This window comes from Muntiacus reevesi, chromosome 11 (genome assembly GCF_963930625.1).
Source record: "Muntiacus reevesi chromosome 11, mMunRee1.1, whole genome shotgun sequence".
Lineage (NCBI taxonomy): Eukaryota > Metazoa > Chordata > Mammalia > Artiodactyla > Cervidae > Muntiacus > Muntiacus reevesi.
Genome location: NC_089259.1, coordinates 26,263,412 through 26,317,396, shown reverse-complemented (window position 1 = coordinate 26,317,396; position 53,985 = coordinate 26,263,412). Strand labels below are relative to the sequence as shown.

The 53,985-nt window shown below is 41.7% G+C and overlaps 1 protein-coding gene across 1 annotated transcript; it reads left to right on the top strand.

The window, feature by feature from the left end:
• Positions 1–2,734: 2,734 nt before the first annotated feature.
• Positions 2,735–44,468, top strand: KL (klotho). The gene is made up of 5 exons (XM_065902232.1): positions 2,735–3,559; positions 29,915–30,425; positions 31,417–31,685; positions 38,147–39,248; positions 39,799–44,468. Exons 1-5 carry the CDS (start codon positions 2,735–2,737, stop codon positions 40,134–40,136), a joined length of 3,045 nt encoding a protein of 1,014 aa, XP_065758304.1. The 3' UTR covers positions 40,137–44,468.
• The last annotated feature ends 9,517 nt before the right edge of the window (positions 44,469–53,985 follow it).

Below are 53,985 nucleotides of genomic sequence, written 5' to 3'. Positions count from 1 at the left end.
TGTGGTTGCTTTGCCCATGGTGGTTGCTGAGAGAGATTGTTTTGATGATCTCAGTATCTCCTCAGAGAAGCTAGTGTCTGTGACTGGTGAGCTGGAAGCCCCCCATCGGGTTGATGTTTTCTTTAGGCCCATGTGAGTCAGTGAACCCCTTTCTGCTCCCTTCGCAGGCAAGGGCTCTGCTGGTCCCAGGAGCAGCCAGGAGAAGGGATGGGATGAAGGATGTTGGTCACCTTGATGACTCCCTTTAGGCTGTTGAAAATCATCATCACGACAAAAGTAAGTAAATTTAAAATCTCCTCCAATCTGTCCTCTGTACCTCAAAAAAAAAAAAAATCTCCTTTCCTTTGATGCATCAATAACTTTACCTTCATATTCAAAGCACAGCAAGTAATTAATCTCTTGTTTGTGGGAGAACAAAGCATTGAATGAAACCCACATTTTAAATGTGAAAGAATAAAAATAAAACTGAACAAATGCAAAGCAGCAGCAGCAATTATTTACACTCCAGGAATCCAGAATTTAATAACCATGAACAGAACCTTGATAAACAGCAAGTTCTGGAAATAAAGTTTAATTATCATGCAATCTTTATCATTGGGTTGAATTAACTATCACCTGGAAACATCCTTGCAAATACTAAAAGCTATGATGTTCAACTGGAGATACATAGACTTTATGTATCCCTCAGAGAGAGAACTTCAAATGTGAAGCATTTTTTAGTCACCTTGGTTCTATTTTTTAATCACTGCTTTAAAAATCCATCTCTTTCAATCTCTCTCTCTCTTTCTCTCACTGTTGGTTAAATGAAAGTAGCAATAAATACAATCTGCCCTAAGCAAACAGACCATACATCAATAAGTGAACACTTAGCCTAAGCTATTTTCCATGAGACCCATGAAGCATTTCTAATTGAAACTTAACAAGCTACAAGAAGCAGACACTCTAATCATCAGTTCTAGAAGGGAAATGTGAGCTTGGGTGCGGACACAGAAGCTTTTTAATTTATCTGGAAGAGAGTGTGACTGTATGATTGCATGGTATAATTTTTTTTTAATTGCTGGAGTGTCATTGTTTGTTATTTCACATTTATTGAAAAATGTAGATGCCACATGTAACAGAATAGTAATGTCTTGTTCTGACCTGATGGCTTAATCTTACTAAACCACGATAATATATGCTGGCTAGAGTTAGGAATATTTAATAAAACACTGGAATAAATTTGTTGTGCTTACATTTTAAGGAAATTAATAGAAGCACCTTCATCTGCAAAATTTAAAACTTTATTGATTTTAAGTTTGTATGAAACAGCAGTGCAGGGGTGATAACTAGGTAAGAACAGATGTACCTCTATGAGGATCTTAGTCGTTGATCGTAGGAGCAGGTGTGCCATGATGGAGGCACACCCGTTCTGCGTGCACATTTTTTTTCATTTGAGCTTCACAAGTGTCTAAGGTGGCAGGGCAGACATGACCATCTCCATTTTATAAATAAGAATCCTAAGGCTTGGAGAGACTGTCCCGCCCAAGATCGCAAAGGAGGTGGAGCCCAGAGTGTCCAGTCCCCAGTTAGTCACAGATCAGGTCTACGCACACTCACAGTGTCTCCACAATTTATCAAAAGGGCTCTTTGGTGACCGGAAAGGCGTCATGATTCTATTTTGTCGTAGAAGGTGCTTGGGCTAAACCCCTCCTCCCTTTTTTCTTCACTGATCAGGGATCCAGAGTCCGCCCACTCCAGAGGCAGCTACGTGCACGGTTTGTTCAGATAAATTACTTGCCAAGCCAGAGCTGAAAGCTAAAACATGTGACTATTCAAAAAACAGATGCAAAAGGACAACAGAGGTGAATGAGAACTATTCAAAGTCCAAACCTTGGCGTTTCTCTTTCTTCTGGAAGAACAACCAACAACTGTTGTTAGACATTCACCAAGTCATTCTGCACGATCCAATTAAAGAACAAGTACAGGTTTGAAATGGTTAAAAGATAACCGTAAGAGGGAGATGAAAGCAAAGTTCAAGGGAACCCATGCGTCTCCCTTGTCTTCCTCGAAGGCGTCCTAGACTGGGGACTGCGGGAAGCGCCACTCGGGCTGCGCCCGTGGGGCGGCTCTTCACGCGAGCATCTTCCTTAGAGACCGCAATGGAAAGTCCACCTCGGGTCCTTCTCTCCCAACATTTCAAATTCCAACCTAGCTCTCCCCACCATGCCCTCCCAATACAATTTCGGCCAGTTCCTAATCGACTCCAGTCTCGTCAGTCGCTCTTCTCGGCCTCGAGTAGGGAGAAAAGCAGGTGCATTTCTTGTGGGCGCACCTCGCTCCCCCAGATCCCGCGCCGAACTCGGGAAAGTTGGGGTGGCTGCCTCCCTTCCCGGGCTCGGCGGCTTCTTCCAGGAGGGGCGCGGATGGGGTGTAGAAGCTCGCAGGGAAAGTCCTGCGGCGGAAACATCCCTGGCTGCCCCTGGGCGCAGAGAGGCACAGGTGCATTTTCTCCGACGTCCGAGAGCCGCGCCCGCTGCGCCGGGCCCACGATCGCGCCCCCTGCGCTGGCTCCCGCTCGCCCTTTGCGCCCCCGTCGCCCCCGCCCTCCCCTCATCCAGGGAGGCGGGGGGAGGCGCGGGGCCACAGGTAATCATTGCCAGCGGGGCCCGCGGGGGGAAGCGGGGGAGGGCGGCGCGGCGGGGCGCGGGCATAAAGGGGCACGGCGCGGCGCCCGTGCGCCCGGCTCCCGCGCAGCATGCCCGCCCGCGCCCCGCCGCGCCGCCTGCGGGCGTTGCCGCCGCCGCCGCTGCAGCTGTGGCTGCTGCTGCTGCCGGCCCTGGGCGGCCGCCCCCTGAGCGCCGAGCCCGGCGACGGCGCGCAGACCTGGGCCCGCTTCGCGCGCCCTCCGACCCCCGAGGCCGCGGGGCTACTCCACGACACCTTCCCCGACGGCTTCCTCTGGGCCGTGGGCAGCGCCGCCTACCAGACGGAGGGCGGCTGGCAGCAGCACGGCAAAGGCGCCTCCATCTGGGACACGTTCACCCACCGCCCCCCGGCGCCTCCAGGCGACCCCTCGGCGGCCGGCTGGCCGTCGGGCGCCCCGTCGCCGCCCCCGCCCGCCACCGGGGACGTGGCCAGCGACGGCTACAACAATGTCTTCCGAGACACGGAGGGGCTGCGCGAGCTCGGGGTCACCCATTACCGCTTCTCCATTTCCTGGGCGCGGGTGCTCCCCAATGGCAGCGCCAGCGCCCCCAACCGGGAGGGGCTGCGCTACTACCGGCGTCTGCTGGAGCGGTTGCGGGAGCTGGGCGTGCAGCCCGTGGTCACCCTGTACCACTGGGACCTGCCCCAGCGCCTGCAGGATGCCTACGGCGGCTGGGCCAACCGCGCCCTGGCCGACCACTTCAGGGATTACGCCGAGCTCTGCTTCCGCCACTTCGGCGGCCAGGTCAAGTACTGGATCACCATCGACAACCCCTACGTGGTGGCCTGGCACGGCTACGCCACCGGGCGCCTGGCCCCCGGCGTCCGGGGCAGCCCGCGACTCGGGTACCTGGTGGCGCACAACCTCCTCCTGGTGAGTGCGAGGGGGCCAGGCGGAGGGCCACGCCGGGGAGAGGGCCCCTGGAGACTCCAGGGGCAAGAGGGGTGCCGGTCAGAGGCGGCTCCATCGGAGCACACCTGTGAGGTTTCCTGGGGTTCACGCCCAGGGAGGGTGGGGGGCGCTGAGCTTCTTGGTCTTCCCAGGAAATCCTGGAGTCTGGAATGGGAGGGAAACCCCGCCGTGGGCGCGCCAGGGGACTGCCTTTTTTGAGGCCATCGCCAAAAAGAAATGGGGATTCGTTTCTCCCATGAGAAATGGGAGCGCCTTTCTCTTGAGGGTAGAGGATTCCTAGAGGTGAAATAGGTCTAGAACGGCCGCCAGAACACGAGGAAAGAAGTTTGCTCGGAAGCCACACAGACAGCATTGCTCTCTGCTAGAGTTTGTGGAAATGTCACGAGTTCAGTTTTAATCCAATAAGATCTGTCTTGCTTGTGGCACAAGTTCACACTGCAGCAAACTCGAAGATGTTAAAATCGCATCTCCTGCAGAGCGGAGGTTCAACTGTCTTTGGAAGTTCTTTGTGTGGCAGGATTGAGAACTACATCAGCCAACCTTACTGAATCAGCAGGAGTGTGAAGACCCCTTGTACAGGCTTAAACAAAGCTACCTAAGATACAGAAACTGCTAAAGGGCAGTATAGATTGTGTCCTACAACAACTGTATGTCTGTGATGCTGTCTTCAATTGGAAGGATTCCTCAGGGATGAGATTATTAGCCTGACAAAATTGATTTTAACACCCTTGTGCAAAAGGCTTAATACATTTTGACAGAGGAGGAATTAATGTGCCATGATGAAGTTGTCTTCCAAAGAATTCTTTTACCCTTTTCTTCTTTACTCAAGTTTAGGTTCATCAGTTTGAGGGTTCCTTTATGACATCAGTTGTTCATACACTTCGTAGTTTTGTATCATGAGAGAATATTTTAAATGTATATGTGCAAACATTTTAATAAATAGATTTAAATGTATAACATTTGGCAAAATATTTTGGTGACTTCTGCATCTACTGGAAGACCTATTTTTAAATTTAGAATTAAGCCACATATATTTTTTTTTTTTTTCAGTGGGTTTTGTCATACATTGATATGAATCAGCCATAGAGTTACACGTATTCCCCATCCCGATCCCCCCTCCCACCTCCCTCTCCACCCTATTCCTCTGGGTCAGTTAAGCCACATATTTTGAACAAAGTCAAGATGAAGACTTGCTTCTACACACTTTTATTTGAAGCCTTAGGTAATTGAGGCAGAACAGTTCCTGGGTCATTGAGTTGACTTACCACTCAGAGCTGCTGATAGTGTTGTAATAAGGGCTAATTAGATTGTATGTCAGCTCCAAAAAGCCCTGCTTGTTACCACAGGTCATAAAAGAATGTTGAGTTTGTTTGACCAAAACTTAGTGATTTTAGTGATTCCATATTGATACATATATATGTGTGTGTGTGTGTGTATTTCAGTAAGATACTTTGGAGCAGTGGTAATAAACTTCTTCAGTCTATCAGTTCTTTTAAGTAATCAGAAGACCCAAACAGCACCTGTTCATGATTGGTGATAGAAAACAATGGAGAAAACTGGTCCCTCTTTTGAAGAAAACATAAGCAAATTTCAGGTCATACCAGAAACAAGAGATTTGTGGGCCAACTGAAGAACCAAATAGACCATTCTTGCAAAATTACTATTGTAGATTTAAATCATATGAGTTCTATTTTTAGGATGCATGTAATAAACTCTGTGTGAATACAAAACTCACCAATTGTTATTATAACCACTTACCCATTCATTTCATACATAAGATAAGGAACTGGGGCTGCAGGAGCTTTTTGGTACTCTGGTAGATTAAATAGTCAACATGCTTTTGACTCTTGTGCCCACTTTTTGCCTCCCAATTAACTACCCAGTTATATTTTTGTCTCCTTACCCAAAAACTTGCCAAACACTAACCATCCTTCCCAGTGGACTTTGTGTTCATAAGAAATTAGTAACAAGTGGACAGTTGCTTTTGCTGACGCTGCAAACATAATTACGGTTGCTGTAAAAAATTAATTTTGCTTTCACATATCTTTGGTTCAGAGTGTAGTCATTCTTGGATCTTATGAAGAAGTCAGTTGTTATGATCAAATATGATATCTTTAATTTCCTATGAGATATTTTCATTCTGATGTTAATATTCTTTCTTGGTATTTGTGTTACATGGAGGGGATTATGGAAGTTTTGATCTTATTTGAAAAGATAAAATCATATTCTCAGATTTTGGTAATGGAACATTTTGGTGATATTAATAGAACTTTTCAGCCAGGTTTTAGGTATTCCTGGCAGGTGCTACTGAGCCCTTAGCACATTTATTTACATTGGGGATCTAATGTTGGTGAAGGATCAGTCTGGCCAGCACCCCTCTCCTCCCCCATTCTGTGTTTTCACTAATTTACAAGTAGACTAAGGAGACACCTTAGGGAGACTGGAAATTTGGCATTCTGCACCGCCCCCCCCATCCCCTGGCACCAGATACTTAAGAATCATTGTCTGATGGCCTGGAGGACAGAGGCAGACCAGACAAACTGCAGGATGAATAGTGGGATGGGGAAGCTTTGCTCAGAATGGAGGTCTTCCTGTTTTTTGTGGGGTTTTGGTACTGAGGTCTCCTTGATAAAAATAGCCTCTCTGTGTGTATGTATGAGAGAGACGGAGCCTGACAGAGCCAGAACTGACAGAAGGATTTCCCTGCAGAGTCCATGGAATCCAGACTGCTTTACTCATCCAATTATAACCCGGAAAGAAGACGTAGCTTCTTCTCTCTGGCTTGAAGAGGGACTGCTGTGCCTTCACAGCTCTAGAAAGATGGGTCTTAACGGCCCCTGAAGAACTAGTGTTAAGGCCGGTAGTTGGAGTCCAGCTCCAACCGTGCCTGGGAGTTTTTGTTTTGCCCATGGGATTCTGGGGAGGACCAGGACCAAGTTGGAGATACACATGGGACTCCCAGGGAGTCTTGCAAATGTCTGTTCAGGGAACCTGTGACAAAAAGACAACTTCTTTTTTGGGGGGCAGAGGGGGTATTTATTTATTTGACAGTGTTGGGTCTTAATTGCAGCACGTGGACTCTTAGTTATGGCTTGTGGGATCTAGGTCCCCAACCAGAGGTTGAACCTGGGCCCCCTGCCTTGGAAGCACAGAGTCTTAGCCTCTGGACCACAAGGAAGTCCCAAAAGACAGCTTCTTTTGCTTAAAGAAGTGGGGCTGGGAGATATTACTTTGCACATTACATATAGTGCAGACCTGACTTGTGCTGACCATCAGTGTTCCTGTCAGCTAATCTGTCTACAGCATCTGTCCAGCCACTCTTCTCTTTCTTGACATACTTTCTTAGCTTGGCTTCCAGAACCCCACTGTCTCTCCTTTCTCTTCTCAGCTCACTGGCAACTTCTTCCCAGTTCCCTTTGCTTACTCCTCCCTATCATGTCTCTAAATGTTGGAATGCCGGGGGCTCCCTCCTGGGGCCTCTGCTCTCGATTCACTCCAAATGAGTTCTTTGAAGGCTCTATATCCTGATGACTCCAAATTTTGAATCTCCAACCAGAACTTCTGCCCTGAGCTCTACACTGAGAGAGAGTGTAGAACTTATCCTCTTTGATGTCAAATAGACATGTCACATTTAACATCCAAAAGCAAATTCCTGTCTTCTCCATTTCCATCATGGTAGTTTTGCTCTTTCAGTTGGTTGGACGCCAAAGCTTAACTTCTTCCTTTCTTTTAAATCTTATATTCAATCCATCAACCAATCCTATAGCTCTGCTTACCTTCAAAATGTATACAGAATCCAGCCACTTCTCTCTCTATCTAAAACTCCAGGTCCAAGGCCCATCATATTCTGCCTGGATCACTGGAACAGCCTAATGACTGATGTCCTTGCTTCTGCCCTTGCTCATTGCAGTTTGCCGTGGCAAATATTCCCAAGGATATCATTATGTTTGAACAGGATAAAGTCCCCTGTTTATTAAAATCACATTTTTTCTTTAAGAACTAGCTCACATGCTCCCTTTGGCCCTACACTCAAATGCCATTTGTTCCTTCTGTGGAATCCACAGTGCTTCACTCTGATGCCCCCTACCACACTTTTTCTTTCATTTAATCATTTGCTTCACTAGCCGGGTAGTTCCTTAAGTGAGGAAAACACGTTCACTTCCTCTATCCTAAAATGCCATCTTGCCCTTGGTAAGTGCTCAGTAAGTGACTTCTGGCTATTTAACAGCCTGACTTTGCCCTTGTAAACTCATGTTCCTAGGATCTGTTCTCTTCATCAATTTTCTAGCCACTTTCTTATGGGACAGGGAGTATTAAATCCTAATCAGAGAGTAAGATCAGTAACTATAATGGTGCAGAATCTGACATTTTCAGTAAAAATTTAAGGTTCATCATCACGTGTATGATCCCATTGTAAAAGTTTCCAAACAACTGAAAACTGTCTATAATCACTATGAAACATTATGACAAAGTTTTCAGAATGGGAGATGGGGGAATGCTCCTGGCTGGTTTTAGGAGAATGTATTGGAAGTGGCTTTGTTATCTGGTTGAGCTGTCCTTCCCCAAGTAATAGTGGAGGCAATTTATTTATTAGATGCATGTTCAAATTATAAGGCTATGTACTTTTGTGAAGCACTTTACCAATTTTCCACTCATTAAAATTTTTTGGTACATTGCTGGAATAATCAACTGAGTTGAATGTTAATGTATTTTATAGACTACTGAATTCAATAGTGTATTTAATCAGAAATGGTTAAAATATCTCCTGAAGAGCTTGACTCACTCTTCTTTGAATATCTGATTGAACACAATGTTTTTTGAAGGTCACAGTCAAGTCCAAGAAAAAATTTAAGAATAGAAAAAAAACTAATAAAATAATTTCAAAATCAAAGGAGTATTTAACAATGTCAATTCTTTTGAGTTGAAGAGGGAATACTAAGCATTCAAATAATGTCAATGTGCATTTCTCAAGTGCAAAATAACCAAATGCATAACTGTGTTACCTGAATATAGTAGTTAGTCATGAAGTTTGCACACAGAAGTCTTCTGAGTTATCTTAAGTTTTCAAACAATATGATGTTCCAATCCAGAATTTTAAAATTAATTTGTACAAAAAGTATGTTTCTTTGTAATTATTTCAGCAGCATTTGACTAGATTTTCAAATCAGTTTTGAAATCATCTACTTTACATAAAACATATTACCAAGTACCTTTTCTGGATGTTTAAAAGGAATGTTATCTTTTTAAGGCATAAAGAAAATTTTAGGTCTAGGAAGAGAATAAAAAACAAAACTGGGAGGACAAGAAATAAAGAGAGGGTAAGTAAAAATGCATATGGTTTCTGAATCCTTCAAGATCCACATCTTAGGAAACTACAAAGTGATACGTGTAATGTCAGTTGCTCAGTTGTGTCCAGTTCTTTGCAACACCATGGACTGCGGCCCTGTAGGCTTCCCTGTCCATCACCAACTCCCAGAGCTTGCTCAAACTCATGTCCATCAAGTCAGTGATCTATATTTAAACAGATAAGCATAATTTAAATATATAATTATGCTTTATTTATTTATTATGTATTTATGTGCTTAAAAATAATTTAAGCATATATTTAAATAGATAAGCATAATATATCTAAATAGATAAACTTAATCTACCTTTTATATGCTCTATCTTGATATAGTCTGGGTACAGAGATAAACTAAAGTATCACTATAGCTCTTCTATCTTGGGATAAACTTTTTTTTTCATTTATTTTTATTAGTTGGAGGCTAATTACTTCACAACATTGCAGTGGGTTTTGTCATACATTGATATGAATCAGCCATGGAGTTACATGTATTCCCCATCCCAATTCCCCCCTCCCACCTCCCTCTCCACCCAATTATGATTAAAACTCTCCAGAAAGCAGGGATAAACTCTTATTTATCCTTCAAAGACTTAACTCAAGTACTCCCCTTTTGCAGTAACAAGAGGCAGAGAATCATTTACTCATTTGTGGCTCTTTGAGGCCACAGACTGTATATCATATTTATTTTTAAATTTTTTAGCACTTATCTCAGTCCTTGGGGCAGAGGAAATACTGATACCAGTTTTAATGAATGAATAAACACAGATGTAAAATAATCTTCACTTATTTCGGTATGTCCTTCTTTTCTTTTTTGTAAACTGAATATCTGCAATCTGCTTTCTCACCCAGTATCTGGGAAGGAGTTTTAAAAAGCGAGGAAGAACAAGGGAAACAATTTCTACCCAGACAGGAATGTGACCTTTGTGCATTTCCAAGGCAGATAATAGCTCCATTTTCATCCAGTGGACGGGGTGATAGGGAAGGAGGAGTATGTGACCTTGTGGGAGCTTCACCTGAAGGCTGCACCATCTCTTGCACTCACCTCCCATTGACAGAATTCAGTCACGTGGTGCAAGGAGCGGAGGCGTATTGCAGCTGCGGAGCTGTGTGCTCAGCAAATCAATTGGGAACAGGTCATGAAGGACAAGCAGGAATCTCCCCCACACTGTCCACCTCTCAGATACATTGTGAGAATTAAAACAAAATCAGGTATGTCATCATGTTCTGAAAAATGTAAAGAACTCTACAAGGGTGAGGTATGAATCTATAGTCAATAAAAGCAGAAGAACTTGAGAAGTGATCCTCTTGAGCTGTTTAGATGAAAGGAATTAGACAAATGCGTTAGAAATTGTTGCCTCACTTAACTTCATTCATAACCCTCAGCATTCAGTGGGACAGTCTTTGCAGTTATTACAGCAGCATTTGGCTAGATTTTCAAATCAGTTTGAGATGACCTATTTTACATAAAACCTATTACCAAGTACCTTTTCTTGATGTTTAAAGGAAATTTACTAAATTTACTAAAATTTATGGCTGATATAATTTGGTATATTGACTTAAAATAAATGTTTAGTTAACTTGCATGGCCCCAGTCTGAATAGATTTTTTTTTATTAATAACATTATTGTTTGCAGTATGGATGTCAGAACATCAGCCATGAACCAGTATCATTTATAGTTTGATAAAACAGTCAAGATAAAGTGAAGCCAGTTTTATACATTAAGCCTTCCCTGGTGGCTCAGATGGTAAAGAATCTGGCTGCAATGCAGAGATTGCAATGCAATCCCTGGGTTGGGAAAATTCCCTGGAGGAGGGAATGGCAACCTGCTTCAGTATTCTTGCCTGGAGAATCCCATGGACAGAGGAGCCTGGCGGGCTATAGCCCATGGGGTCATAAAGAGTCAGGCACAACTGAGTGGCTAATGCTTTAAATATAATGGTTGAAGAGATATTATTTCCATGTCTGTAAATGCACTATTATTTGATAATTAGAATAAAATTATTCTAATTATTCTCTGGACCAACTCCTTGCAGTTGTCCTGGGATCCTCTGCCTTCTGCTTGACGATTTCTAGCAAGAGCAACCCAGCTTCTCTCAAGTAGCCCACTTGATTTTATCTTTTATATTGATTAGAAACCTGCCTCTATAGAGGACTCACCCCTGGTTATCTCTGCCTTCCTCGTGACAAAAAATAAAACAAATTGCTTTTTGTAGAGACAGCTTTTCAAATATCTGAAAAGGCCATTATGTTCTTCCTAAGTATTTTCTCCTTTATTCACATTCAGGGTCACGCCTCCAAGAAGAATTAGAGGGAGCTGCCATTTAGTCAGAGCTCCTTCTTGGGGAGATGCAGTGGGGCAGATAGGAAGATAGTTGAATTCTGAGAAAGCAAATGTGACCCTTGAGAGGCCTCTTTATCTTCTGACCCTTGAGGAGAAGGTGGGGAGGGAGAAGGAACAGTTGACCTCTCTGTTAATATCTCCCCGGGGGTGTGTGGCTTTGAAGAACAGTGCAGAAGAGAGTTGGCTGTCATGAGACCTGCCCGTGCCTGTCCTTACCAAGGGGCTGCGGATGGCGGAGATGACTGAGGACACCCGGGTTGGAAGGGTGTTCTGGGTTCTGTGTCCTGGGGCCAGCTGTGCATCCACACCGGGTGAAGCGATGCCCAGTTCACAGGATCAGTGGCTGGAGGGGCAAAGAGAAGGACGTGGAGGCTTCTCTTAAGATTCGATGTGCAAACCAAGTTTCAGCTGCCCCCAGGATTCAGCGCATATTTCTTGTTCTGGACACTGGATCCTGGCCCTGCCGTCCAAGACTGCATTGATGGCTTTGGCTGTCACCTTCCTGCGGACTCGGGTTGGTTTGAGGTTAGCCTCTCAGGCTTTAACATTTTTCCGTGTGTGAATTGCTCTTAAACCAGATTTTCCTTGTCATTTCCTTTTGTTTTTTATTTTTAAACTTTTAATCTTATTAAATTTCATCCTCAATATGTAAAGGTGAGAAGAGGATTATGACAGATGGTGAATACTTCTTAAAAACTGAACATCAGGATGGGGAATATGTGTAACTCTATGGCTGATTCATATCAATGTATGACAAAACCCACTGAAAAATAAAAAATAAAAAAAAAACTGAACATCACCTAAATATATTAGGGTGAGCAGTTAAAGGAGTAGCAGTGCACAGGCATGGTGGAATAGTGTTTGGCCATTAAAAAGTTAATGTATGGTGATTAAAAAGTTGCACATGGTATGTTATTAAGAGAAAAATGCCATTTGCTGTATTATGCTTCTTACATATCTTATCTGTGTGAGTGTAAATGAGTAGAGAGCATTCTCCAGATGCTGCCCTTTCCCCCAGCTTTTTCCCTGACATACCAAGCCTAGATTTGCTATCCCTGCTTTCTGATTCATAAAATTCTGTCTTGCCCATCTTATAATATTTCACACATTTTCTTGAAATGATTTTTTTCTTGGTCTTCCCCCTGCAAAGATCTCAGCTTTGTGGTGCCAGGAGTCATGTTTATATCACTTGCCATTTGGGGGTATTTCTAGATAGTAGTGTTACGGGTAATTTTTTTTTTCTCTGATTGTCTGGATTTTTTCTAATTGTTCTATAAGCAAAATGTGAGAAGTCGTAAGTAGTGTTTCTGGGAAAAGATGGCAGATTGAATTTACCCATTGAATTTTTCTCTCTTGAAACCCCATTAAACTTCAGTAACTGTTACTTGCTCAGTTGTGTCCAACTCTTTGTGACCCCATGGACTGTAGCCTGCCAGGCTCCTCTGTCAATGGGATTCTCCAGGCAAGAATACTGAAGTGGGTAGCCATTCCCTTCTCCAGGGGATGTTCCTGATCCAAGAATAGAACTTGGGTCTCCTGCATTGTAGGCAGATTCTTTACCATCTGAACCACAAGGGAAACCCTTTAATAAAGTAACCATTAGCAAAGAAACAGTTAAAGAAAGGGGAATGGGCAAGGGGAGGGAAGGGAAATGGAAGAAGACCCAGAGTGGAGAGAAGAGGGTGGACACAAAACTTTAAAAGCTGAGAAGCAGATGGTGGTGTATGCCTGACTCAGTGGATCCGAGCAAGCTGACTCCTAGATTGGCTGTGGGAGAAGCCAAGAACCAATCCTACGATTGCAGAGTCCCAGAGAATAGCAAGACCAGGTACTCTGGAATGGGTGCTGAAGGGTGTGGGTACTAAAGTGAGAACTGGTTGAAAGCTGTGTAAGAAACTAGACTTCTGGATCTCTTCCCCATCATCCCCATTGTTGGGCGTATGCCACCTCTCCACTCAAGGAGAAAACTCAAAGTGAATTTTCTGGAGCGTATAAAATGGACAGTGTCTGGACTGAGGGACCTCAGGCATCTTTGAGGGAAGAGCACCATGCTGAAAGGAGGGACTAAGTGAGCATATAGCCTGGGAGTGGAGACCCGCACCCCTTTCCCCAGCCCCTCCTTTTATTTCACCCCCAGCTCTTCTTGCCCAACAGGCTCTTGGAATGTTGGCCATGTGACTTCTGCTCTCCAGGTAGGGACTGGAAGTATCTTCTCCTGGGAATCTGATGAGCTCATGCAGAAAGACCTAAGACGCTGGTCCTAAAGGTTCCACAACAAAATGGCAGAGACAGATCACTCCACAGTGAAGTTTGAAGTCAACACACCCCACCCACATGCTCAGATCTTCCAGTCAGGGTTGTTGTTTCTCATTCTTAAACATGAGTAGACAATTAGGAATCAACAGGATCTGAGGAAAGTGTCTAATGTGAAAGACTGAGACCTACTTAAATAGGAAAAAAAGCAACTTTTGGGGGAGAAAACTTGGAGGAAACTGAGAATATATGGGGAGAAAAAAAGATAAAAAGAAAAAAAAAAGGACAGTCAAAAGATACAAAGTTCTAGTTATACAAATAAGGAAGTCATAGGATGTAATGTACAGCTTTGTGATTATAGCTAGTACTGTATTGTGTATTTGAGAATGCTAAGGGAGGTTGATCTTAAAAGTTCTTGCAAGAAAAAAAAAACTGTAACTGTGTTTGGTGATAAATGTTGACTAGACTTATGGTGATGGTCATTTCATAATATATACAATCTATGTTGTGTACCTGAAGCTAATATAACATTATATGTGAATTATATCTCAATAAAGAAAAATAAATTTTAAGAAACCTCAGTAAACTCTTAAAGAGTTAAGAAAATATGTTGCATCTAGAAAATAGGAATAGGATGATACAATAAAATAGGTGGGGGAAAGAACACTTGGAAATTAAATATAGCAGAATTGAAAAATTTAATAGATTGGAAAATACAGGTGATAAAACCTCTGTAAGAATAGAGCAAGAAGGCAAAAAGATGGACAACTGTAGAATAAAAGTAAGAAAATTAGTGAACCATCTAGAGGTCCAACATTGAGATAACAGGAGTTCTGGAAAGAGAAGTGTGCAGTAGTGTTGTGTCTGGGGACCTCACTGAACTATGCTTCTCAGTTCTGTATACTTGCATCCCACATAGTCTATGGGCTAGAACATGTGACTTGTTTTGTTCAATGGGACAGTAACAAGTGTGATGCAAGCAAAAACTTGATAATTACTTTCACACTGGAAATTTTCTCTTTCTGGATCACTCCCTCTTGAAAGTACCAGAGATAAGGGCCTCTCTGTAGGCCACCAATCAGACCTTCTGGCTCTCATATCTCTCCGTAAGGACCCAATACAATATAGCAGGAACCAGTTCATGCTTCTCTTTTCACAGGAATTGGAATGCTTGAATCATTGCATCTGTAGCAGCATTCCTCCCAAGTAAGACATTCCCCCCGGTTACTGCTGGTGAAATAATTAGCAATTAGGGCACCGGCTTGTGACAGAGGTCAGTCTGCCCCCCTGAATATCACTCAGAATGGCATTCGCTTTGCCTTCCGGGAAATCAAGCCTCAGTTGGGTTTAGTTGGTCTTCAGAAGCAGATGTCAAGACAGCATTAGATGTGCAGGACATTTATTGATGGCCAACAGCAGTAGAGTGAAAAGGGGGAGGAGCCGGAGAAGGCAGATGAGCCTTTAGGACATGATGGCTGTCTGACACATGAGCGTGGGAAGGAGGGGGCATGGGACGAGAAGAGTCTCAGATGGCAGTGTAGGTCTAAGAATGATCCAACAAGGCCAGTGAGGAGTTCTGAGCCATCATTCCCGTTGGAGGAGTTCATGTCTTGCAGGAACAGGCCTGCTTAGTACCCCTGGCTTGTTTCAGTCATAAGGGAGTAGCCATTGAGAAGCATGGCCTCAGGGCCAGTGCAGTGGAGGGTGACGGGGGTAGCAACTGGTGCAATATGTCAATTATGCTTCTCACAGCAGGAAAACTGAGTGACACATTTTCACTGCTACCAAAAACACCAGTGAGTTATGCCATTTAGAAGAAAGGAATGAAAATTACTTCCAACCAGAATGTATTTACCTCTACTATCAGTCATTCATGAGGGTAGAATAATGAGATTTCAAGACATCCAGCCTCAGAAAATACATCTTGAACGCCTTATAGAGAAGTTATTGGAGAAAGAACTCCATGTAGCATGATATAGATGAGACGGAAGAAGACATAGAATGTTCAGAACAGTAGATATAACTTGGGGGCATGATGATGAATTGAAAATCTGCTGTGCAGCAGACCTAAGAGCAACCAGTCTGGAAGAGGGGAATATTCCAGAAGTGTCTCCAGGGAAAATATTGGAGGTCGATGTGACCTTGCAGAAGTTTGTGCTATTGGAAAGTGTGAGAAGAATTAGCCATAGGTGCAAAGAAAACCAAGGAAGTAAAAAAGCAATGCAATGATTAACTTCAAGGAAAACAAAAATAAGAATGGAAACTTAGTCTTAATTATCACATTAGAATGCCCAGCTGTGAGTCATAGTCGTGTTGGCAGAGTAATGTCAGTACTGAATATTATTCAACCAGATCCTGCTGTATAACGAAATTGCCTGTGTGTGAGAGCTAAATCCTCATCTACCCTATCAAGAAGTCAACGGATTCTGTCTAAAGTAGGGGAAGTGTGGAAATGTGCTGTGTGCTTAGTCGTGTCCAACTTTTTGCAACCCCATGGACTGTAGCCCGCCAGGCTCCTCTATCCACGGAATTCTCCAGGCAAGAATCCTGGAGTGAGTTGCCGTTTCCTCCTCCAGGGCATCTTCCCGACTCAGGGATGGAAGCCACGTGTCTCGCATTGGCAGATGGGTTCTTTACCACTGAGTCACCTGGGAAGCCCCTTGGAAATGGGTAGATATCAAAAGAAAATGTGATAAAAGTCATAGATGGCTACCTCTGGGGAGGTAACTGGGGACAATGGGGGTGGGGAGTAGGGCAGGAAACTATGATTATTCTTTTAAGTTGCATAAAAATTAAAAAAAATATATTTTTTACCATCACTTAATTTTGTTGTTATAGCACATATTTGCAGCATTTCAGCCTGGAGAATTATTTTTGAATCAAGCTTTGAGGTATTTCCCAATTTTCAGATTAATTCTGTCTGATTTTCATCCTTTCAATAAAATAATAAAAATGTTGAAAAGAAACAGGGCCATAAGTAAACCCTATAGGGTATTGTTAGTCACATTCTCCCAAGTGCACTGTCTCCCACTAATCATGTTTCAAACATCTATCAGTGTTTGACACCTAACAACAAATCAGTATATTTTTGTTTAATCAATAAACACTCTTAAAATATGGCCCTTCGAGCCTTATTCATGTATCTACAGTAGTATCCTTGCATATGTCTGACTTTTCTTCTTCTTGACCCCAAGAATATTCCAAGAAGGTCTGACAGTTGTCAAAACTATTACATTGAGAGTCTGTTGTGTTTTCAGATAAGGTATAAAACTAAAAAAATTAATTGGGTGCTGGTTTGGCATTTATTTTAGGAATCCATGTTGCTTCCTCATTTTCCTCTCTTCCTGTACTGATGTATTTTTATTAAGCTGTTATGTAGTTTTGCTCATGGGTCTGTTGTTTCTGAAACGCATATTTTATTTCCTGTTAAAAATTAAGAACATTTTCAGTCTTCAAGCACCTTATGTTCGGTGATCCCTCAAAGTTTCATAATTTCATAGTTATAACTGCAAATCCTTTTGGTAGGTCCTTTTTGGAGATGATGAATTTGGAATGGCATGTAGTCTCCCGGAGTGCTTTCCTCCTGCTGTGATTAGGAATCCAAGTCTAGAATGTAGTCTGAGGATAGATACGATAGAAGGGCAAGAGGCAACAGAGTCAAATATACTGGTGATGGTAGTTGAAAGGACTCTCCAGGATAGATAAAGACAATCTAAGAAAGATCTGGAAGATTAGAGCAGGCCTGGTGGTCTTCAGGAGATACAACAAAGGCAGTGGATTAAGGAAGTTAGATAATTAAAATGATCAGTCAATCTCCCAACGCGGTGCTTATGGTCAAATCAACTTTATTATGTTGAGGGTAATAAACTGATTTTTAGAAATAGATGTCTTTTGTGCAAATAAGCTCAACCACTTGAATATCATTGAGTGTTTGTGCCTGTTGTACAAGTCATGCACTGTATACGCAGCTTGTAATTCTAGATTTTATTTCACATAGATACAGTTCTGCTGAGCAAGCTCAGAGTAACATGGGGGTTGATATCTTGATGAATTCATGCCTGGCTGGGTGACCTGCTGAGAAGTGTAATGCCTAACAGGGCAAAGAGGTTGTTTCACTCGAGTGAAGTGGGCTGATGTGGGGGAAGTTCTGGCCCTTGGGGAGCACGTACTCCAAGTAAACCTCTGTCAGGAGGGAGGAGGGATGGTCCTGAGAGATTCTCTGATTGTAAAAGAAGCTAGAAACTTAGAATTTTGAGTGAAATTTCTTGATTTTTAAAGGTCATCTCAAAAAAATAAAAGTAAGCATGACATGGGTTTCCCAGGTGACACAGTGGTAAAGAATCTGCCTGCCAGTGCAGGAGATGCAAGTGACTCGGTTTCGATCTCTGTGTTGGGAAGATATTCTGGAGCAGGAAATGGCAACCCACTCTAGTATGCTTCCCAAATCCCATGGACAGAGGAACCTGGTGAGCTGCAGTCCATGGGGTCGAGCAACTGAGCACATACACAAGTCCCTAATGAAGTGACTGACTTCCTGGTAAATCAACATGGGGGATAGCTTGTTCCCCATAAGGTGTTCCCATGCCTATAATTTTGACCAGTTTTTAAGTATTTTTCTCTTAAATATCGAAAGATATTTAAGGAAAGTGCTCAACATGAAACAGTGAGAATAAAATAAATACCAGGAAAACAAACCAGGAAAAAACACATTATGCAGGAAATTGAATACACACAGACTGAAAAAGGAAGAATCAGAGAATATTAAAACATTCTTGAACATCAACAAGGTGATTGCTGATATAAAATGCTTAGTAAAAAGATTGAAAGATAGAGGAAAAGAAATGTCTCCAAAGTAGTACAAAATGACCAAGAACTGGAAATATTAAAGAAAGGGGAAAAGATTTAAAATATGAAACACACAAGTCCAACGTCAAAGTAATAGGAGTTCCAGGAAGAAAATAAGGCAATGGAGAGCAGGAAATTAAGAACTAATATAGGAACATCCTCCAGAACTGAAGAACACAAGCTTTTAGCTTTAAAGATCCTTCTGAATTCCTAACACAATGAATGCACAGTTCTATTAGGGGTTTAGAAAGCTTGTCTTCTGTGTAATCTATCCCAAGAAGCTAAGGCATGTATCAACAAAATTACAGAGTAAATGGGGAGAAATCGGATCTAGAAAACTATGACTATCATCAGTAAGAAATAAAGAAAAATCCTAGGATGAGAGCAGCTCTAGATAGCATCTAGTCCAGGTGGAACCAAAAGTATACAAGAGAAGGAAGAACTCTAAGTGAAAAAGTAGAATCAGTAGAATAGAGGGTATGGTAGTGAATATGATGGAGAATCACAAAAACATTAAAACACATAGGAAATATTACACAGATTTAATAATGAGGTGATTATTTATTCAAGGGAAAACAAGAAGCTGTATAAAAGAAAGGGAAATGTTATAGACTCCTATTTGGCTCTGCAGTGAACAGTATTTATATGAGATCCTGGGTATGGCTATTGATTAATGATTTGAGTAACAGCAAACATTTGGAAGAATGAGGGAAGAAGATTGAGAGGTGTGAAAGTTGGCTTTTCGATTACTATGATGAATTATTAAATGTTGGAAGAAGCATATTATTTAGAAATATGGTAGTAATTACTAAAAGAAACAGCAAAAAGTTAAATGTAGTTGTCTGCAGGGAGCAGAAGTGGGAGTTTGAGATGGGGTAGGAAAGATGTTTCCTGTTTTTCATAAGCCTCTGATTTTTAAACTACATGAATGGATTTATTAAAATAATTTTGAAAAAACCTGTACCACTGAATAATGCTTTAAAGTTTCTGAAATGCTTTTGTGTATTTTTTTTGGGGGGGGGGCAGGTAGGTAAATGAGTTGAGAGGCTCAGAGTTTAGGGATCTAAACTACCAAGAGATTGAATTGGAATCAGAACCCAGGTTTTCTGAACTCCTATTTCCAGTGCTCACTGCCTTACTCCAAGACTGAGTTCCCTCCTTGTCCTCACATGCAATGCTCAGAAATGGAGGCGTCACCAATGCCTTCATTTATTTGGTTGTTTGTGTATTTTTTGGCTTGCTGGGCATCATGTGGGATCTTAAATCTCCGACCGGGGATCGAACCTGTGCCCTCTTCAGTGGAAACATGAAGTCTTAACCATGGGACCACCAGGGAAGTTCTGAGTCATCAATGTCTTTAGCCTTCATTAACATTTGGAGACTCATCACTGCTAATAACAAAACAACACTTACTAACCCATAGACAACTGTTGTCCTTACTATTGCTGTGTAATATGCCCAAACTTCTTGGCTTTAAGAAAACATTTAGTTTTGTGGGTCAGAATTGGGGAAAGGCGCATCTGGGCAGTTTTTCAGTGGGCTGCAAGTCATTTAGGGTTTGACCAGGCTGGGCGTACAAAATGACCAGACGTTGCAGAGCCTTACCAACATGGTGGTCTCAGGTTAGTTTAGAGTTACTGTGCGGCAGCTGGCTTCCCCCAGCAAGCATCCCAAGAGAACTAGGAGGACGTAGTGCTGACTTTTGATTAGCCTCGATGTCATGCAGTGTCAGCTTCTGGCAGAGAAGTCGTAACACCCCCCTCCCCCCACAACCCCCCACCTCCTGTGAGGAGTGGCAAGGCCACAATGTTGAGAGCCAAGGGGGATGTGTTATCTTCAGAAAAACATTTTGGCACAGCACCTCAGGCTTTCTAGCTCAATGTGATCTGCTGGGAATGCCTTTTTTCCATCTCCCCAGGACCTACACATCTTTCAATATGTGGTTTAGAAACTTCCTCCTCCACGGAGACTTCTATGATGTCCCTCAACAAGAAGCACTTTTTATTTTCTCTGAATCCCTGTTGTATTTTTAATTTTTTTTTATGTAGACCATTTTTAAAGTCTCCTTTAAATTTGTTACAATATTGTTTCTGTTTTATGTTTTGGTGCTTTTGGCCATGGGGCACAGGGAATCTTAGCTCCCTGACCAGGAATTGAACCCACACCTCCTGGACTGATCCACCAGGGAAGTCCTTCCCTAATATTGTTTTTTTAAAAAAATCCTTCTTATGACACTTTAATTCTGGTGTCATCATCATCACATTGTATACCTGTGCTGCGGTCTCTGCATATTCCCTGCATAATAACTTGCCTGTTGTGTAAATATTTGCTTAATGAGATAATGATTCCATGATAATTCAAATAATAGTCATGAAAAAGTGCATTTCAATTCAGAGCTCTTTTTTCCTCCCACCATTCTCATTTCTGAAAATGGAAAGAAACCAAACAGTCTCTCAGGAGGAGTTACAGCAGGAACCGTATGTGGCTGTTTCCTGGTGTTTATTGCTACTCTGTGAGAAATAAAGAAGATGGGGGAATGAAAACCATGTCATTTACAATTTGATTAAAAAGATTTTCTTCTTTTTTTCTCTTTTCCTTTCATGTTTAAGCCCTGCGGTTTTGAATTTTCCCTTTCATCATAGAGGAAGACAGATCAAGCAGTTAGGATTCCAGTTCCCTGTGCTGGAAGCATCCTCACTTCACAGCTGTTTAACATATCTGGCCTCAGCTCAGTCCCCTGTCCCCTCACCCACCGCTTTCCAGCAGCGGGAAGGACTTGCTCCTGTGCCTTGGGGCCCTTTTATCTGGTTCTTCTCTCTGCCTGGAATATTCTTCCCATTCACCCCACCTCCAGATCCATAGCTCCCTCACCTCCTGTAAGCCTCAATGTGGCATATCCTGAACACCCTATTTAAAATGCTTCTCCCAGCACCCCAGACTTAACGGGGACCCCTTCCTGGCTTAAGAAGCATTTCCTGGGAACCTGGAGGAAAGAGGAGTTCATCAGCTTCGTAGGTACGGCAGATAAAATGTGTGAACATGAATTTCTTGGGTTTGGTTTTTAGCTTCAGAATAGAAGACCCTAGAAGAGCAATTAAAAATAAAACAAAAACAAATGCAAGGCCTCTGGCATCATAGTGGCTATTAAGAAGGCAGCCTGCGATTCCTTATGCAGCCCCCAGACAGAAGCTCATTCTTTGCGTTTAGTAGGTGAGCAACACTTCAGGGGCAAGAGGCTTATGTGTGTTAATTAACACCCTTGATGAACGTTGGTAAATGAATCTGATGAAAGCCTGAGTGGACCCGCTTTTTTTGTGTGTGATAGGGATTATTTATGATCACAAAGGGAGACTGTAAGGAACATTTTTCCTAGACTTGGAAATGGGGCAGAAGGATTACTGGTGTCCTTCTGAGCGCCTGCTCAGGTTAATCCCGTTCTCTGACTCTGCGGGTAAAGAAGAGAGTGGACCTTTGTTAGGTGTGCTGTTTACTGTGGACCAGGGTATTTTAGGTTCTTTAAGGGTAGATATTTATGGAAAGGATTCTTGCCTCATAGGCAATCCATATATGGATTTTGTCTTATTGAAATGGAAAATGAAAAGATCAAAACGACAGCATAGTCAATGAAAGTAAAAGGAATACTTTTGTGAGTGTCACTAAAAACAATTGCATCTCCTCTTCTTGGCACCAGGCCTCCCTTGTTTTCATACCATTTATCACCTGTTTAAAAAAAATTATCTACTTGTTTTTGGCTATGAGGGGTCTTCATTGCTGCACGCAGGCTTTCTCTAGTTGCTGCCAGCAGGTGATACTCTTTATTGTGGTGTGCTAGTCTCTCATTGAGGAGAAGGCAATGGCACCCCACTCCAGTACTCTTGCCTGGAAAATCCCACGGATGGAGGAGCCTGGTGGGCTGCAGTCCATGGGGTCGCTACGAGTTGGTCACGACTGAGAGACTTCACTTTCACTTTTCACTTTCATGCATTGGAGAAAACGGCAACCCACTCCAGTGTTCTTGCCTGGAGAATCCCAGGGATGGGGGAGCCTGGTGGGCTGCCGTCTATGGGGTCACACAGAGTCGGACACGACTGGAGCGACTTAGCAGCAGCAGCAGTCTCTCATTGCGATGGCCTCTTGGGTTGTGGGCACAGCTCTAGAGCGTGGGCTCAGTAGTTGTGGCCACAGGCCCAGCTGTTCCATGGCACTGGATCTTCCTGGACCAGGGATCGAACCCACATCCCTTAATAGGCAGGTGGAACCCACAACCACCGAACCATCAGGCAACTCCCCACTTATCACCCTTTAACATTCTTTTTAGTTCACATTTGTTATGTTTGTGGTTTGTTGTCCTTCCTCCTCCTGAGAGGGAAGCTCCATGAGGGCAAATGTTTTTCTCTGACTTGTTCACTGTCGAATCCCTAACACCAGAACTGGGCCAAGCCTATAGTTGTTGTTGGTTAGTCACCAAGTCGTATCCGACGCTTTCGCCCAGTGTCCAACTCATGGACTGTAGCCTGCTAGGCTCCTCTGTCCTTGGGATTTCCCAGGCAAGAATATTGGAGTGGGTCGCCAAATAGTAGGTGCTTAATAAATACTTGCAGAAGGAAAATATTCCTTAATGTAGATCAGTGACTTTCAAACTCTTTTGACCTTGACCCCCAACAGTAAGAAAGGCATTTCACATGTTGACACATACACAACAGAGAAGTTTCACAAAGCAATACTTAGCCTTATGACATGTGGCGCGCTTTATTTTCTTTTTTGTTTTTTTAAAAAAATATTTGTTTATTTTGGCTGTGCTGAGTCTTAGTTGTAGTACGTGGAATTTTCAATCTTTGTTGAGGCCTGTGGGATCTTTCATTGCAGCATCTAGGATCTTTAATTGTGGCATTTGAATTCTTAGTTGTGGCACTTGGGATCTAGGGATCAAATCCAGGCCCCCTGCATTGAGAGTGCAGAGTCTTAGCCACTGGACCACCAGGGAAGTCCCCTGATGTTTTCAAATTAGTTCTATTTTGTTTTCATTTTGAAAATCATTGTGGCTACACAGAACTTGATTTCACAACTGGAATCGGTGGTATGAAAAACTTTAACTTAAAACCGTGTAGAAACTGTAGCCATGTAAGGCAGATGGGAAAAAGAGGGGAAAGGGGGCAGGCAGATTACTTTCATTATTAGTTAAATATTTCCTATTTCTGTAATTTATCCTGTCTCACAGTATAGAAGCCCTCATGACACATCCACATGTCACTTTTTCTTTAGGTGAAAAGTGTTCTCTCCTGCAATAAAGATTGAGTTATTTCCAAAGCAAAGAGCTAGAAATGAGCCTGGGAGCTAAGAAATGATCTTAAAGTCTCAGAGAGAGTCAGTTGGTTGGCACCTGCTGTTGGTAAGTCAAAGAAGGAGAATTAGAGGAGCAGGCAGAGGTAAACATTTATAAAGTAAAGGTGACTGTTACGGAAAAAAACCCACTTTTCTCAACTTTGTTGAAATCAGAGAGTAGCTGTTTCATGAGGGTATTATAGGATTACTTCGGTGATTATAGTGATAGATGTTTATTGAAAAGAACCTGGTTGACTGATGGAACTTCTGATGCTTTTGCTGATCTTGTGAATATATCCCTTATCTGAGTCCTTGATTTTCTTGTCGCTTTTTCTCATCTAGCCTAATGTGTCCCCTACCTGTTCCTTTCTCAGCTCTCATTTTGTTGCTGTTAGAAAAACAGATGCAAACACCAGGAACTGGAACTCCTCTGTGTCTCTGATAATGCTGTGATTAATGGACCAGACAGATTCTGGTCATAAGCCGGGTATTTTGTTAACAACCTAGTATCAGTGATTTAGAAGGATTTGGTAGCAGCATGATTTAGTATTAAATAGAATGATTTAACTGGTGTTGATTGGTTCTGCACAGATAAATTAATGAGGCAAAAAACCTAATCTCTGATTTATTGACATATTTTCCCAGAGTGAGCTATGAAATAATTTTTAACTTCATTTGAAGTAAAACAAATGAATAAGGTCTTTTCTGTAACCTACTTTGGAAAAATCCAGACAAATTGATCATAAGTAACAAAACTCCAAAACTACATCATGGTTTTAAAAAATCTACCTTGATCTCTGTCTTGTCTAGATGTAAAAGCATGCCTTTGAGTGAGTTCTTATAGACTCTCATTTGATTACATGTATATTAAGGACTTCTATATTTGCAAATGACTAAGCCCAACTAGATCCAACCAGTCCATCCTAAAGGAGATCAGTCCTGGGTGTTCACTGGAAGGACTGATGCTGAAGCTGAAACTGCAATACTTTGGCCACCTCATGCGAAGAGGTGACTCATTGGAAAAGACTGTGATGCTGGGAGGGATTGGGGGAAGGAGGAGAAGGGGACCACAGAGGATGAGATGGCTGGATGGCATCACCGACTCAATGGACATGAGTTTGAATAAACTCCGCTGAAGCCCAGCTAATACTAGGTTAAAGAGGCAAAGGAACTTTATTAGAAAGATGCTGGGACGAGTCACAGAACTGAGCTCCAAAGACTTTGGAGACTGATCTTGTAAAGTACCATTACCATCAAAGAAGTAATAACTGGGGAAAGCAGCAGTAGAGTGGTAGTGGTGATGGTAGTTTAGTTGCTAAGTTGCATCCAACTCTTGCTTTCTTGTGGTCTGTAGCGGCCAGGCTCCTCTGTCCATGGAATTTCCCAAGCAAGAATACTGGAGTGGGTTACCATTTCCTTTTCTGGGGAATCTTCATGACTCAGGGATTGAACTCAGGTCTCCTGCACTGGCAGGCAGATGCATTACCACTCAGCCACCAGGGAAGCCCAGCAGTAAGAGTGATCAGGATTAATGAGGGACTGCTTCTTGGAAGAGGCAAGTCTAAACAGAAGGCAGAAAGGGATATAGATGTAGAGAAAAAAGTAGAATGTTGTTTCAGGATTGACAGATTGTCATCCAAGTTAGGTACAGGCCTGGATGAAGGGTGCTGAGAAACTGACCTGACTGTAACCAAAGAACCGAGTTGGGGAGTGATGAGGTATATGTTGATAGGAAACTGTTAATTTGTGGGAGGCTGTATGGTTTGGTGACTGAGCTAGAAATTTTACTTGTTTAATTGCCTAAGAGGGCTTCTCAAGTGGCTCAGATGGTAAAGACTCTACCTGCAATGTGGGAGACCCAGGTTTGATCCCTGAGTCAGGGAGATCCCTGAGAGAAGGGAATGGCCTATGAAGTACAAAATGAAGTCAAGCCAGCACAGATGCTTCCTATATCCATGATTTGTGTGACAAGGTGTCAGGGAGGGTGACACCCTGAGGCCCTGGGCACAGGTTAGGGCCTGGGTGATAGAAGCAGGTTCCAGGAAACTTTTGACAAACTGCACACAGAGTTACTGGCTATTTGGGGGAATAAAAGCTATAGATGGCTTTTTTTGGAAATTATTTATGTGCACTATTAAATGGTTCTTTTGGGGGAAGGCTGCTTGAAATTCTATCTTTATAAACTTCAGTTTACAATCCATGAGGCTGTGCTGATAGAAGTAAGAGTAATAATTTGGTCTACAATCATGAATATTAGGCTAGCTGGCAGTGCAGGGTAGCTATGACTTTTAAGAAAAAGTCCTTAGCTATGTAATTGTGATACTGTTCTTAGTAGTAAGAGGATGCCAAATGAGGGAAAAAAAATCTCCAGTGCTCTCTGAAATCTGTCTGCTCCTTTGACCTTTCTCAGAAGAGTACACCTTTATTTTAGAACCAAAACAACATTTTGAGGGAGTGGACACAAATTAGCCATCAGAATGATTTACTTTGGCCACCTGATGTGAAGAACTGACTCATCTGAAAAGACCCCTGATGCTGGGAAAGATTGAAGCCAGGAGAAGGGGACGACAGAGAATGAGATGGTTGGATGACATCACCAACTCAATGGATATGAGTTTGAGTAAACTCTGGGAGTTGGTGATGGACAGGGAGGCCTGGTATGCTGCAGTTCATGGGGTCACAAAGAGTTGGACATGACTGAGCAACTGAACTGAATGATTTTCTGTTTATGGCCTGCATTTCAGTTATTTCACCATTGGTTTCAGTCCATTTAATTAGGATTATTTGTAGGATTAAATTAATCCTTTAAGAATTATTCCATTTCAATTTTTTAAAATTTAAAGAACGATTTTTAAAAGTGACCCATTCAGTATTACCTCTGAAGTACATTTGAGTGATTAATATCACCCATGTTTTCTCCAACTTCAGACTTATTTACCCAGCTGCCAACCAGGCATCTTCATTGAGATGAACCCATGACCTAAACAGAACCTAATTTGTTAAGTGGAACACAGGGTGCCTAAGCTGAGCCTTGGTTTAATAATAGATCAAAAGAGAAATTGAAATAGAGATGTCTGTTACTGACAGGTCCTGGAGGAAGTACGTGGACCCCTTGAGGGACCACACAGGATGACAGAGAGAGAGAGAGAGACAGGACCCTGGACACATGCCGTTAAGAGGGTCCATGTGTGAGTGCTTTGGGGTTCCTGGGCCAGATGGGTCAATTCAAATCAAAAGCGGGCTTTTGGTAAGCCCCAGGGGAGTCTCACCTCAGGGGTGCGTAAGGCATGTAGATGGTGGGAGACAGGGGAGAACTGTTGATCACAAGGGCTTGTGGGGAAGCCATATTAGGAACTCACAGTAATTTGTGACTGTGGGCTGTTATCCAGGGCATGTGCTACCTTGATGGGGCTAGTGGACACAAGGTTCAACAAAAGGGATGCCAAGGCAGAACACCAAGAAGTAGCTTAGTTAAACTCTTGACACATATTTTACCAGCAGTCTGGTTGGGTCCCTTAGCCCAGTCAATCAACACATAAAACTAATCATCACACTTTCCAATGCTACAGATTTATACTACACTTTTCTAAGATAATTGACCACTAGAAAAACACTTGGAATTGTATCATATACTTTAATCCTTGCCACATTCCTGCAGAAGAACAGATGCTATTCCCATTTGTACAAAGAAGCATGAGACAGGGCGCTCAGGGCTGGTGCGCTGGGATGACCCTGAGGGATGGGAAGGGAAGGGAGGTGGGAGGGTGGTTCAGGATGGGGGACACATGTACACCCATGGCTGATTCATGACAACGTATAGCAAAAACCACTACAATATTGTAAAGTAATTAGCCTCCAATTAAAATACATTAATTAGTTTAAAAAAAAAAGAAAGAAATACCTGAGGCTCATACTGATAATGGGAAGAGGATTTGGGAGCCCAACCTAAGAGTCTTCTAACCCAGACTCCAGGTCATATCATGTCACTGCTATGGGCTGAATTCCTTAGCAGGTGGACTTTCTTTTGCCTTAATGTGTTTTTCTTTTTGTTCTGTTGATCCTTTAGGGAAAGAAAGTATAAGCATTCATGGAGACCCTACCGTATGGAAATTCTATTAGGTGTTTTACATGAAGTATTTCATTTAATCCTCATTATAGCCTATGAGTGGAGAAGGAAATGGCAACCCACTCCAGTATTCTTGCCTGGAGGATCCCAGGGACAGAGGAACCTCGTGGACTGCCATCTATGGGGTTGCACAGAGTTGGACACGACTGAAGCGACTTAGCATGCATGCATAACCTATGAGAGACACATGAAAGTTAGTCTTACCTACTCAAGTTAAGGTATATGGTCAAAGGCACACACAGAAAGTGGTGGCACAGGAATTTTATCTGCCATCAAACACCACATATGCGCTTTCCTATAGCCAAGGTCATTTGTTTCCTTGCTAAACCTCCTCTGAGCCATGTCAAAGCACTCAAGGTTAGAAGAGTGATATGTGATTGTAGATGTTCTACTATATGGCTCTGACTCAGCTACCTGCTAAATGGACCCAGATTGGGAAATTCTTGGCTACTCACACTTCTCCCTGGCCTTCTGACTTTCCCCATCACAGCACTTGTTCTGTGGAGGTATGTCTGTTAGGTTTAGATGACTCTCTGTAGGCTTCATACCAGCCAAATTAGGAAAGTCCTCTAGTCTGACATTCTGCCTACTGTAGCCTGAATTTCTCCCTTTCTGTTCTGTTTAACTCTTTAACTGATGAGATTTCTTCTCAGCTGGGAAGGGTGAGCTAGGATGACAGAGGTGAGGAAGACAGAGAAGGGTGCTCACAAATCCAGTAGCATAGTACAATCAAATCCTAGTTCCTTGAATCACATGGGCAAAGGCCGTTATTCTTCTGATCAATATTTTATTCTCTTTTTTCTTCTTAGCATATAGATAGCTGCCTCAGGTCATAAATAAAATATATTTCATTAAATGGAGAGTAGCAGGTATTTAGTAAGAAAATAAAAATGAAAGAATGCATTATTTTATTCCATTAAATGTTTGGCTGAACCCATAAGAATGAGGATAAGGCCATTCTTGGACACTTGCACTGAAATGAACCAAGAGAAAAATATTAAAGGACAAGGAAGAGGATATTTGGCATATGAATGCAAGAGCTTCTTCAGGGCCAGGGAGTGGAATGAAAATTGGCAAGATCATTGGGAGAATGTGAATCAAACAGAATTAGAATGGAGTTTTCTAAGAGAATATGTTAGGAGAGCAAAAGGCTGACAAATAGCTCTTGTATTTAGATACAAACAGGGGGAGTAGACCAGGAATTCAAAAGTAAGAGAAACTTAAGGAAGGAAAAAAACACTATTCTTTGTAAACAGAAACGAAACAAATGAAAATAAGATATCAGAAGTCAGCAAGATCTTATGGGAGTCTTCAGCTGATCTTATGGAAGCAAAGCCCATTTCATTGCTGTAGGAAACTCCCAGCTGAGTGCTGACTGTGGACATCTGATTTCCTTGAAGCTGCATTTAAGTGTTTTCTGATTTTGGCTTGTGTCTTGTACTCTGCGAGGGTTGGCAATAAGCCAGCCGTGTCCCAGAGTTCTGAAGAGTGGGCCAAGGTTAGATATTGGAGTTGGTTCTTTAATTTAACGCACTGATTCTTCTTAAAGAGAAGAACAAAGACTGTGAGAACACGTGTTAGAATTTTGTTATGAGAGATGAATACAAAATATTAAATTGACTCCAACAACTTGTGTCAACTTGAAAACTCCCTGTCTCTTAGGATAAAAAAAAATATAATCCTATTTAGAAATTCCTGATGTAATCACAGATGTGGAATTGGTTCTTTTCATGAAACCTATTAATTAAAAAGTACATAATCCAAAGTCAGTTAAGTAGTAAGATATTACAAGTTCTTATTCCATTAACTTTTCAAAGTATGAATAATAACACATTCAATACTAGAAATTCATATTTTTTCCATGGGCTTCTGAAAAACATGACAATGAGTCCAGTTATGGTAGCAGCTCGCTGTGACCTGACTTATCGCTGGAATTTTTTTATTGGTTTCAGGCGACTTTAACATTGAGGGATTAGTCATTAGTTAGACTTGATGAGAAACAGGACTAGAACTGGACTTTCAAATATGTGTTGTTTTTCTGCTCACAATCAGAAATAAATTCACCATGGTTTTTCTCTTTACAGGCTCATGCCAAAATCTGGCACCTCTACGATACTTCTTTCCGCCCCACTCAGGGAGGCCAGGTGTCCATTGCCCTAAGCTCCCACTGGATCAGTCCTCGAAGAATGACTGAACACAGCATCAAGGAATGTCAAAAATCTCTTGACTTTGTTCTGGGCTGGTTTGCCAAACCCATATTTATTGATGGAGACTATCCTGAGAGCATGAAGAATAACCTTTCATCTCTCCTGCCTGATTTTACTGAATCTGAGAAAAAGTTCATCAAGGGAACAGCCGACTTTTTTGCTCTTTCCTTTGGCCCAACCTTGAGTTTTCAACTGTTGGACCCTCAGATGAAATTCCGCCAACTGGAATCTCCCAGCCTGAGGCAACTCCTTTCCTGGATTGACCTTGAGTATAACCACCCTCAAATATTTATTGTGGAGAATGGCTGGTTTGTTTCAGGGACCACCAAAAGAGATGATGCCAAATATATGTATTACCTCAAAAAATTCATAATGGAAACCTTAAAAGGTAGGATTGAAGATAAAATCCTAATTTCCTGTCAAAATCCACTGGAAAAACAATCCTTAAGATGATCTTAATAAACTGTGTGAATTTATAGTTTTTAATCAGAATGTAGAAATTCATTTTGGCAATAGTAAGAATGCATTTATATAGCACCTTTCTCATCTGGGGACTTGAGGAGCTTAATTTTTTAAGTTTGTTTCATAAATGAGAAATGTTATAATGTTTATGCAATTATAAAGGTTATAATGTTTGAAATTACTTGACTTTCAGAGTTACTACTCTAGATTTTTACATTATATTAAAGATTAAGTAAATCCCAAGATATCTAGATCCCTGTACACATTTTTCCGACTTAGATTGCTTGTACTGAATAAAACACTTTGTATTTTTTTTTTAAAAAGAATATCAATACTTTCTGGCAAAGAGTAGGTAGTTCATGTCTTTAAAGACGTAATTCACTTACTGCATCAAGCACAAAGGTAGGTACTTAGGATAGAAAAGTAGAACAAGACACCTTGGCCCAAAGAGCGCCCATCAGAAAGAAGGGAACTCCAAATAAAAATTTTTGGAGATAAGCCTATTTTTGAGGACATTTATTTGCAGAGTTTTCTAGGTTCTATTAGCTTCCCAGGTGGCACAGTGGTAAAGAATCTGTCTGCCAATGCAGGAGACATGTGTTTGATCCCTGGGTCAGAAAGATCCCCTGGAGTAGGAAATAACAACCCACGCTAGTATTCTTGCCTGGGAAATCCCATGGACAGAGGAGCCTGGCGGACTATAGCCCATGGGGGTTGCAAAGAGCTGAACAGGACTGAGCATGCATGCAATAGGTCCTATCAGAGCCTTTCATCTGTGAGAAAGGTCATCAGTTTACCAAACAATAAACATTATACTTAATTTATTTCCTGAAATAGTAAAATCCTCAAATGCTCTTGAATCATGTAGCAAGTGCCCATCACAGGGTCACGATGCTCTTGTCCTCTTTCCTTTGCAGCCATCAGGCTGGACGGGGTGGATGTCATTGGGTACACGGCCTGGTCACTCATGGACGGCTTCGAGTGGCACCGTGGCTACAGCATCAGACGTGGACTCTTCTACGTCGACTTTCTAAGCCAGGACAAGAAGCTGTTGCCGAAGTCTTCAGCCTTGTTCTACCAAAAGCTGATAGAGAACAATGGCTTCCCTCCTTTACCTGAAAACCAACCCCTAGAAGGGACATTTCCCTGTGACTTTGCTTGGGGAGTTGTTGACAACTGCATTCAAGTAAGTCAGCTGACAAAATCAATCCGCAGTCTCACCAGCCCTATCTCTAGTAAGTAGCGCTTCCTTATTAGGTTGTCATGGCACGTGGTCCATTCCTCAGGCCAAACATGGTTCCTTAGCGAGTGCACGAAAGGCATCATGTGGAATGCTGCACACTTCTCTCCAAAAATCTTCCTGGCTTCATCTTGCACTTTAAATCAACTCCGAAAGGGAACAGATTTAAAATATGTCCATCTTTAAGATCTGATAAGATACTAAAAGATAAAACACTCTCTTTTAATACCGTGGTTTTCAATCCCTTTTAAAGTAGTTGTTGAGTTCTTCCATAAACAAGATGTAATGCAGAATTCCACACTATCTGAGATCTCACTGGAGCTGCTGAGATGGAGGCAGGGACATTAGGCAGAGCCCTCTTGACCATAACTGTGGAACCCCCAAGATTGTGGAAGTATCTCTGGAATGAGAGCCGTTGCTCAGTGATGCACTGATCAGAATGCCATTTCTAACAACACTTTTCGAATTGAAATGGTAAGGAAGTTCTTCAAAATGGTCACCCAAGTATTTATTGAGCATCCTATATGCAGTTAGACCTCAACATCTTTCTTCATTTTTCCAGCTTCAAAAGCATCTGTTTTCTAGGGTTTGATTAAATACTTTAGTGAGCACTTATTGGAAGTTTCGTGTGTATATTGTTAATTGTTGGAGGGAAGAGGGCTCAGTTGAGGGGAGTACACAGTGAGATGAGTAAGATATGATTCCTGCTTTCAGAGGAGTCTATTGAGGGGAAATGATGGGTCACAAATAGTATAAGAGTGTGAACAGAGCATGGTGGCAAGTGAGCAGGGTGGTAGGGGATGGAGGTGTTGCTGAACAGAGTCTGTGTGTGAAAATAGAGACCAAGATAGAAACGAAGTTTGGTGTCCACAGACGTTTTAGCATGTTGGGTGCTTCTAGACAACTTGTTGGTTCTGTAGGGGAGGAAAAATAACTTCCCCTGTACCCTTATGAGTGTTTAACTGAGACCCCAGTAGTAAGAGATAGATTCACATGAGAAAAACAAACAGAAGTTTATTAGTATGTATACCTCATGTATATATGGGAGATACCCTGAGAAAAATGAGTAACTCATCAAGGTGGCTTAAAATTTCAGGCTTAAATAGCATCTTAATAGGAAAAGGGGAAAAGTAAGTGATTTTTAGGAAAGATGAATAGGCCCTTAAAAGAAGACATGAGAGCTCTGATAGCTTGTGACAAAGTTTGCCTGAATGTGATGTTGACTTCGAATGCCCTCCTCTGTGATAACAGTCAGGCTTTCCTCATTGGCAAAACTCCCACAAGGGGATTTATGACAGTCCTTTTGAGTTTCTTTTGGAGGATTCATCTCTAGGCAGATAAGGGGAATTCAGAGAAAGCCCTTCCCTTGGATTTGCTATTTTTTTCAAGTGCCTGAAGCTCAAAATAATATACTGAAGGGGCATTTTAGGGGTGGCATGCCTTGACTTCTACAATCGTATTTTGGGGCATCATATTCTGTTACTTTTTGGTTCAAAAGAAGTATTTGGAGAGAGTGCTTGGATCTGGGGAAAGGCCTTCTAGTTGAGATGAGTTGCTATTTCCTGGTATCTAGTTGAAATTTTTGATTCATTAGGAAATAAATCAACACGATCCTTTAAATTTTTTTTCCCCCCTGCTGAGTCATATTATGCTTACATCTTATTCAGACCTCCAGTTAGTTTTAAGGACAATCTTGACTTTAATCCCTTCCTTTGTTTTTGTTGTTCAGTAGCTAAATCATGTCCAACTCTGTGACCCCCATGGACTGCATCATGCCAAGCTTCCCTGTCCTTCACTATCTCTCAGAGAGTTTGCTCATACTCATTTCCTTTGAGTTGATGATGCCATCCAACCATCATAATCCCTTCCTTATGATTGTTTAAGATTTTAAAAAATATGAAACATTTTAAAAGTCTTCAACGAATTTGTTACAATATTGCTTCTGTTTTATGTTTTGACTTTTTTGGCCATGAGACATGTGGTATCTCAGCTCCCTGACCAGATATCAAGCCCCACCCCTTGTATTGGAAGGCGAAGTCTTAACCATTGGACGGCCAGGGAAGTCCCCCTACCTTACATTTCAAAGGCAACCAAGAACGCTATGTTCTCAAGGATATCTGAGCCCAGTAGCTTGTCTTCATAGCTCTACCTGGTTCTGTGTGGGGTTTTCCTCACTCCTCCATCTCCCTTAGTTCAGTTCAGTTCAGTAGTCGCTCAGTCGTGTCCGACTCTTTGTGACCCCATCAATCGCAGCACGCCAGGCCTCCCTGTTCATCGCCAACTCCTGGAGTTTATTCAAACTCATGTCCATCGAGTCAGTGATGCCATCCAGCCATCTCATCCTCTGTCGTCCCCTTCTCCTCCTGCCCCCAATCCTTCCCAGCATCAGGGTCTTTTCCAATGAGTCAACTCTTCGCATGAGGTGGCCAAAGTATTGCAGTTTCAGCTTCAGCATCAGTCCTTCCAATGAACACCAAGGACTGATCTCCTTTAGGAGGGACTGGCTGGATCTCCTTGCAGTCCAAGGGACTCTCAAGAATCTTCTCCAACACCACAGTTCAAAAGCATAAATTCTTCTGCGCTCAGCTTTCTTCACAGTCCAACTCTCACATCCATACATGACCACTGAAAAAACCATAGCCTTGACTAGATGGACCTTTGTTGACAAAGCAATGTCTCTGCTTTTTAATATGCTGTCAAGGTTGGTCATAACTTTCCTTCCAGGAAGTAAGCGTCTTTTAATTTCATGACTGCAATCACCATCTGCAGTGATTTTGGAGCCCAGAAAAATAAGGTCTGACACTGCTTCCACTGTTTCCCCATCTATTTGCCATGAAGTGATGGGACTGGATGCCATGATTTTAGTTTTCTGAATGTTGAGCTTTAAGCCAACTTTTTCACTCTCCTCTTTCACTTTCATCAAGAGGCTTTTTAGTTCCTCTTCACTTTCTGCCATAAGGGTGGTGTCATCTGCATATCTGAGGTTATTGATATTTCTCCTGGCAATCTTGATTCCAGCTTGTGCTTCTTCCAGCCCAGCGTTTCTCATGATGTACTCTGCAAGTAAGTTAAATAAGCAGGGTGACAATATACAGCCTTGACGTATTCCTTTTCCTATCTGGAACCAGTCTGTTCCATGTCCAGTTCTAACTGTTGCTTCCTGACCTGCATACAGGTTTGTCAAGAGGCAGATCAGGTGGTCTGGTATGCCTATCTCTTTCAGAATTTTCCACAGTTTATTGTGATCCACACAGTCAAAGGCCTTGGCATAGTCAATAAAGCTAACCCACTGCTATTTAGAAACTCCCCATTCTAACTTCTCTCCTGCAAGTGGGATCCATGGTGGGGTTCAAGTAGGATCTGAAAGGACAGGAGAGGTGCTAGTGATGGAGGAGAGAGGAGGAAGGCGATCCCGCAGTCCATCCTGGTTGGTCCCGCATCCCTGTTCTGCCTCTCGACCTTCTGCTGAGCCCTGCTCCCTGCTGGGTCCTGGGCCACCCTAGGGCTTGTGCTCTGTCCTGTCTCCAACAGTAGCCCAGCCAGGGCTGATAATTCCCAGCTTCATCCTTCGTGAGGAGAAGGCTCCGCCAGTGTTTCTGTGCAGGCGGTGTAACTCGGGGAGCAGTGGGGATGTTGTGGGGAGGTCTTTTACTTCTGCTCTGTTCCCCATCCAGGGATTGTGTTTGTCTTGGGAACTGGTCAGCAGTGAGAACATTTTAAGAATACATCCTGTTTCCTCCAGAGAGAAGAAAACTGATCAGAAGCAACAAGTATGGCAGCAAAGAGGAAGGGAGATGAGGAGAGAATTCCTTTTTCTGCTTCCTAGAAGCAGTTGTTTAGACTTTGATCCAGTGCCAGCCACTCATCAGCCCTGGGGCTTTGCTCTCGGGTTGCACCGCTCAGGGTCACGGCTGCCTGCACCTCGCAGAGCCGCACAGTCGTCTCCGCTGACCCAGCCAGACGCAAACCACCACGACCATGAACTCCTCCAGGAGCTCGCTAGTGGAAAAAGGCTGCGGTTGCTATTTTATTCTCTCTGCTTTTCACCTTGAGCTTTGTACTGTTTTGGCAGTGTGCTTTCCAAGCTAACTTCCTAATTGACAGAGCAAAAATGAGTTTTGCTTTGTTTTTTTTTTTAGGGAAGTTCTGATAAGTGTATGGATAAGTTTTAATTTACAAGTGGGTCTCTATACTTTTAATGCATTGTATTAGAGTTCTGAAAAGTGAATTTTAAACCATGGAAATTTATCTTTTCACTTCTGGTTAGTATTTCAAGAATTCCTAATATGAATGAGGCATGCATTTCACCTGAAAAAAATTTTAAATTATATCTCACCTGTCTGAGATGACAGACCTGTCTGAAGTCTGATCTTAGGCTTATTCACATGGATTATCATTGTCCTTGGACCTAATTTCCCAGCTGAGAGGTTTGTTTTTCCATAATCACTAATGTTCATAGTAAACACAGAATCTGCTATGTACTGGGGACGGACAGCTTTTTTTTAACATTGGCTACTGTTAGGGAGACATTTCTTCCATAATATACTAAACACATAACATCATACCCTTCTGAAAGGTTCGACTTAATTATTTTTTTATTAATAAATAAGTCAAACAAATTAATGGAGATTCTATAGAATTTTGCCTAAACACCCATTTATAAATGACCTGTATTTTTGAGAAATAGACTTGTTGCTCAGAAATTACACCTTTGTCTCTCATGTTTGCTTTCAGATGGACTGAATAAGAGCTGTTGTTTTGGAACTGTTATAGTAGAAAAGTTATGAATTTTGTCAACTCAGAGCTCTATAAAAATAATCCAGAGAATTCCTTCAAGCTATGAACAGTTTCACTTCCAAAGAGCTGCAAATATTTTTCTTGCAAAGTTGAGGAAACATGATTTGTGGGTCCATCACAGTGGAAAAATACTTCTGACAGCATTCCCACAAATTAGAGGAAATGTATGCGTGGGTGATCTACACGGGACAATTCTCCAGAAAAAGCAATTTCCCTCTGACATGCTATATTTTATTACTTTCCTTTATAAACACGGCACTGACCCTGCTAGAGAAACAGAAGCTTATTTGCAACAGGCCTGAAAAGTGCAAGGAAACCTCTACTAGAGATTGAAAACCAGAGTTTGACCTTTGCTTTTCTACAGAGGGTCAAACCCAGGAACCAACTCTGACAGGATTATTACTGAGGAGAAAACTGGCTTAGGTGATGGGTCCTTGGGAATAAGAGCTTCCCTGATAGCTCAGTTGGTAAAGAGTCTGCCTGCAATGCAGGAGACCTCGGTTCGATTCCTGGGTTGGGAAGATCCCCTGGAGAAGGAGTAGGCTACCCACTCCAGTGTTCTTGGGCTTCTCTTGGCTCAACTGGTAAAGAACCCACCTGCAATGCAGGAGACCTGGGTCTGATCCCTGGGTTGGGAAGATCCCCTGGAGAAAGGAAAGGCTACGCACTCCAGTATTCTGGCCTGGAGAATTCCATGGACTGTATAGTCCATGGGGTCACAAAGAGTCAGACATGACTGAGTGACTTTCACACACATACACACCTTGGAATAAACTTAAAGTTTTGTTTGCAAGTGGAAGGAGGATTTTGTGATTTTGATTTTGCAGTTTGTCTAGGTTTCCTAAATACTTATTTTCATTTTGTAGTCTTATAGATCAGAGATTGAGAATCATCATTCTCATGATCATCACAGAAAAATAATTTTGAAATTTTTAAAAGCGATGTTAAAATATCCCATTATACGTGGATGACAGTATCATTTCCACATTCTCTGTCTTTTTCTACCATCAGTCAGAGTGAATTAGCTAAATTCTGTTATGGACACTAATGCCAATAAAAGGCAATAGTTTTGCATACTTCCCATGTCCGTGACCTTTAGCAAACCTCCATTTAGAATGTGATTTTAAGAAACACAATTTAATTTTAAGTATCATTTCATTTTCTGACTCTCACTCAGGTTTTAAGCTTTATCACTTTTTTGGTCTTTTTTTTTTTTTTTTTTTTTAATTTGAAAGTCTCATATCATTGGCGATTTCTTATTCTAAAAGAAAAATGTCCAAAATACTCTGCTTGCTTAACACAGACCAGAGATGTGTGAGGATTATTAATGCTTGTTATCTGAAGTGACCTCCAAAATTCAGATTTCTTAAAGTAACAGTTCCAGGCTTACAGAGAACTGTGGGTGAAACAAATGTGCACCGAGCAAAGTGGAATATTTTCTTCCCCAGGAACGTAACTATTTATGAAAAACAGTTTAAAATTCAGCTAGGAAGGTTTCTACAGTCTTTTTGCCCACCGTGCTGGCTGGTTTTGTTGAGAGAACCAGAACCGCACTGGACGACTTTGCAGGACTGACCAGGTGAGGCTAACGGCTCCTCTCCTCCTGACAGGTGGACACCACCCTGTCTCAGTTCACTGACCCCAACGTCTACCTGTGGGACGTGCACCACAGCAAGAGGCTCATCAAGGTGGACGGGGCTGTGACCAAGACGAGGAAATCCTACTGCGTTGACTTCGCCGCCATCCGACCCCAGATCGCCTTGCTCCAGGAAATGCACGTGACGCACTTCCACTTCTCGCTGGACTGGGCGCTGATCCTGCCGCTGGGGAACCGGTCCCAGGTCAACCTCACGGTCCTGCGGTTCTACCGCTGTGTGGCCAGCGAGCTGGTGCGCGCCAACATCACCCCGGTGGTGTCGCTGTGGCGCCCGGCCGCCCCCCACCAGGGACTGCCGGCCCCCCTGGCCCGGCACGGCGCCTGGGAGAACCCCCACACCGCCCTGGCCTTTGCCGAGTACGCCAGCCTGTGCTTCCAAGACCTCGGCCGCCACGTCAAGTTCTGGATCACGATGCACGAGCCCTCCACGCGGAACATGAGCTACAGCGCGGGGCACAACCTCCTGAAGGCGCACGCGCTGGCCTGGCGCACCTACGATGAGAGGTTCAGGCGCTCGCAGAAAGGAAAAATATCCATCGCCCTGCAGGCGGACTGGATAGAACCCGCCTGCCCTTTCTCCCCGGAGGACCGTGAGGTGGCCGAGCGAGTTCTGGAATTTGACATCGGCTGGCTGGCCGAGCCCATTTTCGGCTCCGGCGATTATCCACGCGTGATGAGAGACTGGCTGAACCAGAGAAACAATTTCCTCCTCCCTTATTTCACTGACGAGGAAAAAAAGCTAGTCCGGGGTTCCTTTGACTTTTTGGCGTTGAGCCATTACACCACCATCCTTGTAGACTGGGAGAAAGAAGATCCCATAAAGTACAACGATTACCTGGCCGTGCAAGAAATGACCGACATCACCTGGCTCAACTCTCCCGGCCAGGTGGCCGTGGTGCCCTGGGGCTTACGCAAGGTCCTGAACTGGCTGAAGGCCAAGTACGGAGACCTCCCCATGTATATCATATCCAACGGCATCGATGATGATCCGCACGCAGCCCAGGACAGTCTGAGGGTGTATTACATGCAGAATTATGTGAACGAAGCTCTGAAAGGTAAGGCGCCCCCAGTACGGAGGTCTCTTGGGGTTTATGCCACCTGAGAACCTGATCCATAGAAACTCTCAAACATATACAGACTGTCACCCACAGAGTGACTATCAAGTGCTATCCATTCCTTGATAACACTGAAAAAGTCCAAGTCCTAGCTAGTTTCCCCGAGGAAAGAGGAGTTTGACTAAAAGTGGAAGATGAAAAAAATTCCTCAAAACCATTCTAGGTGGCTAAGAGCCCGGACCATCTCTTCTCCACATCAGATGGCTTCATAGCAGTCTTGCCTACTTCATGCACTTAAAGATTGAACCCAAGTACATCGAAGCAGGTTTAAAGTATGTAAAACCTACTATGTTAAATGTAGCTAAATATTTGTCTTGATGGTTGCCACTTTGTCTTTGGATAAAAGGAGCCTTACTGATGAAATCCAATTTTATCGGAAGTTGTTTGAAATGGTATTGACAATTTCTCTGATGCACCAGGGCTCGGTAAAGGCAAAATGTTGTGGGCAAGATATTTTAATAACTTTTCTCCTGTCCTTTTGTTTTTCTAGCCTATATATTGGATGGTATCAATCTTTGTGGATACTTTGCTTATTCATTTAACGATCGCACAGCTCCGAAGTTTGGCCTCTATCGTTATGCGGCAAATCAGTTTGAGCCCAAACCGTCCATGAAATATTACAGGAAAATTATAGACAACAATGGCTTTCCAGGTCCTGAAACTCTGGGAAGATTTTGTCCAGAAGAATTCACCCTGTGTACAGAATGCAGCTTTTTTCATACCCGAAAGTCTTTACTGGCTTTCATAGCTTTTCTACTTTTTGCCTTTGTTATTTCTCTTTCTCTGATTTTTTACTACTCTAAGAAAGGCAGAAGAGGTTACAAATAGTCTTGATATTTTTCTTATTTGAAATAATTATACACACACATCAGCTGTTAACATTTGCACTTCTCAGTGTTGTGAACTGTAGATTTTATATATCTGACTTCTAGAAAACCTTTTCATGGCATGTGATAGGTTTTGAAATGAGCGTGATTGTAAAATATTGAATAATGTGAATAGTGCCTGAATTTGTTCTATTTCCAGGGGAGGTATGTTAAAAAAGATTGATAAGGGCCATCGTTTCTGCACACATTCTATAACAAAGCATGAAGAATGGGAACCATTTTGTAACATTTCTATACACATTAAGATTAAGAATATTTTTATCTGTGCCCATTCCTGTGTGTAATGTTTGCCTTGAAATAATAATTGCAGGTATTGGAATCAAATCAAACAGGTTGTTAAGTCCTGAACAACCATTCTGAACTGCCATGATATGCCTGATGGTCTTTGTGGAATCAAGTTTCCCTTGAAAAAGAAGATGGCAGAATATAGAATAGATGACAAAGGACCCTAGGTTGGAATGTTCCTTTTAAAAGCAAGGTTTCTATCAAATACTGTTAATATTAATTTATACATCTTTTTAATGATATGCTTAGCAGAGCAAATTACAGAATTCTGTATCTTATATAAGTATAAAATATATTTCTTTGTATTTTCAGACACTCTCTAAGCCCCAGGCCCTTGAGGGATTTGTGTCACTATTGAGGGCCTGCACATAGGGGACTTTTACTAAATGTGTGCAGAAAAATAAGCATGAATTATGCAATATTGGGCCCTTAAGAAAGCATAAACCGACTGTGAAATGCATTATAGCGCAGTGGCTGGAGGGGACAGAAAGAAGGAAGAAGTCCTTGTTATGAGCAGCATTGCAATTAATTTGATTACAAACTCTTTTATTTAGAGCAGACCTTGGAATCAATGAGGTGACCTTTTCTGAAAGAATAAGAACGAAACAATAGCTCATTTTATGAGGAGTGACTCCACTTTCTGTTCTTTAGAATGTGCCATAATTTCTTTGAATTGAGTTTTAAAAATTCTTAATAGGTTCAAAAGCATTTGGTCTAATAACACTGAAAGGTTTGTTTCTATAATTGCTGAGGTCCATTTTATATTTTTTGCTGCTACTTCTGTGGAGCTAGCTTTACATGAGTTTTGCTTTGAACTTTTATACTGAAACTGGCTGCTTATTTTTAGAAAGGGCTAATTGGGTCTTATCCTTTAATGCCCCTTAAATAAATCTTGCTGATTTTCAAACAGGGAAGTCTATTACACTGGAGTTGAGGATGATTTTATAGATAAGCCAAAATGATATCAAGCAAGATAAACCAATATCATATCTGGCATAACCTTGCTGACACAGGGTTCTAGTGAATTAAAAAAACTGTACTGTATTATATATCATCTTTAGAGGTGATATGATTTTTTTCCATGAAAGATAAGCTTTTTGGTGGTACTCTTTTAAAAATGGACTTACTGTTAAAATCACAAACTAGGGAATAATAGTTTATTTTATGTGTATATTTTTCTGATTATAATAGTAATATATGCTCATTGTAAAAAATTTAAAATCACAGAAACTATGTGTAAAGAAAAAAAATTACCTGTAATTTCACCACCTTGAGGTAGCCACTGTTAACATAGTGTATGTATGATATTTTGTATAGTCAGATCTTATTGTAAATAGTTACGTGTCTTTATTAAATTTCATTGTGTGCATTTCCTTTGTCATTAGTCTTCAAAAGCATGATTTTTAATACTTATAGAGTAACTCCACTATGTGAATTTATCACAATTTATTTAATCATTCCTATTTGTTGGACCAGTTTCTTATTGTTAATTACTGTGAAATGATGGATGTTGTTTAAAAATAATTTTCCTGCTACAATATTTAATTTCCTTGAGTGTAGAGAGAAGTAATCCTGTCCCTTGATAAAGTCTTGTAATAAATCTACTCTCAACTTTGTCTTCTTACATGATCAAATGACTAGATAAATTTCTTAAGCGTTTTTTGAGTTACTTAAACCACATAGAATATGATCCGAGTCGTGAAGAAGGGGGTCTGAAAACAGGAGGAGTGAACTTCGAGGCTGGAATAAGGTAAGGGTGAAGAGGGTGCCCCAGGCTAGTCCCTACTGCTGATCTGAGAGGGAATTTCAGACCCTGAAAGAGACGCCAAAGAACCAAAGGGAAATGATCCCCCAGCACCACTCAGCCAAGTTATCAGCTGAGCATCAGACTAACTTTGAGACCCTTTGGTCCCCAGTGGGAGATTGGTGGTTCCCCACGGGCTGTAAAGAAGACAGGACACTTCCCAGATGAGGCTGGAAACCGGGGGGCAGTGGGAGGGGCTAGAAGGCCTTTCTGGTCCAATGCGGGTGAAGAATCCTCATTTCTTCTCCGGCTTCTCCGGGCGTTACATTCTTCACTGATGCTTTACTTTCATAAATACTGGGTTTTTCACCACTTTACATGTGTTTTAAAACATATACATATATATATAGAGAGAGAGAGAGAGAGACAGAGACAGAGACAGAGAGACAGAGAGAGAGAGAGACCATTCTCCTGGAAGTCCTGCATCCCTTAGTACTTTTTGGGGTCAGCTCTGCAGGGGCATTAGTGGTAAGCTGTGGCTCCCAAGATCTCTGGGCTAATTTCTGTCGTATTTACTTTTCCCCCATATTGCCCCCCTGGTTCCTTTCTTTGAACTGACAGTGGGGTGGGGAGGAAATGGAGGTGGAGGGCCCTGCACTTATGCCCCATTCATTTTGCCTTAGTTTGGAAGGATGGACTTTCAGATTCATTTAAGGTCATTTTTCATTTTATTTTTTGACTCCACAGATAGTAATTAGAATCTACTAATGCCTCAGAAGCATTTCTTTTTTTTTAAAGTTTTTAATAGAGCCCTCCAACGGAGATATAATACAGGCCACATATTTTAAATTTTTTAGTAGTCACATTAAAAATATAAAAAGACACTATTAGTTCAAAAGATGTGGGAAGGAATGATGGAGTTAATGAATGAATAGAATCAGCTCTCTGATACCACCTTTGTCCAGAGACTGATTTAGTATGGACCATCTGTCAAGAAAGAAAAACTGCTGTGTATTAGGTGACACACAGCTCGGTTCTTGGTATTCAGAGGAGCGAATGATGACTTACTTGTAATAACCTTTGATAACCTGTCTTTCTAGGTGGCAAGGCAGTAAATAGCTGTCCTGTCATCACCTCTAGACTAATAACTAGGTGAGAGGATTATAACTCTTTTCTTCATCATTCACACTGTCCCTCAACTAGTCAGTAACCTTTTTTGTTTGTAAGACTTGTTATCAGGTTAAATTCTTTATCTGTAAATAAAAATAGGGAGCTCATTTGGAAGGAATCTCTTTACATCCTCTGTGGATACTTGTAATCTCCTGGAACATGTAGCTTTTTGCTCAGACCCATTACCTTTATCAGTTTTTATAACCATTAAATATTGTTGGAGTTTTGTTTGTTATAGTGCATTTCCTAAACCATTTTTGTTTCATACCTTTGTGGTAAATGCCCTTTGATATCAAGTAGAAAGAAATCAAGAAGAACTACAAGGAACCTTGAGTAAAGAGTGGAAATGTCAGTGACAGGACACCTAAAATATGGTGAAATCCCATTTCACAACATAACTGTGACATGGTGATTGATATTCAGCTCCTTTTTTGATCAAATAGGTTAGAGAAGAAAAAACACTTCAACCTACATATTAATGGAATCAGAAAAGTATACGGGAAAGAGTCAGCAAGACCCATGTTCAAAATTCACTGAGCTTCAGTTTTCTTGTCTGTAAAATGGGAATAACCTGCTGTAGCACAGTGGTGAACATAGTAAGTATTCAGTAAATAAAGCACCTACCCTAGAAGTAATTTTTCCTAGACTAATTTCACTTACTGTTAACGTGTGTGTGTTTTCTTGTTAATCAGATTTTTAGAGCTCAGTAACATAAAACTAGGGCCTATTACAGGCAAATGATATACCCAGAAGCCCTTTAGTTATTTTATTTGTGGCTTTGAATATACTTCTTCATAAAATGTCCTTGGTAAAACTAAATAAACAAACAAAAACCAGTTCCCACATTTACTTAATAATACTAGATTCTTTTCTTGGATTTGAATTTTACAAATGTTGGATTGATAGAATCCTGAAGATAATTTGGCAAAAGATGTTTCTATATCAGTTTGTTGTGCCATCTGCTCTTTTGAAATAATCTAATGACACAGGCAACATGCTGAAATTTGTTTATTTGCTATTTAGTTGGTAATAATTGGAGGCCCATTAGCTAAATTTTTATGTGATTCAAAAATGTTTGGTAAAAAAAAAAAAAAAAAAAAAAAAAAATGTTTGGTGAGTTTCAGATTTTGGTATAGTCTCCAATATGTTTATTTATAGTAATGCTAATTAATTTTAAATGCGTTTACTTATTTGATGTAAATTATTTGCAACTGAAACATTGCCCCTTAATAAATTGCTAGAATAAGCTGACATTTTTTTTCTTTTGAAAGGCTCAATTGATTAGTTTGTAAAATTCGTTTTTCTTTCAATATTATAGCGGTTGTCTAATTATGACTGTAAGCATAAATGTTGCCTAAAGCATTTCAGCCTGTTTTGATCTCCATCTGTATGTGAATCAAAGCTTTAGCTAATTTAGTTTCAAGTTGTTAGATTTGAAGGTTCTATAGTGTTTCAAGGCTGTTGCTGTTTCATTTAAGACATGAAGGCTTTGTAAGTTTTTTTTTTTTTTCCCTCTTTAAATTATGGGTATTATAAGTCTCTGGCAAGTAGTCCAAAGACTTCAAAATAAAACATTTCAATCGACAGGGGCAGTAGTGGTAAGCCACGGAGCGGTGAAATGGAGATATAATTAGAGCTAAAGATGGACGAGTCAGGTGAAAATATTCCATTAGCAAAGGACAACACGACCAGATTTTCTTCCAAAGTGGAACCATTCTAAAACGTCCTTATTTTATCTGTGACTGTCTTGGATTTAATGAACCAACAAAGCAAACACAGTGGGGGTTACTGGTCCACCTGACTGACAAGATTAGAGCTGCAAGCTCCTGGCAGCGCGGGGGTCTGGGCAGCGGTGGTTCATAGACAGGAGTTCTGAGGGGAGGGAACCAGGAAGCCTGGGAAGGCTTGCAGGATTGGGGAGAGCCTGTGGGTGGAGCTGGGCCTCAGAATCAAGGGGTGCGATTTCTAAATGCAGATGACTTTCACTACCTTCCCCACTCTCTGGAGTGCCCTTGGGAAGAGGGCTGCAACACCTGTGGTCTGGCAAAGGGGCTCCCCTGAGAGAAGTGGGTGCAAGAAGGTGAGGGAGACGGAAGGAGAAAGGGACTGAGCCAGCCCCTGGAATGTCAGAACTCATGATGAGTTTTGGGTTCGTATCAAGAGGGTCATGTGGAGAAGCAATGCCATTGGAGGTGATGTTGCCCAGAGAATGTTAGTCCAGGATACAGGGAAGGGCATTTATTTACAAAGAGGCTGGAAAGTCTGAGAATGATTTCAGTGCTTATGAGAGTGGGCCCAGTGGAGGAGGGGAGGGATGCAAAACAAAGATGAAAACTGTGGGAGAGGTGATATCTCATTGTAGTTTTGATTTGCATTTCTCTAATAATGAGTGATGTTGAGCATCTTTTCATGTGTTTATTAGCCATCTGTATGTCTTCTTTAGAGAAATATCTGTTTAGGTCTGTTTCCCAGTTTTTGATTGGGTAGTTTGTTTTTCTGGTATTGATTTGTATGAGCTGCTTGTATACTTTGGAAGTGAATCCTTTGTCAGTTATTTCATTGGCTGTTATTTTCTCCAATTCTGAGACTTGTCTTTTCACCTTGTTTATAGTTTCTTTTGCTGTGCAAAAGCTTTTAAGTTTAATTAGGTCCCACTTGTTTATTTTTGTTTTTATTTCCATTACTCTAAGAGGTGGGCCGCAAGGGATTTTACTGTGGTTTATATCATAGAGTGTTCTGCCTGTGTTTTCCTCTAAGAGATATATATGGAATATAGAAAGATGGTACTGATGAAATTATTTGCAGGGCAGCATTGGAGACACAGACATAGATAATAAACTTATGGATACGGAGTGGGGTGAGGGGGAGGAGAGGGTGGGATGTATGGAGAGAGTAACATGGAAACATATATTACCATTTGTAAAATAGATAGTAGGAATTTGCTATATGACTCAGGAAGCTCAAATGGGGTTCTGTAACAACCTAGAGGGGTGGGGCAGGGAGGGAGGTGGGAGGGATGATCAAGAGGGAGGGAGCACATGTGTACCTAAGGCTGATTCATGTTAATGTTTGGCAGAAACAAACACAATACTGTAAAGCAATTATTCTTCAATTAAAAACAAACAAACAAACAAACAAACAAAAACAACGGGTGAGAGAGGCATTAAGGTGTGTCCATAAAGCCAGACCAACAAAGGTCCGTCTAGTCAAAGCTATGGTTTTTTCCAGTAGTCATGTACAGATGTGAGAGTTGGCCTATAAAGAAAGCTGACTGCCAAAGAATTGGTGCTTTTAAACTGTGTTGCTTGAGAAGACTCTTGAGAGTCCTGTGGGCTGCAAGGAAATCAAACCAGTCAATCCTAAAGGAAATCAACCCTGAATATTCATTAAAAGGACTAATGCTGAAGCTGAAGCTCCAATACTTTGGCCACCGGTGCAAAGAGCTGACTCAGTGAAAAAAATCCTGATGCTGGGAAAGATTGAGGGCAAAAGGAGAAGAGGGCGACAGAGGATGAGATGTCTGGATGACATCACAAACTCAGTTGGCATGAGTTTGAGCTAACTCTGGGAACTTTGTGAAGGACAGGGAAACCTCGTGTGCTGCAGTCCACGGGGGTCGCAAAGAGTTGGACACGACAGCAACTGAACAAGAGCAAGAAAACCAGAACATTCCTAAGATGAGAAACAGGAGCAGGTGAATGGAGATGTCTCCGGGGAACAAGGGTCACGCCAGCTCCTCAGCTGGGAATAGAGGCCTCAGTGTGGGAGGAAAGGGCTCCAGGAGGGTGGAGGTGGCCCCAAACCAGATTGGGATTTTCCGGTTTCTAGTCCCGCTCTTCAATTTGCTTTATAACCTGGAGCAAGCCACCAAGTCCATGGAGTCTTATTGTTCTTGTATGTATAGAGCAGGAGTTATCAACACCCGTAGATTTCAACCTTGGTTGCACATTAGAGTCATGTGGGAGCTTTAAAATATCCCCAGACTGATTAAATCCGATTCTCCTGGGGTGGGATCCAGACAGTGGTATTGTTTAAAGCTCCCAGGTGATTAAAATGGAAAGTTAAAACTATGAACCAGAAATCTCTGAGCTTGAGAATATCTCAATAGAAACCTCCAGCAAATAGGAACAGAACAAAACAACAACAGTACCTCTCCAACGTTATTATTAAAGACAAATGACTAGGGATCGTGATTACTGCAATAGAGGATTGAGATTGGGCTCAGCTCCAAATAGGTAAAGAAGCCAGGGTGTCATGGTCATCAAGCAGAGTGAAGGGGGTCAGGAATTTTGGAATTATCAGACCAGGAATTTAAAACAGCTATGATTAATATTCTAAGGACTCTAGCAGATAGAGAAGACAACATACAAGGACAAATGGGCAGGGTAAGGAGCGAGATGGGAGTCTCAGAAGGAACCTAAAAGAAGTGCTAGAGATCAAAAACACTGTATCAGAAATGAAGAGCACCTTTGATGGACTTTAAGCCTGTCTGTAAAGTAGACTGGACACAGTTAAGAAAAGAATCTAAAATGATGATACAAATGATACTTGCTCTTCAAATTATGTTTTTATTAAATTTAATTTTTCTATTACATCGGGGTATAGTTGATTTACAATGCTGTGTTATTTTCAGGGATACAGCAAAGTGACTCGGTTATACAGAGACATAGATCCATTCTTTTCCAGACTCTTTTCCTGTGTAAGTTATTCCAGAATATTGAGTAGAGTTCCTTGTGCTATACAGTACATTCTTATTACTTATCTATTTTATATACAGTAGTGTGTATGTGTTACTCTCAAACTATATCCATCCCTCAAACCACCATGTGGGAACCTCCCCTCCAACATCTATTAAACCAGTTCGTAAGAATCCCAAGCTCCTAATCTATCCCCCCGACCAATCTTTCCCCTTTGGTAACCGTAAGTTTCTGCTTAACATCTGTGAGTCTGTTTCTGTTTTATAAATAAGTTCATTTGTATAATTTTTTTTAGATTCCACATAAAAGTGATATAATATGATATTTGTCTTTCTCTGGCTGACTTTACTTAGTATGAAAATCTCTAGGGTCATCCATTTTGTTGCAAATGGCATTATTTTATTTGTTTTTATACCTGAGTAATATTTCATTATATATATTTACCACACCTTCTCTATCCATTCCTCTGTTAATGGACATTTAGGTTGCTTCCATGTCTTGGCTATTGTAAATAATGCTGCAGTGAACACTGGGGTGTATGTATTTTTTGAATTATTTTAAGTTTAATTAGGTCCCATTTGTTTATTTTTGTTTTTATTTTCATTACTCTAGGAGGTGGATTCAAACAGAAAGTGGATCCATTCTTTCTATTCCTGTCAAGGAATGTTCTGCCTATATTTTCCTCTAAAAGCTTTATAGTTCTCTGGTCTTACATTTAATATGCCACAGTGCTCTGGCATGTTTCAAAATGATTTCTTTTCTCCTATGACTGGGTCTGCCTGGAGTTTTTTGTTTGGTTGGTTAGTTTCTGGCTGCATTGTGTGGCATGATCCCGACCAAGGATCACAGCCATGTTCCTGCAGTGGAGGTACGGAGTCTTAACTACAGACCACGAGCAAGTTTTTATCTCTGAGTTGTCCACACGGAACCTCTGGCAATTCATGAATTACAATTCAGGTTTTCTTACCCTGTATTGACTCCTGAGGCGGTTTCTGTTTATGAGCCTCTTCCTGGGAAGCCTTGATGTCCTTTGTGTGTCTGTCTTATCTCTCCAGTTGGGGGCAGCAGTGTGCCCCGTGTCCTACCCTGTCTTATGGACCCCAGAACAACTATTGATTTTTCAGTCTGTTCAGCTTTTTACCTGCTGTTAGGATGGAGCAATGACTTGCTGCCCATCATCACTAAAGAGACAGAGAAAGAAAGGAAAGAGTCTGTGAAATGCTGTAGAGTTTATAAAGCAAACTGGGAGACCATTGTCAACCCAAATGCAGTACAGTTGGAAAATACAATCCCTACCATCTCAGCAAAGATGGGCACAATTCATGCAAGATGGGCACGACTAATGAATGAAACGGTGTGCACCTAACAGAAGCAGAAGGTATTAAGAAGAGGTGGCAAGAATACACAGAAGAACTGTACAAAAAAGATCTTCATGACCCAGATAACCACAATGGTGTGATCACTCACCTAGAGTCAGACTTCCTGGAATGCAAGGTCAAGTGGGCCTTAGGAAGCATCACTATGAACAAAGCTAGTGGAGGTGATGGAATTCCAGCTGAGCTATTTTAAATCCTAAAACATGGTGCTGTGAAAATGCCGCACTCAATATCTCAGCAAATTTGGAAAACTCAGCAGTGGCCCCAGGACTGGAAAAGGTCAGTTTTAATTTCAATCCCAAAGAAAGTGAAAGGTGAAAAAGTCGCTCAGTCATGTCCAACTCTGCAACACTATGAGTTGTAACCCACCAGGCTCCTCTGTCCATGGAACTCTCCAGGCAAGAATACTGGAGTGGGTTGCCATTCCTTTCTCCAGGGGATCTTTCCAACCAAGGGATCAAACCCAGGTCTCAAAGGCAACACTAAAGAATGTTTAAACTACCACACAATTGTATTCATCTCACATGATAGCAAAGTAATGCTTAAAATTCTCCAAGTGAGACTTCAACAGTCTGAACTGAGAGCTTCTGGGTGTTCAAGCTGGATTTAGAAAAGGCAGAGGAACCTGAGATCAAATTGCCAACATCCACTGAATCACAGAAAAAGCAAGAGAATTCCAGAAAAACATCTACTTCTGCTTCATTGACTAAGTCAAAGACTTTGACTGTGTGGATCACAACAAATTGTGGAAAATTCTTCAAGAGCTGAGAATACCAGACCACCTTACCTGCCTCCTGAGAAATCTGTATGCAGGTCAAGAAGCAACAGTTAGAACTGGACATGGAAGAAAAGACTGGTTCCAAATTGGGAAAGGAGTATGTCAAGGCTGTATATTGTCATCGTGCTTATTTAATTTCTATGCAGAGTATATCATACAAAATGCCAGGCTGGATGAAGCGCAAGCTGGAATCAAGATTGCCAGAAGAAATATCAATAACCTCAGATATGCAGATGATACCACCCGTATGGCAGAAAGTGAAGAACTAAAGAGCCTCTTGATGAAAGTGAAAGAGAAGAGTGAAAAAGTTGGGTTAAAACTCAGCATTCAGAAAACTAAGATCATGGCATCCGGTCCAATCACTTCATGGCAAATAGATGGGGAAACAATGGAAGCAGTAAGAGACTTTATTTTTTTGGACTCCAAAATCATGGCAGATGATAACTGCAGCCATGAAATTAAAAGACGCTTGCTCTGTGGAAGAAAATCTATGACCAACCTAGACAGCATATTAAAAAGCAGAAGACAGTACTTTGCCAATAAAGGTCCATTTACTCAAAGCTATGGTTTTTCCAGTAGTCATGTATGGATGTGAGAGTTGGACCATAAAGAAAGTTGAGCACCGAAGAACTGATGCTTTTGAACTGTGGTGTTGGAGAAGACTCTTGAGAGTCCCTTGGACTGCAAGAAGATCAAACCGGTCCTACAGGAAATCAGTCCTGTGTGTTCATTGGAAGGACTGATGCTGAAGCTGAAACTCCAATCCTTTGGCCACCTGATGCGAAGAGTTGACTCATTGGAAAAGACCCTGATGCTGGGAAAGATTGAAGGCAGGAGGAGAGGACAGAGGATGAGATGGTTGGATGGCATCCCTGACTCAAAGGACATGAGTTTGAGTGAGCTCCAGGAGTTGGTGATGGACAGGGAAGCCTAGCGTGCTGCAGTCTATGGGGTCACAAGAGTTGTACACCACTGAGTGACTGAACTGAACTGAACATCTCAGCAATCTCTCCGACCCTGGCAGTAAAGCACAAATCTACAAAGTCCACCAAGGATCATAACTGTTTATATGGTGGACTTCTGAACAGTTGGATCTGGTTCTCTTCAACATCCATCATCATGATTCACCCTTGCGATTTTGTTAAAGTTAAGTGGAAACTGTGCATATTTGATGCATGTAAAGATCACTTGTGGGCTGTCCAGGTGGCTCAGTTGTAAAAAAATCTGCCTGCCAAGCAGGAGATGCAGGTTCGATCCTTGGATCGGGAAGATTCCCTGGAGGAGGAAATGGCAACCCACTACAGTATTCTTGCCTGGAGAATCCCATGGACAGAGAAGCCTGGTGGGCTGCAGTCCTTGGAGTCACAAACAGTTGGATATGACTGAGTGACTGAGCATACACACAAAGATGACTTGCACTGATGTCTTTAAAAGTCTTTAAGAATATCATGCTAACATGAATTTATATTTTTATCCACAACATTTTTAACTCGAATGGCAAGTGCATATTTTATTTCTGGGTACCGTTACACAATGTCAACAGCATCATAAAATGCCTTTGCAAACAGTGAGTGTTCTCCATGCATCTGTAGTGGATGTCTCTTGGTGGATGTCTCTGTAGCCTTCTATTCATTTTCTTTTCCTTCCAATGAACTCTCTCTTTTGTTTTGTTTTCTCCAGTCAGCCAGTGGAGATATTCAGGTATGAAATTCTATGGATTTTTTTTCATTCTGATATTTCTAGCATCCACCTTCATTTAGATACTTGCTACCATTGTCCTCTTTGAACTTTTCACTTAGATTTTTCCAGTAATCCTTAAATGGTTTCCTGGCGTGTGTCCATTCTGTACATCACTTTGATTCGGTCACTTTTCTCTTTAAATACTTTTAATGTGTGTCATGACTCCCCACAGTCAGCTGACATTTGCTGTCCAGTCTCTCTTCTCAGGTCCTCTGGCTTGTTCACCCTCAACCTTGCTAAAGGTTAGAATCAGCACGTACCACCTCTTACCAGGACTTGTGCGGTTGTCTAATCACTTCCATTAGATTATAAAATGCTCTGAGGAAGGGACTGCATCTTAGTTGACTTGTTATTCCCTAGCATGTATATTAGTTGCTTAAGAAATACTTCTTACATGAATAAATACTTAATGAAAAGGGATGGAAATGCATTATAGATGGTTATTTGAAAAGAGTTCACTTTTTTTTCAGTTACTGAGGCTCAGTTGAACTCTATTACCTGGAGTTTTGCCAATCAGACTTCTTTTTAGTAATATTTATAATGATAATTGGTGTTCGTAGTGATTACCCCAGGGCTGTACAAAATCTTGAAATGACTTCTCGGTTATTTAAAAGAAGATCATATTAAGATGTTTGTTTCTAGTTAACAGATTCATTATATGTATCATCATGGATTATCCATTTAAAAAGAATTAAAATGCAATTAAAATTCATAATAATATCACACTGAACACTAATCTTCCTTTGATGATTAGTTCATTCAACAAATAATTAGCACACACTAAATATGTGCACGTTAATAGAGTTATTAAGCAGGAGGTTCTACTTTAGTCAGTTTATGTGTATTGGAAATGCCTTGTGCTTCCATTGTGCTAGGTAATGGTTTGCTGTAATTGATGCACAGTGCGATATCTAATAACTTTTTTTGGTAGCCATTAAACAAAATATGGCTCTGTAAAACTGTATGTTTTAGGGGCTTCCCAGGTAGCACTAGTGGTAAAGAATCCACTTGACAATGCAGGAGATGCAAGACACATGGGTTTGATACCTGGGTGGGGAAGATCCCCTGGAGAATGAAGTGGCAACCCACCCTAGTATTCTTGCCTGGAGAATCCCATGGACTGAGGAGCCTGGCGGGCTACAGTCTATGCAGTCACAAAGAGTCGGACGTGACCAAGTGACTAAACAACAACAACGTCTATTGGCATATTACCAGTTACCATCTAGTGATGGTTACCCTTTCAGTACGTAGTGGTAAAGCTGAAAACACCTAACTGTGAATTTCTTTTTAAATTCAGAATTCCTTTTCACCAAACCCTGCTGTTGGCTTATGCTTGGAATACGTGACCAAACATCAGGTGTTTGAAAAGGCTCATCCCAGTTAAAAAAAAAAAAAAAAAGAAGCCAACTTCAGAAAATGCCTGTCGTTTGTCTCTGTGTTTATCACTTCTGAGTGTTGTCCCTTGGAACTCCGCCTACAGCTGCCACATCACCCAGTGGAGCAATCGAAGACATCAAAGAAAAGCCATCTGTGTTTCTTGGTTGTATACACGGACACTCAAAGCCTGTTTTCAAGTAAACACAGGGAAGATCACATGCAAACTCATGGTCACTCACACACACACACACCCTCCACACCCTCAGCTGATTCTGCAGTAGCTTCTCCCAGCTGTACTTTCTGAACGACCTTCCTAAACTAGATTCTATCTCTGCTCCCCTGTGGACTCTTTCAGAAAGTAGTAGTGAATATCCTCTATATTTTACCAAAAATTTGTTAGTCAAAGCTAGCCCTTTTGTCCTCTTAGGAACATCCCTGCTGTAAGCTAAGAGACTGAGCCCCGCTTATCTAGAATTGAATAGTAATAATAAACATTTGTCAAGCTTTATCTTTAAAAGCATGCCATTATCCCTGTTTTATAAATGAAAGAACCAGAGCTTGCAGAGGTTAATCGCCTGCCTAAGGCTCACAGCAGGAAGGTGGAGGATTTGAACAGGCAGGAT

Excerpts from the sequence above, each read along its gene's own strand:
- KL (XM_065902232.1), top strand. The coding sequence starts at position 2,735 with ATGCCCGCCCGCGCCCCGCCGCGCCGCCTGCGGGCGTTGCCGCCGCCG. Across the intron at positions 31,686-38,146 it reads TTGTTGACAACTGCATTCAA|GTGGACACCACCCTGTCTCA; the intron begins GTAAGTCAGCTG and ends TCCTCCTGACAG. Across the intron at positions 39,249-39,798 it reads TGTGAACGAAGCTCTGAAAG|CCTATATATTGGATGGTATC; the intron begins GTAAGGCGCCCC and ends TTGTTTTTCTAG.